Source organism: Garra rufa, chromosome 14, assembly GCF_049309525.1.
Source record: "Garra rufa chromosome 14, GarRuf1.0, whole genome shotgun sequence".
Taxonomy (NCBI): Eukaryota; Metazoa; Chordata; class Actinopteri; order Cypriniformes; family Cyprinidae; genus Garra; species Garra rufa.
Window position 1 is genome coordinate 27963563 of NC_133374.1, and position 72089 is coordinate 28035651.

The window sequence follows — 72089 nt, forward strand, 5'->3', positions numbered from 1 at the left end:
ACATGAGCACCTTACCTTAGACCCGCCCTCACCGAGCTGAAACGACTGCCATTGTGTGACTCAGGTGCAGAGGAAGACAAGAATGTCTCAGATTGAGCGATTGAGGTGTTCTGTTGTTGGATGTAATAATGAACATAGCAGTCGTCATTTACTCCCAACATCTAAGCTGCCGAGGACGCAGAGGATTAACGTTACTTTTGTTTTTAAAAGGAAAGCGCCGATCCCGATCTACATATGAGTCTATGTTTGTGCGAATCATTCGTGATGCAGCTACCCCCACAGCAGAAGTGAGTAGAAGGGTTTTTTAAGCATCTTTGCAAATGGCCTTTCTTAATAATGTGCTTGTTGGCAAGTTTCGCTGCTAAACATGAAAAATTTGGCTAAATGCGGCTGAGGTAATCATTATGGCTCATCATCCCAGGCAGAGGGGGGTGGGGCGAGCAGAGCTCGTTTACATTTAAAGGGCCCATGCATAAAATGAGTTGATTTTTTGAAGAGCGGATTTTGACAAGGTAAAAGGGTGTTTTTTTTACACTACTATTGAGATTTTTTAACTAAAATATATTATAGACTTTTCATTAAGACCCTAAAGAATCATATGAACTTGTGGAAAATGGGCATCAGATGACCCCTTTAAACAACAGCTTTAAACACAAGCCTCGCTAAGGTAAGTTTAACTGGGTAATGTTAGCAGCGTGTCAAAATACAACCAATAGGCAAAAAGCAACAGCATGCCTAGCAAACAAACATGTTACTTGAGCTTGACTAACGTGACCTGCCAGAACTAACGCTGTGCTCCATTTGAATTTGTAAAAATGACCTCGTTCAAAAGTTTACATACGCTTGATTCTTAATACTGTGTGTATTTGAACCATTTCCAACAAGCTTCTGTAACTTCTGAAGGCCAGTACTGAATAAATTAAAAAAAGATATTTGTAAAATGTGCACGTCTTCATTCTGTTCAATAGTTTACACCCCAAGCTCTTAATGCATTGTGTTTCCTTCTTAAGCATAAGTGAGTGTTTGAACCTTCTGTAATAGTTGAATATGAGTCCCTCAGTTGTCCTCAGCGTAAAAAGATGGATCTCAAAAGCATACAGTCATTGTTGGAAAGATACAAAAATATGCTGAAAAATCGAAGAATTTGTGGGACCTGAAGGATTTTTCTGAAGAACAGCAGGCAGTTTAACTGTTCAGGACAAACAAGAGACATGTGAAAAAAAAAAAAAAAACAGCTGTGGATCATTCAGGTAACAACACAACAGTATTAAGAATCAAGCATATGTTAACTTTTGAATAGGCTAATTTTTATAAATATAAGTTTTATTTTCTCTTGTGGACTTTGTGTAAACATCTTTATTTGTGAAATAATATGCATTTTGTATGATTCCTCTTATTTTGGTAAATAATTAACATTTTGCAGATTCTGCAAGGTGTATGTAAAATTTTGACCTCAAATTTATATATGTTTATATGTGAATAAAAGCCTAAGTTAAATCTGCTCATCATATAAAGTGTTTCTATATCTTCAATAGACTTTGATTAAACCTAAATTATTATTTTTTTTTGTTCCAGGTTACCTGGACTTTCAATGAAGGGACAGAAACCTTTCAGGTTTATTTTAAAATAGCTTAATTTATGTTTCAAAGATTAACCAATGTCTAAGGGTTTGGACATGAGGGGTGAGTAGCCTAAATGATGACAGAATTTTCATTTTTGGGTGTACCATCACTTTAACTATGATGACAGTATTTTGCATTTACAATAATGAATGACAGCTTGTATTGTCCTTTTTTTAAAGTATAATTTATTTTAATAGGACAGCATAGAAAGTTAGAGTTGTAGTTAGAGACAGATATAGATAGAAGTTTATAAAGTTTATAAAGACTACTCAAGCTTCTAGAAAGACGGAGTATCCACCTTTTCCTTTAACATAAAAGTAAGCCTGCCAATGGGTGAGACTTCCGCTATAAGAGAAGATCATACATTAAAGATAATACATTAAAAATAACATGGTAACACACCAATTTGCAATATACAGCAGAAAAATTAGCTGTTTCGTGCAGCTAAAAAGAGCTGGATGAAGATGAGGCCGGAAGCCAGACCAAAATGTACAAGTGCCCACTCTTATAGGAAGATAAAGATGGATATGCTACAGTAAACAAGAAAATAAGTGTTATTTATCAAATCAAATCACATTTCACTACAATCAGATGTTGACTGCATCTTTTTCCTCTTTAGTGGTGAAGCTGTTCTGCCCTCTCTCTTAACCTTTTTCTTCTTTCCCTTTGGAAGGACACACTTCTCTTTTTCATAACGCTCATCTCTGTTCATCAGCTCATGGCCGTTGTCTCCCATGCCATCAGGCGCCATGAATCCTGGAGAAACCCCTACATCAAGAAAGTAGCCTTTTTGTTATCAAGTCTTAATACAAGCAACATCAAGATTGAAGTATTTCATGTTGTATTTTGATAATTTGGACTTTTCTAACCATCTGTGAACGTTAGGCTGTCAGCATCCAGAGCGGTTGTGGAAAAGCCTGCAGTTGCACTCATTTGTCCATTCACAGCAAATGACTCCTGCACTTGACCAGCAGCTGAGGAAACATGGAATAGATTGAAACACAAGAGCCCATCACAATTGAAATCAATGAATTTTTAAGATGCAACAACATTGTGCAGCATCTGGTTGTAAAAAAACACCTGAATTTAAATTCCTGACCAAACTGGATAAACTTTCATAGGTAAGAAGACCTCTAAAAGACATGGCATTAGAAACTCTTCCCGTACAAATCATTTTTGTGTGGAAAATATCAAATTTAGCTTGAACATACGAAAGTCTAATGTCTGTATAATACAACATGTATTAGATACATTTCAAAAGGTTTACCTGTGATATGACCCAGTCACAAATGGAGTGCACCTCCGTAAGGGAAAGGATTTGTCATCATAAACCACTTCAGCATCAAAACCGAACTGGTCATCCTGACACTGAACTGAAATCTGCAAAGAGTTTTAACACATTACATTACACACTAACAGTTTGCAAGTGCTTAAGCAGATATTTTACTCTATATTTAAAGAAACTAAACGTACAGTGTCTTCACATTGGACTGGAACCTGAAAAGAAGAAATAAAGATTAAACAAGCAAACCAGTGGAGAACTTCCCTGTTGAAAAAAAAAAAACAGTATATGCTGGTTAGGTATGTTTTTAAGCATTGCTGCTGTTAAAAGCTGGTCATGTGCTGGTCCTAAGCAACTAGCTTCTGCTCATGACTAGCTTAAACCAGCTCAAACCAGCAGCCATGCTTAAAAACATACCTAACCAGCATATGTTGTTTTTTTTTCAACAGGGTTATACAGCAAAATATTATTAGACTCCATAATTATTTCAATGACTAAACATTTGACCTTAGCAATTTAAAATTCATGTTAAACAATCCAGAAGGCCCTACTGATTCAACCGTGTATGTCTGAATGCTTTGTGCTTTTATCTTGACGTGCTTTCGGTCCTCCATCCCATGTAAAACTTTGATTAGGCAAATGACTTAACCACAAACTTTCAATGAAACTACTCAAACAGTAACACCGATCCTCCATTTTACCACTGTCCTTCACAATATGATGAAAACATTAGGTTTTTAAAACCAAAACACAAACTTTCGCCTTGCCCACAAGAGCCACAAAGGCTAATGCTAACACGCTTTTACACACTATTAAAATACACTAATAAAGGAAGTTGTTTGTTGTAATATTGTAGGATTTGGTTTTAACTTTGCATAGAAAATATCTTAAATATCTAAAATTGCATAATAAATACCCTTTGTCTTCCACGTGTCATGGCTCAACGATGCCTGTTGTTTTCACGTAACATCCGGGTTGGTCTTTGCATATTACGGTTCTTGCATTCATGCACACTCATACTCAGAAAACAACAGTCATTTTTTACCCTTTTATTGAAGATTGTGGTTTCATTTCCTTTTGCGATACCTTTCTGTGGGAAGCACAGAAGACAATATTTGTGACAGTCAAAGTATAACACTTGATATAATTTAGCTGAAAAAAACTTGCATACCATTAATACATTTTACTGTAGCATGAAAATGTGAAATGGTAGTTTGCTCCTAATTTTCAGTACTGCACTATTTACTTTAAAGTATGCAGTTATGTTCCACAATTTTTAAAGTGCATTTCTTCACAGATTCTGCAGAAATCACATGAGATCCCTTATGAAAAAGAAGAGCACTTTAGCATATTTTTTTAAAAGAGCGCTTGATAAAGAAAGAATATACTTTGTGTTAATAAAATGAAAATGTATTGTAGTTGAAATTTATATTAAATGCAATTAGTAGAAACTAATTTTAGCTCCAGCTTGCCTTAACACACCTCTTTAATACTGTATTGTTACCTGAATGATTCACAGCTGGGTTTTTTATTTATTTATTTTTTTAGTGATAGTTGTTCATGAGTCCCTTGTTTTGCCTGGCTATTCCTCAGAAAAATCATTCAGCTCCCACAAATTCTGTGTTTTTTCAGCATTTTGTGTAATTGAAACCTTTCCAACAGTATGATTTTGAGATCCATCTTTTCAAACTGAGGACAACTGAGAGACTCATATGCAACTATTACAGAAGGTTCAAATGCTCACTGATGCTCCAGAAGGAAGCACAATGCATTAAGGGGGATGAAAACTTTTTGAATTTAAAGAACAGGCTAAATTTAACTTATTTGGTTTTCTGGGAAACATGTGTAAGTGTCTTCAGTAGCTTCTAAAGGGCAGTACTAAATGAAAAAAATATCATATTTAGGCAAAATAAGAAAAATGTACACATCTTCATTCTGTTCAAATGTTTATACCCTTGGCTCTTAATGCATTGTGTTTCCTTTTGGAATTAGCGTTTGAACCTTCTGTGATAGTTGCATATGAGTCCCTCAGTTGTCCTCAGTGTGAAAGGATGAATCTCAAAATCATGCAGTTATTGTTGGAAAATTATTTACTTCAGCTGTACATATGAAATGACGTTGAATCGAGATTGAAACTTTATTGTTAATATTGTTTTATTGTTAATAACTTTACTGTAACATATTGTTAATATTTATTAATAACAGATAATTCCCAAATTCAGTTAACACAAATGTGAAATTTATTCCTGTACCGTTTTTTACACAATACTAAATGCCCATTCATACTAAAGGTCCGTTCACACTAAGAAGAAATACTATAAAGATACAGTACCTATAATGTTAACCGTGTGTTGTTATATACATCTGTATTAAATTGTATACTAAATAAGAATTTGCGTGTCCCAAATTGTATTATGTTGTCCAAAGGTTTCCAGATGGTCTATCCGTTCTGGTGGAAATAGTATGACTGATTTTGCCCACAACCCATTGCTCTTTGGGGGAGAATGATAAATGTGAATAAAAGTATTTAAAAAAACTACAAAAATGGCTAATGTGTGTCAAATGGTTAGAGAGGTTTATATAAAGGAGTTTGAGTAATTTATAGTTTTCATTCTTGGTGTGAACAGGAACTAACACTGCAGTTATGGATTAGTTCAGTAAAATAGCGGCTATTTTGTTAATAAACACTGATTTTGGCTAAATGTAAAATGTGACAGCACCTTAAGAATATATGTAAACTAAAAAGAACAAGGCAAAGAATAATCCTATGAATGCCTTCGAGAAATGGTTGATCTCTTAAACATGCTGTTTAGATCTTTAGCTCTTCTAATGACCAGCATGGTGGGATCTTTCTTCTTTTTCTCCTTCAGATGCAAATTCTTCTCCTCCTTATCCTCCTCACGTTGTTCATCTCTCTCTCTCTCCCGTTTCCTCCCCCTCCATAAATGGGTTGTAAGTTGTAAACTGCAGCAACCAGGAGAACCAATCAGTGCATTTGTTTCATCATTAGATAATGTGCCATACTGTTTGCATTTGGTATCTGTAAATCTTAGCACTTTGCAGAAAGAGTAATACATCTAATGTCTCACCACCAGTGAAAGGTGGGCCCATGTGACGACCTCCTAGTTGGTCCATAGTGTTTATTACTGATAAATAGTGAACAAACATACATTCTCAGAGCTCATTAGAAAATGAACAGATAAGTAAATGAAAATCTCACCATCATTTCGGTGGTCTGCCTGACTCCAGAGCTAAAGCCATTTCCATGTCTGTTGCAAATAGAAAAAATAAATAAATAAAAAAAGATCAGAAAGCAAATAATTAACAATTAGCACTTTAACTCAATTGAATACACACATTCAATCCATAATATTAAAATATTATCTCTTAAAACTTGAGGGTGAGTAAATTTTAAGCAAATTTTTATTTTTAGTTGAACTATTTCTTTAAACACGAAAGCTGTTTGAAATGCATGATGGTACTATGGTGGTTAATAGATTGTAGGCTTTATCAGATTCACCTCTTTCTATTAATTTTATAGTCTTACCTAGTGAGGTATTGATTGTATCCAGTCATCTCTGGGATACATCCCAGGGTCATCCCATAGGTTTCATCTCCAAACACCATCACACCATTAAATCCATACGGATTGTCTTGGCACTGGACAGAAACCTTTAAAAAAGCAAGCACACAAAGCCTTTACATTTACAGCTTATTTCTGTACTTATGTAATAACATTTAAAATATTTTTTAATTTAGACAAGCAATAGCTAATGAAAATGCAGAAATATGTCATTAAATTCATGTTACATATGTTCTTAGTGTCAATAGTATAGTATGATACATAATGCACAGCTCACACAGAAGAGACCTTAAAAGTGACATATTGTGAAAAATTCTAATGCCATGGCAAAAGTTCAAGCAAAGTATGCTAACTTTTCTGTTGTTGGCTGCACAGACGAGCACAGAACACTATTTATGGTCCCGGACTCAGAGGAGACAAGAGAGCTGTGGATTTATTGATTTATTTACTGTATATTGCTGCCACACAGATCTAATATAAACATGTGATTTCTTTTAACAGCTGTTTACCTTCACAGACATAACACAGTTTTTGTAACTTGTGTGTTTTTAACAAACTTGTATGTATTTGACAGTTTTAAGCGCAATAAGAGGTGAAAGAGCATTTTAGTTTAGTACTCACGTCATGTGACAGCCGTTTTTTGCGCCAACTACAGTATCTGTGTCAGATGTGTGCCTTCAGAAAACCTTACATCAAAAGGGTCATGAAACCCCAGACTACTTTTTCTGAGATTTTAGCATAAGTGTTTTGTGTTGCACATCGTAGACAACGTTAGCATTTGTTAATATTAATTGGTTCGAGAGTACTGGTTCATTTTGAGATTTTTTGCGTTATTTTCATCTTCTGGGTTTAAAATCTACATTGTGCTGATGTCACAGTTTGTGACGTGGCAACAGACTATAGTACTTTGAAAAAAGTTTAGGTGTGTCATAAATATTAATGACGCTGCATGTTCTTATCCTATGAGAAGACGCTTCGCTTAATTATTTCTTGACAGCGTGTGTTGATTTGCTGTGACAGGCGCTTGGTCATTGGTGAAATGGTCATGGATCGAGAGAGAGTGTAAGAGTTTGGCACATGCGATTCATTCATAAAGTGTTTTTTCCCATGACACAACCCATCAAATGGCTTATATAAATGCTGCAAAATAAGCCTTAAAAGTGATTAGAAGTTCAACAGCACGTTCAACAGTTAACCAGGGCTTAAATAGGGGGTTTCATAACCCTTTAAACTAATATGGTCTAAAATGCTTGATTTCAGCGCGATAAACATGATTATCAAAACCAAACAGAACTTTTATTGGAGTTATGAGCAGGCTTATCTGGTTTTCACAACAAACCCCACCCAACTGCTACTCGAAACTAGCGTCTTTCTATTGAAATCTGCATATTTCTATTGAAATGACAATGGCACATGTAAATGTAACACACCTTAACAATATAATGGCAACAAATGTACACAAAGACAGATCAAAGGCAGATCAAAGCACCATGAATTATGAAGTAGAGTATAGCCAAAACCTCTTTAATATTTGAGTCCCTATTATTACAGATAAACATTTTTGTGCATGCAATGTAAAAAGGGGTAGTTCACCCAAAAATTAAAATTCTGTCATTGATTGCATTCTTGTAGCTTCAAAAAATGATGACTGACTTTAGCGTAATATGACTAACACCTATCGTCTTAACTAATCAAAATGGCTCCATCAGGCCTCATAATCAATAATAAAAGCAGTAGAATAAACAAGCAGATATTGCAAGAGTTGTCATTACTTTAATCATTAGACATGGACTAAAATGATCAAAAACATTTTCAAAACAGAAAATGTTGATAAATGTGCACTGCACACCCAATAAGTACTCAAGTACTCATCTAACGGCAAAAGACTCATTCAAAATAGTGAATTTCCTTACATGGCTTTAAGAAAAGATTTGCAACATTACTGTTCTTTTAGGACTTTCAGGTCTACATGGTTGTATTAAAATTTTACCTGTTCAGCCGTTTGAGCAGCCATGTTGCGATACAACACAGCGGAAGTATATAGGTCACGTGCAACATGACGTTATACCATGAAGTCCAAAATGTAACCATTCGCTTAAAATTTACAGATGACATTGTAGAAATTGTTTCATAACACAAAGCAAATACATGTTATCTAATCATATTCTACTGAAACTAAATGAATAAAGTATTTGCTGTCGAGTTTTTTCCTACCTCCTGTGTCACGCCGTATAAATGTGGAAGTTCTCATACTGGCGCTGGATCTGGACGGGCTTCCATTCCTGTTGAAGAGTTTAGTGCATACCTAATTGTTAGTGTATACATAATTTGTTTTCCTCTTGTAAATTTGTAATAAAGTTCACTTAATTCGTGTCCATTCAGGATAGATGTTTGCTCCGTGCTGGTCTTCTTTGATCCTCCTTTTATGGTGTGAAAGTTGTTGATACATCCTTTCCCACAAACACAAATAAATATTTTTTTCTGTATCAGTCAGCTGTAATCTTTAACTCTTCTTATCCAGCCAACGAGAAATGAACAGCGCTGCTTGAAGTATTCCCAGTACTGTTTGAGTCACTGATTACTGTCATTTCGGGAAGCAGCAAATAGTTCCTCTGAGAATGATGGAACAAAAGAGGCTGGGACTCTACAGTTCCTGTTTTCATTCCAATTGCAAAACCAGTTTGTGGTTTGTTTTATGATTTGCAGTAAGGCATTTCAACCGACTTGTTATGATCTGTAACACACTCCCTGCAGATCTTTGCACATTTACAACATATATTTCTTCTAAATTACAGATATTCTTACATAATATTTGAAAATATGGATCTATAATCATCAAATAATGTCTTTAATTAGTGTAGCTTGGAGTGAGTTTAGCTCTCTGACCTAGTCAACAGGGTCATGAAATCAGATTTCTCAATCTTAAGACATCTTGTGGACAATATTTCCACATATTAGCCAAAGTAGCACTTCTGTTTTGATGGGGGAAAAATATTTTCTCAAAACTATTCTATTATATATCAATAAGCATACACCGTTCTGAATACACCAGATTTGAATACATTTGAATTCTGCTTTTTGTGGCACACCAAAACACTTTCTATCTATACTCACAGCAGATGTCTACATCATTATGAACCACAACTGAACTCTTCAAACCCACCACATGCCATAAACAGTAACTGTTGATGCTTAGAAAAAATATTCAATGCATGTGATCTTAAGCAAAACATAGTAGGACTGCAAATGTGTTTGCACAAACTTGTAACGCTTGATCCATGTACTAGACTTATTCCTTTTTATTCGTATTACCTAACCACCAGAGGTCATTGTGAGAGATATTTGAGAGACTAAAAAACGACTCCAGAGCAGCAGTACAGTTTAAAATATAGGCTAATTTATGTTTCAAAAATTAATCAATGTCTAAGGGTTTGGACATGAGAGTGAGTTAAAAAGATGACAGAATTTTAATTTTTGAGTGAATCAACACTTTAATTATCATGACAGTATTTGCATTTACAATAATGAATGACAGCTTGTATTGTCCTTTTTTTAAAGTATCATTTATTTTAATAGGACAGCATAGAAAGTTAGAGTTAGAGTTATACATAGAAATATACAACCGTTCAAAAGTTTGGGGTCAGTATTTTTTTAAATTTTTTTTAAAGAATGTGATACTTTTATTCACCAAGGATGTGTTAAATTGATAAAAAAAGTGATAGCAAAAACTTATATTGTTAGAAAATATTTACGTTTTGAAGAAATTCAAATTTATTTTTAACTTTTAATTAATCGAAGAAAAAAAAAAAGTATCACAGGTTCCAAAAAATATTTGGTAGCACAACTGTTTCTAACATTGATAATTCTAATAATAAATCAGCATATTAGAATGATTTCTGAAGGATCATGTGACACTTAAGACTGGAGTAACAGCTGATAAAAATTCAGCTTTTCATCACAGGAATAAATTCTATTTTATAGTATGTTCAAATAAGAAACATTATTTTATATTGTAAACACATTTTGCAATATTACTGTTTTTTTCTGTATTTTTAATCAAATAAATGCAGCCTTGATGAGCATAAGAGACTTTTTTAAAGACTATTACAAGTCTTACTGACCCCAAACTTTTGAACGGTAGTGTAGATAGAAGTTTATAAAGTTTATAAAGACTACTCTAGCTTATAGAAATACAGAGTATCCATCTTTTTCTTCAACATAGAAGTATGCCTATGGGTGAGACTTCCGCTATAAGAGAATAACGAAAAGAATAACAACTCGCAGTAAACTGTAAAAATGTTTGCACTACAAACCAGTGTGTTCATAATTAAGATAAGATTGTGACACACCAATTAGCAATATCCAGCAGCAAAACGAGCTAAAAAGAGCTGGATGCAGATGAGGCTGGAAGCCAGACCCATAAAATTCACAAATGCCCACTCTTATAGGAAGTTCACGAGTTCGCCCTTACATCTAATCTGCTTGAGCGAGTATTTAAGCATATTTTGGCGTGCTGTCCTGGGGAAGGGTTCCGGGCCGGAATACAGGCCGGAACCAGAGAACTCCCCCTGCTAGTGTAGGATCGAAACAGATTAGAAGTGGGGAGTAGGGGTGGAGGAGGGATGCCAAGAAACTATCGCTGGATGGAGGTAAGACGGCTGGTAATATATATAGAGGATGCGCTGATTGAATGATTGGTTAAACAGGTTGCACCTGTGCCGAATGGGTTGATTATCTGATCGTGCTCCTCCTGAACCTTGTTTAATCAAACATCATATAAAGATGGATATGCTACAGTAAACAAGACAATAAGTGTTATTTATCAAATCAAGTCACATTTCACTACAATCAGATGTTGACTAGATCTTTTTCCTCTTTAGTGGTGAAGCTGTTCTGCCCTCTCTCTTAACCTTTTTCTTCTTTCCCTTTGGAAGGACACGCTTCTCTTTTTCATAACGCTCATCTCTGTTCATCAGCTCATGGCCGTTGTCTCCCATGCCATCAGGCGCCATGAATCCTGGAGAAACCCCTACATCAAGAAAGTAGCCTTTTTGTTATCAAGTCTTAATACAAACAACATCAAGATTGAAGTATTTCATGTTGTATTTTGATCATTTGGACTTTTCTAACCATCTGTGAACGTTAGGCTGTCAGCATCCAAAGCGGTTATGGAGAAGCCTGCAGTTGAAGCTGTTGCACTCATTTGTCCATTCACAGCAAATGACTCCTGCACTTGACCAGCAGCTGAGGAAACATAACATTTTTAGATTTTATTTTAAATTTCTGGAAAACCGGAAATTTACAGTGCCTTGCGAAATTATTCATACCCCTTCATTTTATCACGTTTTATGTTGCAGCTTTGTGTTAAACTGCTTTAAACAACTTTTTTCAACCACATCAATCTACACTTCTGAACACCATAATGACAAAGCAAAAACAGATTTGTGACAACTTTGCAAATTTATTTAAATTAAAAAGCGAAAAAATAAGAACATTGCATAAGTATTCATACCCTTAATGCGGTACTTAGCTGAAGCACCTTTACAGCCTCAAGTCTTTTTGGTATAATGTGAAAAGCTTTGCACATCAGCTTTTGGCAATTATCTGCCATTCTTCTCCTCACCTCTTCACCTCTCAAGCTCTGTCAGCTTGGATGGGGACTGGCAGACATTTTCATGTTTATCCAGAAATGTTTGATTGGGTTTAAGCCCAGGCTCTAGCTGGGCCACTCAAGGACATTCTCACAGTTGTCTATAAGCCACTTGTGCTGTGTGTTTAGGGTCATTGTCCTGTTGGAAGGTGAACCTTCTGCCCAGTCTGAGGTACTGAATGCTCTGGACTGGGGTTTCATTAAGGCTATCGCTAAATGTGGCTGTGTTTAGCTTTCCTTCTACTCTGATACTACAGCATAAGCTGCTACCACCACACTTTGGTACCGGGATGACTGTACAGGCTGCTTTCCTCCATAAACAATGCTTGGAATTAAGGTTCATCAGACCAAAGAATATTGTTTCTCACAGAGTGCAAATTCCAAGTGGGTTTTCATGTGTCTTCACTGAGGTGAGGATTGAGTTTGGCAACACTGCCATAAAGCCAAGATCAGTGTGGAGTGTTGCAGTGATGTTTGTCCCTCTGTAAGTTTCTCCCACCTGCATATATGACATGGAGCTCAACTAGAGTGACCATCAGCTTCTTGGTCTTGGCTTTTCCATCATTTGCTCCATGAGGCCAGCTCTAGGAAGAGTCCTAGTTGTTCCAACCTTCTTCCATTATGGATAATGGAGACTACATGCTTGTGTATACCTTCAATGCAGCAGAATTTTTTCTGAGCTCTTCCCCAGATGTGTGGCTTGACACAAGCCTGTTTCTGACCTGTACAAGCAGTTCTTTTGACCTCAGGGCTTGGTTTTTGGTCTGATATGCATTTTCAGCTGTTAGACCTTTATTTAAAGATGTGTGCATTTCCAAATCATACTCATTCAATTGAATTTACCACAGGTTAACTCCACTTCAAGTATAGTAACATCTACAAGCAATATGAATGCTCCTGAGCTAAATTTCAAGCGTCCCAGAAGAGGGTATGAATACTTTTGCAAGGAACTGTATATTGTCTTACAATAAAAATCAATGAGTTTCAAGATGCAACAACATCTGAGCAGCATTTGGTTGTAAAAATTGCAATCAGTAAGAATTGGCATCATTCAACCTAACGGCCGAGGTCAATAGTGTGCCTAAATATAGTACATAATAAATTACCTTCCTGGTTTACCTCACCAAAACCATAGTACGCCTCTAAAAGACATGGCATTAGAACAACCCTGTTGAGTAAATAATGAATGAATTTGCTTTTTTGGTCGAACAAACCCTTCATTAAAAGAGAGTGATATTAAATGCACATACCAGTATGCTGATTCTGCCCAGGAACTCTTCCCCTACAAATCATTTTGTGGAAAATAACTCAGTTTGCTTGAACATACAAAGAGGCTAAAAACTGAATGTATATTACTTAAAACCAACGTGTATTAGATACATATCAAAAGGTTTACCTGTGATGTGACCCAGTCACAAATGGAGTGCACCTCTGTAAGTAAAAGGATTTATCCTCATAAACCACTTCAGCATTGAAACCGAACTGGTCATCCTGACACTGCACTGAAATCTGAAAAGAGTTTCAACACATTATAGTTTGCAAGTGTTTAAGCAGATTTTATTTTATATTTAATGAAACCAAAACAAACATACAGTGTCTTCACATTGGACTGGGACCTGAAAATGGAAAAAAATAAAGATTAAAAAAACAAACCGTGGAGAACTTATACAGCAAAATATTATTCATACTCAATAATTGCTAATTTACTAAACATTTGACATTGAGAAGGCCCGTGTATATCTGACTGCACCGTGATTTGATCTGTAACAGGTACCTTCGGTCCTCCATCCTCATCCTATCTAAAACACATTTGATTAGGCAAATGACTCGACCACAAACCTTTAATTAAACTAACCAAATAGTAACACTGATCGTGTTTTTCACTACTGTCTTTCACAATATGATCATAGCATCGGTTTAAAAAAACCAAAACGCAAACTTTCGCCTTGCCCACAAGACCTGGCCTCACAAGCTAATGCTAACACTCTTTCACACACTGTTAAAATACACCAATACACCCTTTGGCAATAAAGGAAGTTCATCGTTGTAATATTGTAGGTTTAGTTTTTAACTTTGCATATAGGAAACATTTTCTCATTTTGCATTTTGTGCATATAAAATTGCATATTAAATACCCTTTGTCTTTCACGTGTCATGGCTCACACCGATACCTCCATGAACTTTTGTTTTCACGTAGCATCCGGGTTACATGCATATTACGATGCTCACTATGCACACTCATACTGAGACATAAGTCATATTTTCACTCTTTTAATGAAGGTTTCATTTCCTTTTTTAAAGACAGTATGTGTGAAATTCAAAGTATGACACTGAAAAATACTGATACATTTAATTGTAAATGTAGAATAAAAACCTTCTGAAATGGTAGTTTGTTCCTGTTTTTCATGTAGACTGCACTATTAACCTCAATGTACTCAACATTATGCATTCAAATGTGTTCTGCTACTAAATGTACTGACAAGCATTTATGGTAAACTAAGATATACTTTAATGTGATTTCTAGTGACTTAAATGCATAGTTCACCCAAAAATTAAAATTCTGTCATTAATTACTCACCCTGATGTTGTTCCAAACCTGTAAGACCTTTGGAACACAAATTAAGATATTTTTGATGAAATCCTACCCCAGTCAAGGCACAGAAAGGGAGTAAGGACATTGTTAAAATGGTCCATTTGACATCAGTAGTTCAACCGAAGCTACCAGAATAATTTTTGTGTGCAAAGAAAACAAACAAACAAAAAAAAGTTATTCTGCTGCCATTAACAAAAGAGCACCACGATGCATGCATGTGCATTCCTTCGCTCGTATACAAGGCACATGCGTGTTCTACAGTACATGAGCCACGCCAGATGCATGCATCTGGTATACTCATTACTGGCAGCAGACTATCCCAGAAGAAAAGAAATCCTGAATAAGGTTAAACCACTGATATCACATGAACTATTGTAACAGTGTCTTTGTTTCTGTGCCTTGACCATGGTAGGACCCTTGCTGTCTATGCAGGGTCAAAAAGCTCTTGGATTTCATTAAAAAAATATCTTAATTTGTGTTCTGAAAACGAACAAAGGTTTTACAGGTTTGGAACAACATAAGGGTAAGTAATTAATGACAGAATTTAAATTTTTGGGTTCTACTTGCATGTTATGTATTTCAAAACTGTGTAATTACACATTTGTCACAATAATCAAAATGGAAATTAGTACATTTAAAATATATCTACTCATTTCCAACACTCCTCTCTCTTCCCTAAAATTTCATGTCCTTACAGTAAGTAAACCTGTCAAAACTTAATCTTCTCCAGGTCAACTTTCTAGAACATGCTGCTGTCCTCTTTTCTAGAGGGCGACACATCGCTGGTAGTCCTTGGTGACTTCAGCATCCAACTTAAACTAAGTCACTCAAGTGATTGACAGGGGTGTCCACTCTTGATTCTGGAGGGTGTTGGAAACTCAGAAGCGAAGACCAGGAGACTCTTGGGTATCTTCAGCAGAATTCTTTATTGAGAAAGCGCTGCGTGGCGCTGCAGTCATCAAACGTCTAACTAAAGCAGTGATGCATTGTAATTTATATGCATTCAGTGGGCAGTCCTTAAGAGTGTTGACCTTACACAGCCTCAGAAGTGATCACTTAATCAAAACATCTAAAGACAATACAGGAAGTCAACCCCCGATTGTGAGTTTCAGCAAACTTACTCCCCAAAGATAACAGTACCCAAATGGTTTAAGTTGCACCTGGTCACAAGAACAAAAGTAAAAGTAAAAAAAGAGATCAGAGACCAGCAGAACCCCCTTGACTAGAAACTATATTGAATATAATTAGTAAACATATGCCACTATGTTCACATTAAATGCCCAATTCAATGTAGATCACCTTAGTTTTTCATACAGTGTTACATTAGGATGTACGATCTGTAGATCTAAGACAGATTCTTAAATTTGTAATCCCACAAGGACCACTGTCCTGCAGAGTTTAGATCCCGGACCAACTAAACACACCTGAAACCATCATGAGTCTCTATAGTAAAGGACCCAAATGCAGTTAGATGCTTCAACAATTTTTTATTATAGAAGATAAACTGGAAGCGAGCCGCTAGCCACAGATCAGCAGGACGATCGATAATCAAGAAGGGATAAGGAAGTGAGAGAGTGGTCCGAGCAGCACATTTCAGGAAAGACGCAACACATTCCATCGGACGGAGATCAAACAGCAGGCGAGTGGCTGCTCAACTGAAAGTAGCAACCAGTACAGTTATACGACTGCACTGGTTGCAAAACACAATCAGCAGAATGCTGTCAGCATGTGCAAAAAACAAAAAACAAAAACAAAAAAACAAAGCTTAGTGTGGGAGAAAAAAGAAGTCGATCAAACCTAAACCCTGACAGAAACAAAGTAATTATGGTCTTTAAGATTATTGTAATCTTCAAGGTAAGTACATGTTTGGACATGTTGAAGCTAGACACCCCTGTCCTAGCTCTTCTGGCCTCGTTTGACCTCACAAGACAGCACATCCCTGAACCAGACCTCATCCTAACACGTAACCTGACAACCATATTGTTACTTCACCACATCTCTGCTAGATCTCCACTTCTCCAGTCACTCCACCACAGCCTCCTCCTGCTAACTGCCATAACCTCCACTCTCTCCCTATGCTTTTACTCTGTGGTCTCTGTATCCCCCACTAACCAGTTCACTGCTCTTGATGTCAATAAAACAACAGACACTCTGTGCTCCACCGTAAAGGGATAGTTCACCCAAGAATAAAAATTCTGTTATTATTAATTACTCACCCTCATGTCGTTCTAAACGTGCAAGACTTTTGTTCATCTTTGGAACGCGAATTAAGATGTTTTTGATTAAATTCGAGTGCTTCCTGACTGGTAGTAAGAACATTGTTTAAAAAGTCCATGTGACATCAGTGGTTCAACCGTAATTTTATGAAGCTACGAGAATACTTTTGTGAGCAAAGAAAAAAAAAAGAACAACTTTATTCAACAATTTCTACTCCTCCGTGTCAGTCTTCAACGCAAGTGCACAAGGGTACCACGATGCTTGCAGGAGCCGGCTGGATCAAATAAGACTGGGCAATTTGGATTTTTTTTTTTTTAATCTTCAGACATGTTTATGAAGTTGCATGTACAGCGTGCATCTTCTGCTTGTAAACAAAGTGCAATGCATCTGGATTCCTGCATCAGCCTTCATCCATACACATTCCTCTCTTCTCTTCCATCTCTCCCATTATAATAAACAAGGTCTCTAAATTCTCTGTGCCAGCCGTCCTGCAACTTGTAACTTAGACCCAATCCCCTCCCACCTTTTACAAGAGATTTCACCAACATTGCTACCCCTTTTGACTCACAACTTAAACATGTTACTACTGGCATATTTCCTACCACATTCAATTAGGCTAGGGTAACCCCGCCCCTCAAAAAGCTAATGCTCAATCCTAGTTTTCTGTCAGAAATTTTTAAACTTCAACAACAGGCTATTTTATTCATATAGCGCCTTTCCACGGCTCAAGGTTGCTTTACAAATGTACATTTCAAGAAATTTCACGAGTATAAAAACGCAGAATTGATACAATAAACACACACAGACACACACACACACACACACACACACACACGTTTGTTTTTGTGAATTGTGGGGACATTCCATAGACGTAATGGTTTTTATACTATACAAACAATATTTGCTATCACCCTACACCTTCCCTACACCTAAACCTAGCCCTCACAGGAGACTGTGCATATCTTTACATTCTCAAAAAAACGTATTCTGTATGATTTATAAGCCTTTTGAAAAGTGGGGACCTGGGCAATGTCCTCATAAGTCACCCTCTCCTTGTAATACCTATGTCATACCCATGTTATTACACAAATTTGTGTCCTGATATGTCACAAAACAAACACACACACACACACACACACACACACACACACACACACACACACACACACACACACACACACACACACACACACACACACACACACACACACACACACACACACACAAAAAAAACCCTCCACATACTTCTAAAGGACAATTTCCGATTATCTAAGCTACATTTCAAGCAGGCATGTTTTTAGATATGAGTTCTTCAAAATGACCTTCCACCTATAGTAACCAAGATCTAGGAATAGACAAAAGGCCAAGTTCACATGATCTAAGAGGCCGAGTGGGAAGGTAAAGCTAAAGTAATTCGGACAAACTGGGAAAGGCAGGACTATTTGAAACCTTAAACTTCTACACTGTCTACTTGTCCTTTTTGCTGCCTTAGACACTGCTGACCACCAGATCTTCATGTTCAAACTTTCTGACTTGGGCATCACAGGTAAAGTGCTTCAGTGGCTTCAGTCTTACCTCACAGGCAGATCTTTAAAGGTTTCATGGAGAGGATGAGTGACTAAGTCACTGGGGTGCCTCAAGGTTAAGTGCTTGCACCTCTTCTTTTCTCCATTTACACAATTTTACTGTGAGTAATCATAAGGCCACATGGCTACTCTTACCACTGCTATGCAAATGATACACAGCTCCATCTATCATTTCAACCTGATGATCCTACTGGCTTGTATCTCTGCTTGCCTCTTGGACATGTCTGGTTGGATGAAGGAGCGCCATCTGCTGCTCAACCTTGTGAAGACAACACTTCTTGTAATCTCTACAGACTTGTCAGTTGACCACAATATTACTGGTCACCTGGAGTCCACAACACTAACACCAGCCAGGACGGCAAGGAAGCTGGAGCTAATTTTTAACGGCAAACTAAGCTTTTTCACCCACATTTAAAAAACAGACTGGTCGTGTAGGTTCGCCTTTAACAGAATTAGGATATTCAGGCCCTTCATGACAGAACATGTGGTACAACTCCTTATCCAAGCCCTTCAAGACTGGACTACTGCAATGCTCTACTGGCAGGCCTACTAGCCAGTGTGACTAAGCCTTTCCAAATGATCCAGAACATGGCAGCATGTCGGGTCTTCAGTCAGCCTTCTGTACATCTCCTCTTCTCCAGCTTGCCTCCTAATCTTGTTGTCCAGTAAACCTGGCTTTGTACATGACAAATATTGTTGGATCTTTGACAAACTACTTTTGTTCTCATGCAAGTCGCTTTGGAAAGTGGGTGCTAAATGCATAAATATACAGTTGAGGTCAAAAGTTTACATACACCTTGCAGAATCTGCAAAATGTTAATTATTTGATCAAAATAAATAAATATCATGCAAAATGCATGTTATTTTTTTTTTTAGTACTGACCTGAAAAAGTTATTTCACATAGAAGATGTTTACATAAAATAACCCTGTTCAAAAGTTTACATACGCTTGATTCTGAAAATTGTTGTTACCTGAATGATCCACATTTGTGCTTCAGTTGTTTATGAGTCCCTTGTTTGTCCTGAACAGTTAAACTACCTGTTGTTCCTCAGAAAAAAAAAAAAAAAACATTTCAGGTACTTCAATCCTTCAATACTAAGATTTATTAGCATTTTTGTGTATTTCCAACAATTACCGAATGATTTTGAGATTCACCTTTTCAACTGAGGGACTCATATTCAACTATTACAGAAAGTTCAAACGCTCACTGATGCTCCAGAAGGAAAATCAATGTATTAGAAGTAAGGGGTGTAAACTTTTGAACAGAATGTTTTTCTTATTTGGACTAAATATCTTTTTTTTTTTTTCATTTAGTACTTCCCTTCAGAAGCTACAGAAGATACTTACACGTTTCCCAAAAGACAAAATAAGTTAAATTTCCCCCGATCTTCAACAAATCCAAAAGTTTTCACCCCATTGCCTCTTAATGCATTGTGTTTCCTTCTGAAGCATCAGTGAGCATTTGAACCTTCTGTAATAGTTGCGTATGCGCCCTTTAGTTGTTCTCAGTGTGAAAAGAATGATCTCAGAATCATACAGTCATTGTTGGAAAGGGTTCAAATGTTGTATTTTCAGAAAGTACAGTTTACATTACAGTTCACATTCAATCTTTTTAGTCTATCTTCTTTTTCCTCATGGGATAGAAACAGATTTTGTTTTTTAAAAATGTCCAAAACCTTCCAACTCACACCACCAGGTGGTGATATTGCAGTACACAATGAGACAATGTAGGAGCACAACAAATATGCAGCTTTATTGTCTTTTTAGACTTACACAAGATGATATTAAGAGGGATCATATTGAGGCTGTGGTTACCTTCAAGTAAAAGACAGAATCCTGTTGTGATAAATAATAAAGGCACACAAAGAACTGGACTCTGTTCTACAGTGTTTCTTTTACCTCCCACCACAAGAGGGCAATACAGAGAGTGGTTCGCACCAGACATCCCCAGTGGGATGCTGGGAAAATCCTCAGGGAGAGGTTTAATCACACTTGTGCCAGCTGCTACCTAACATGATCTTAGAGCCATACTATTGATTTCAAAGCAAAGAAACGTTCCCAATACATGAATCTTAATAACTTATATGCAAATCGCTGTTTGCACTGTGTGCTGTTAAAGTTTCAGCCCTAGTTTAGCCTTTGCTGGCATATGCTAGGTAAACTTACCCACTGATTACATCATTGCAAGTATACCCAGCATTGGTTTGAAACCCTGTCAGATGCATAGATGTGTTTGCCACAGGTCTATACAAACCACATCCAGATTTGCTCTAAAATGTACTAGAAGTGTGTCAGCTGATTTTAAACAGGATTGTTTCGTGTGCTAGAATCACCAAAATCTAGATGCTGAATAATGGCTGCACAAATTAAACACAGGGGAGCTAGCAACAAAAGCAATGATGCAAACCTCATGCAGAGAGACACGTGGAGGCCCATACGGCAGAGCGGTGGGGCTCCGTGCCTTTGGGCCCTGGACCAGCCAGCTTGCGACCCACCCTCTGCCTATAAATGGTCTGATAGACACGGACCAGTGGGGATCAGGGCCCTTTTGTACTGATCTAAGACTGGGATCGCTTCATACAAGAAGCGTGCCACATTATCATCAAAATATGTCCAACCCCCATCACCCCTATTTCACAATAGATACACCCCTCCTCCTGCTTGCTTTTTCTCACTCTCCCCCTCCATCCTGACACCCCCAGGTGCCAAGGACTGAATACGGGGCCCCAGAGATGAAAAGAGAGCATCTGCTATATGTCTCTGTGGGTGCTCTTTTAAAAACAGAGGCTGTTTTAAAAAGAATACTAGATTGCTGCTTATTACTGTGCAGTATATACCGCATTCTAGATGCAATAGTTTGTTAAAAAAAAGATAGAAAAAGGTAGAAAATGACTTTGCCAAGCAAAGCAAAACAGTTTTCACTCCCACATTGCCTAAAGATGCTATGAATAATAACAATCCCTTCATACTTTTTTTGCATTAGAGCCAATTTAGCAGTCCTGCATCATTAGGCACATCAGGTGGAGCCATACGTGGAGAAATGATTCCACAGCTGCTTGATATGCATCACCCACCACATTCAGTGTCAAAGAGCACAGTATGGAATAAGGAGAGAGAGCTGATCATATATTATCCCTGATCATGATCTCATTCCTCTCTCCTCTGTGCCTCATTGGTTCCCTGCAGCAATGATGCGTAATGCCACTATGACATCACTAATGCATTCGGCTGCCTGCCTGCGCTGATCAGTCTTTAGGTTGTGCTGATGAATGAGGTCAGATGGAGGCATCAGGGCCTGCTGCCAAACTCTCCTCCGCATGCTCGCATATGCACTCTTTCTGCCCGGAAGCCTTCCAGATGTATTACTATTAAGGTCTATCTATTTTGGCAAATGAATATGAAAGCGTTTCCAATTTATGTGCAAAAATAATGAAATGAGAAGAGTCTGTCACTCAAACTATAATCTAGAAGTTGCTGATGTAATGACAGTCAGAGTGGATAACAGTGGATAAATAAAAAAATGTTCTATCATGACAACTCTCAGAAGATTTTAGCTTAGTAATGGATATGACAAGTAGCATATACACAGTCAAACAAACAAAACAAAAATCAGACACCAGGTATATATTTTGATATTTTATTTACTAGTGGGTGCAGGAAACTATAGTTCATTTATGTAAGAGAAGATAGCAAAATAAAGTAAACTGTGACATACCCAAAATTCTTCATACAGTGGACTATCAGTGAACTTGCTAAAAAATCTGGGACAAAAAAATTCGATTTGACACTTTGACCTGGTTTTATGGCAAACAAACTGTGCTAATGTGAAAAACGCTGAAGGTGTCTGAATAAATTTTGGTTTGACTGTAATTCATTTGTGATTATCAAGATGAATTTGTTCTGACACAGTTTAACTCTTGTTCTTGTCATATTTTAATATCATTTTCTAAACTATAGCGAATGAACTGTGATAATGTGAGAAATATTGAAGGTGTATGAATAAATTTTGGTTTGACTGTATTATAACCCGTAGTAGATCTATACAGGTGGAGCTGGGGAGGTGGAGTGTTTCAGAGGAAGTCTAAAAGGGGTCATCGGATGCAAAACTCACTTTTAAATGTTGTTCGAACATTAATGTGTGTTGGCAATTTGTATACACAACCACTCTAAAAGGAATATCCCCTTTTTAAAATCAGGTCACTCTCAGCTTCTTGTCGGTGTGATGACACACCGACAGAGGCCACTCCCACGATAGTTGATTGACATGAGAGCCTTACCTTAGACCCGCCCTCACCGAGCTGAAACAGTCCGACTCCGACTGCCATTGTGTCGACTCAGGTGCAGGGGAAGACAAGAATGTCTCTAATTGAGCGATGGAGGTGTTCTGTTGTTGAATGTAATAATGTACATAGCAGTCGTTATTTACTCCCGACATCTGAGCCGCTAAAGACACAGCGCCGATCCCGATCTACATATGCATCTATGATCGTGCGAATCCTTCGTGATGCAGCTTCACCCACAACAAAAGTGAGTATAAGGGTTTTTTATGCATCTTTGCAAATGGCCTTTCTTAATAATGTGCTAGTTAACAAGTTTTGCAGCTAAACGCTGCTAAATTTGGCTAAAGTAAACAATACGGCTCATCATCCCAAGGTAAAAAGAGTGTTTTTTACACTACCATTGAGAAATTTTAATCAAAGTATGATATAGACTCCCATTAAGACTCTAAAGAATCACATCAACTTGTGGAAAATGGACATCCGATGACCCCTTTAAGGTCATTGCACACTGAGTCCGAAATTTTCATCCAAAATTTTCGCACGTTAAAAAATAAATACGACGTCACGTTGTCAGTCATGTTTACACACTGCCTCCGAACTTTCGTCCATCATAAAAAAGTTTGGATCAGCTTTGTTTTTTCTCCATTTTCGCATTCATAGCAAGCATTTTGATAGGAAAGAATGACAAATACGAAAAAAAAGAAAAAAAATTCTGACTCAGTGTGCAATGACCTTTAAGCTACGTTTACACTAGTGCCTTTTTTCGTTTCGAAACTCATAGCTTTTGCAACAGTTACGGCTGTTATTTACACTACTGTGGAGTTTTTGACCCTTGAAAATGGAAACTCTTAAAAACAGACCTCATTTTACTTTGAAAACTCTGGGGTTGTGTTTCAGTGTAAATGGACCAAAACGGAGACTTTTAAAAATGATGGCATAGCTGCCCACATTCATTCTCCATGTTCTTGATGACCATATAAACAGTAACATCATGCTCATTATGAATGGTCATGTGACATGCATTTTTGGTTGTGTAGAGTAAACGGTGAGCCAGTGTAGACGAGGATCAATGAAAATGCCTTACAGAGTAATCAGGGCTTTAAAGCACGCTGCAAAATGCTCTAGTGAATGCTAACCAGCCATTTAAATGTAAAGCAGAAAGCTCATTGGCTGCTTATGCAACATGAACCAATCAGCTTGTTCCAAGTAATTTAACGATGTGAATGTCATGAGTTTGCGTTACTGACCAATCAGCCTGTGCCGTCTACAGTTTCATGACAGAACTTGGCATTTTTCAGCATCGCCTTTTGCAACAATCTCTATGTATTATTTCATAGAGTCATTTCTTTTAAACAAATAGTTCCCTAAAACGTTGTTAATTTAATAATCTTAATGTCATTTCAAACCTTTCAAACTTTCCATTTAATGTACAAAAAAGAGATGTTTTGACCTTGAAGTGCACTTCATTGTATTCAAATCTTAAACGTATATACTTTCAGATAATAACTTATAACTTAAGTATACTCGTAGTATAACAAGTATATACTTAGTATATGATTCAATATCTGAAAAGGAGTAATTAAATGGAACAAATCATGTAAAAATCATGTTATATTGGAACTATACTACGGAAAAATTTTCATATTTTTCCTGTTTTTTTTTTCTTCTTCTCCATATAATGAAAGTGTCACAGTTCTGTCAGTTTATGTCTTTGGTTTCGCCCGTTGTCTCCCCCTGTTGATCTGTGTCATTTGGTTTAGCCCATCATTACTGTGATTCCCTGCACCTGTCCTTGTAATTAGCACACCCTTTATAAGTCTGTTTGTTTCTTGAGTTTACTGTCGGTCTTTAATTGTTACATGTTTATCGTGTGTGGAAGTGATCTTTGTTCCTGCCTGTATACCAGAAGATTATATTAAATAGTGTTTATTGTTAATCTCATCTCGTCTCGTTCCGTCCAGCACGTACACTTATAACAGAAAGACCGACCTACAACAGTTTACCCGGCACCCGAGCCCACCGCAGATGGAGAGCCAGAGCCGAGAGCGACAGAGCCAGAGCCTGAACCATCTGACCAGGTGCGAGAGCCGACTACAATATCCGTGACGGTGGATTGCCACGTGGAGCAAGAGAGGGCGATAGAGAGCCCTGCCCACTGCACCACCACTGGGGGTGAGCTTGAGCATCATTCTGGGGATCTCATAGACTTCTTTTCAGAAGTTTCAGCAAATAACTCTGAGGATCTTATTGACTTTTTCACCGAACCATCTGTCTGCCTGGAATTCCCACCCAGCCACCCTCTGTCATCTACATCCATGTCTGCCTGGCCGCCGCTGTCTCCTAACAGCCCCTCAGCTCACCCTCAGCCCCACACCTGTGCAGTGGGCTCGCCGCGGGGCTGCCAGCTTCCATCGGCGTCTAGGCTGGAGGATCCATCTGCTACGCCTCCAGCCTCTGAGTCCAGGACTCTGCCTCGGCCCTCCGACCCTGCGGCTCCACCACAGCTCTCAGCGCCCTCGTCTACATCGTCACCCGTCGGTCCACCAGCTCCACCGGACTCCATCGTCTTTTCGGCTCCGCCCTGGTCAGTCGACACCCCATCGTCACCTCAGGACTCTGCTCCTCCGGCTGCGCCTCGTCACGCCGTCCCACCGGTTCCTTGGGACTCCTCCTTACTGTGGGCACAGCCTCCATCCTCTGTCGCTCCGGCTCCGCCGCAGACCTCCGGATCTCCGCCTCCGCCGCCAGAGCCTCTTGTTCCGCCTTGGCCCTCCGGATCCTCGGCGTCACCCTGGATCTTCGGCTCTCCGCCTCGGGCTCCTCCTCCAGCTGCTCCGCCTCTGTCGGTCGGCCCCATGGAGTCGTCAGCCCGTCCTCCACCATGGCTCCTCCCTCCGTCGGCTCCACTGTGGGCCGTCATCATGGCTGTGGTCTGGGTCATGCCTATTTCCTCCTACCCCGGGTCCCTCCTGTTTCCTCCCTGGCTCCTCCCTCCGTTGTCGCCCCCTTGGACTGTCCTGTCATCCACTTGGACTTTTGTTTTTTTCAAAGCCGCCTCCATGGACTTCATTTTTTTCCGCCTTTCTTGTCTATTTTGTTTTTCTTTTTCTACGGCGCGAGGATGCGCCTATTCGGAGGGGGGCGTAATGTCACAGTTCTGTCAGTTTATGTCTTTGGTTTCGCTTGTTGTCTCCCCCTGTTGATCTGTGTCATTTGGTTTAGCCCATCATTACTGTGATTCCCTGCACTTGTCCTTGTAATTAGCACACCCTTTATAAGTCTGTTTGTTTCTTGAGTTTACTGTCGGTCTTTAATCGTTACATGTTTATTGTGTGTGGAAGTGATCTTTGTTCCTGCCTGTATACCAGAAGATTATATTAAATAGTGTTTATTGTTAATCTCATCTCGTTCTGTCCAGGACGTACACTTATAACAAAGTAGTGACCAGGTATTTTATTTTTGGGTGTACTGTTTCTTTAAATGTTTGCAGTCATTGCATCAGCCTCTGTCAGTCTTACATCTGCGATTAAGTGCATTGCATTACGTGCACAGCAAAGGCTTTTATTAATGAATCTACCTGCATCCATCTGGCCAATAGGTCTAATTACAGTCCAGCTGCTGGTTAATGCACAGCGTGAATCGGCGGGGAATAGAGAGAGTGTTGAAGTTGTGTACATGTGGGAAACTGAATTCTTCTCTCCGTCCATCACACAACTGAACACATCTGAATTAGTGCCTCTGCCAGAAATGACCTCATTCTAATCCACACTGCACTGTCTGAGGCCGTCACTATTTAATTCACTTTTGATTCATTTGATTCACTGTTTAATTCATCATTGTTCGTTACATAACAGCACCCCTCTGTGCCACAAAGCTTTTGTCCTTACTGGAGCTTTTTGAAAGGCGCTATAAAAACACTTCTGAAATTATCTGTTGACACCTTTTGCTGTGGATTATAAGTGGCGCACTGATATACAGTCACAGAAGGGAAAATATGAAAGTGTCTTGGCCAATTGTTCATTTCCAGTATTGCTGAGGGTGAGATTCATCTCGGTGTATCATCACCTACAGTCATTCAGAGTCCATCTGCCTATCTTCAGTGGCCAAAATGATGACGAGACTGAGAGTTTTAATTCTCTGCTATTAATGGCTGCAAATAAAACATTTTTATTAGTTTTCACAAGAAATTCTACTTTTCAGATTGTTACTAGTTAGTTAATTAGGGAAGCCAATTTAATTCGCAATTGCGAGTTTCTATCTCATAATTCTAAATAAAAAGTCAGAATTGCAAGAAAAAGATCAGAATTGGACATTTTTTTCTTGCAATACTGACTTTATTTTTTCACAATTCTGAGTTTTTATCTCGCAATTCTGACTTTATTTCTCAGAATTGCGAGTTTATATCTCACAATTCTGACTTTATAACTCGCAATTATGAGTTTCTCATAATTCTAAGAAAAAAAGTCAAAATTTCGAGAAAAAAAGATCAGAATTGAAAGTTTGTATCTCACAAATCTGACTTTATAACTCACATTTATATCTCATAATTCTGAGAAAAAAAGTCAGAACTGCAAGAAAAAATGTCAGAATTGCAAGTTTTTGTCTTGCAATTCTGACTTAATTTTTTTTCCTCGCAATTCTGAGTTTCTATCTGGCAACTCTGACTTTATTTTTCATAATTCTGAGTTTATATCTCGCAATTCTGACTTTATAACTCGCAATTGCGAGTTTCTATCTCATAATTCTAAGTAAAAAAAAAGTGTGAGAAAAAGATGAGAATTGGAAGTTTATTTCTCGCAATTCTGACTTTATAACTTGCAATTGCAAGTTTATTTCTCGCAATTCTGAGTTTATAACTCGCACTTGAGAGTTTCTATCTCATAATTCTGAGAAAAAAAGTCAGAATTTCAAGAAAAAATGTCAGTTTTTATCTGGCAACTCTGACTTTATTTTTCATAATTCTGAGTTTATATCTCGCAATTCTGACTTTATAACTCGCAATTGCAAGTTTATATCTCATAATTCTGACTTTATCTCATAATTCTAAGAAAAAAAAAGTCAGAATTGTGAGAAAAAAGATCAGAATTGGAAGTTTTTTTCTCGCAATTCTGACTTTATTTTTTCACAATTGTGAGTTTATATCTCGCAATTCTGATTTTATTTCTCAGAATTGCGAGTTTATATCTCACAATTCTGACTTCATAACTCGCAATTGCAAAAAAGGTCAAAATTATGAGATAAAAAGTTGCAATATATGTTTATAAACATGGAATTGCAAGAAAAAAGGTCAAAATTGTGAGCTAAAAAGTCTCAATTATTATTATTTTTATTTAATTTTTTATTCTGTTGAGGAATAAAACTGTTATTCTTGTTAGCATGCACAACTATTTCCCTGCTGTCGCTAACTTAGTTTTAGTGATTTTACCAATATTTTTGTATTTAACTACTTCCACACTGTTTTTGTTGAAGGGCACCAAAATCCTATAGATGTGCATTAACATAGAGAAGAATATGGAGATAGGCTCTTATGACTGGAAGCTGCAACTTAGCAATGACTTGGCAACTATCCAGACCACCCTAGCAACTGCATAGCAACTCTTTGGTAACCAGCCACAGCACTCTAACATCACGCCAGCCAGTTTTGTACAGCATGAGCAAGTAACTGATTCATCTTCAGAAACACAAGAGTCAATCTCTGAAATGTCCCACGTGTTGCATAATCTACACTTGACTTAATAACACGTGCTGTTTTATGATACTAATTATCACTTGAAAAAACCTATAATGGACTCCAAGCTTCATGTATATGCATTTCCTCTCACCAAATGTACAATTAAGCAGAAAACTAATGAATATGAGCATATATCTGCAGTTATTAGAAGAACAGGTTAGAATTTTAAGAAGTGGGAAAAAATAGTTGATATTACTGAGCATGTTATCCTATGGAAGCCCATTTCTACCACTGAATAAAAAACAAAAAAAAGGTAACTGTGTCTTTTTATCTCACAATTCTGACTTTTTTTCCTCACAGTTGTGAGTTTATATCACACAATTCTGAGGAAAAAGAGAATTGCAAAAAACGTAAGAAATGCAAGATATAAACATACAATTGTGAGAAAAACACAAGTTTATATCAAGCAATTCTTACTTTTTTTCTTGCAATTCTGACTTTTGTGATATACTGTAAACTCACAATTTTCCAGAAATAAGGTCAGAATTGTGAGATAAAAACCCACAACTTCAGTTTATATCACACAATTCTGAGGAAAACAGTCAGAACTGCGAGAAACAATTAGGAATTGCGAGATATAAACTTGCAATTGCATGAAAAAGTCAGAATTATGAGTTTTTATTACACAATTTTGACATAAAAAGTTAGAATCGCAAGATGTAAACTCGCAGTTATGAGGAAAAGCCAGCATTACGAGTTTTTATCTCTCAATTGTGAGGTTATTTTAATGCAATTCTGAGGAAAAAAGTAAGAATTGCGAGATAAAAACTCGCAATTACAAGAAAAAAAGTCGTAATTGACTTTATTTTTCACAATTGTGAGTTTATACCACACTATTGCAAGAAAAAAAGTAGTAATCTTAAGATAAAAACTTTAGAATTTCAGAATTGCGAGTTTTTATCTTGCATTTATGACTTTTTCTAGCAATTGTGAGTTTATATCACACAATTCTAAGGAAAAAAGTCAGAATTGCAAGATATAAACTCAATTGCGAGAAAAAAGTTGGAATTTTGAGTTTTTATCTCGCAGTTCTGAATTTATTTCTCGCAATTGTGAGTTTGTATCACGCAATTCTGAAGAAAGAGGTCATAATTGCGAGAAAAAGTAAGAATTGCGAGACATAAACTCGCAATTATGAGAAAAAACTCAGAATGAACATTTTTTATCTTGCAATTCTGACTTTATTTGTCACAATTGTGAGTTTATATTATGCAATTCTGAGGAAAAAAGTAAGAATTGCAACATAAAACTCGCAATTACGAGAAAAAAGTTAGACTTTCAAGTTTTTATCTTGCAATTCTGACTTTATTTTTCGCAGTTGTGAGTTTATGTCATGCAATTCTGAGGAAAAAAGTCAGAATTGCAAGATATAAACTCGCAATTGCGAAAAAAAGTCGGAATTTTGAGTTTTTATCTCGCAGTTCTGAATTTATTTCTCGCAATTGTGAGTTTATATCAGAATTGCAAGAAAAAAGTAAGAATTGCATGATTTGAACTCGCAATTACCAGAAAAAAAAATCAGAATTATGAATTTTTAGCTCACAATTCTGACTTTATTTCTCGCAAATGTGGGTTATATTATGCAATTCTGAAGAAAAAGTGTAGAATTGTGAGATATAAACTCGCAATTGCGAGAAAAAAGTTAGAATTGCTAGATATAAACTCATGATTGTGATAAAAAAGTCAGAATTACGAGCTTTTATCTCACAATTGTGAGTTTATATCACGCATTTGTGAGAAAAAAGTAAAAAAGAGCAAGTGTAAATGCGCAATTATGAGAAAAAGCCAGCATTACTAGTTTTTATCTCGCAATTGTGAGTTTATATCGTGCAATTCTGAGGGAAAAAGTTAGAATTGCAAGATATGAACTCACGATTGTGAGAAAAAAGTCCGAATTATGTAGCCTGACAAGCCAGACCCACATAAATGTAGGGTCTGGGCAGTGGGCACTCTCCATAGACAGAGCTCAACCAGAGGGGTGGGATAAACGGTTGTCTTTCAAACTCCCTCTCCACGCAATAGGATAGCGCTACAACCAATCAGAGCAACGAAGAAGGTGACGTACTACGCAGTCAGAGCGACAGAAAAGCAAGTTCCTTGCATGTGTGTTGTGGAAAAGCTTAACTTCAAGTCTTTCAGAGTGGCGGCCAAAGTCGATTCGAAAGAAAGTTGTTCGCTAGCGGCAGCCATCGCTCTATCTCTCACGCGTAATTCACAGAACCAGAGAATGTCTGACGCCTGTTTCACACATACTCTGTCTACAGTGCGTCTGCAGTCCGTGTGCATTATGTATGCGGTGCAAAAGCAGCACGGACTCGTTTTGCTTTCACACAGCGTCCGTAACTGATCCGCGGCTCTTTACCACAAACACAACATTTATCCGTTATTTTGATTTAAAATCCAAACATGCTTTTTCAGCATTGTGATCCTCTTTAATCACAGTACACTAATACAATAATACTAGACATTTTCACGTTTAAACTCAATAAATATAAACAACGTATTATTCATCCATTCATCCTCAATAGAGCCATCGCTCTATTTCTCACGCATAATTCACAGAACCAGAGAATGTCTGACGGAACTTATGGTCGCACGTCAGTCGTCATCATGTTAAACGATGATTGGCCCGGTCGATTTTGGATTTTTAAAATCTCAAGTGAACGGAGAGTAACTAGACTGCCCTTGGAAGCAAATGTAATTTGCTGCCGCTATAGGGGCGCGTCTAGATTCTAGGCTACGAATTATGAGTATTTATCTTGTAATTGTGAGTTTATATCATGCATGGATGTTTAATGTTTTTAAGAAGTTTTTAAGAAGCAGCAAAAACAGTAAACTTAACAGTAAAATTGACTGTTTCTATTTGAATATATTTTCAAATGTAATTTATTCCTGTGATTTCAAATCAGTCACATGATCCTTCAGAAATCATTGTAATATTCTGATTTCATGCTCATAAATGAAATGGGCCAGTATGGGCCAGTGTCTTTTCCCTGGTGGTCTAGGAGTTCGATTCCCGGTCAGGGAATGCTCTTGGGGGCAGCCGTGGCCTAATGGTTAGAGAGTCGGACTTGTAACCCAAAGGTTGCAGGTTCGAGTCTCAGGTCCGGCAGGGATTGAAGGTGGGGGGAGTGAATAACCAGCACTCTTTTCACCCTCAATACCACGACTGAGGTGAATCCCTTGAGCAAGGCACCGTACCCCCAACTGCTCCCCGGGCGCCGCAGCAATGGCTGCCCACTGCTCCGGGTGTGTGTTCACTACTGTGTGTGTGCACTTGGATGGGTTAAATGCAGAGCACAAATTCCTAGTATGGGTCACCATACTTGGCCTCACTTCACCTCCTTTCCTTTCCTTAAAACATTTAATATTATTATGTTAAAAATATCTAAGTAGAGTTTTTTCAGGTTTCTTTGTTGAATAGAAAGTTTTAAAATTTTTTTATTTGATATTATTTTTAAAGACCACATTCAGAAACCCATTGTCTCCAACCCCCCTGTGATATCTAGTGTGGTCTCAATCTTCTCAATCGTTGTGTATCATATTTCACTCTGAACACATGGCTGGTCTCACATGTGTCCAAAACTTTTGCATCTGTGCTCCCAGCACATAAATGTGTGTGTGTGTGTGTGTGTGTACCTGGTATTCATCACGTTGTGGGGACCAAATGTCCCCACAAGGATAGGAATACCAGTAGATTTTGACCTTGTGGGGACATTTCTCAGGTCCCCATGAGGAAACAGGCTTATAAATCATGAACAATGAGTTTTTTTGATGAAGTAAAAGTGTGCACAATCTCCTGTGAGGGCTAGGTTTAGGTGTAGGGTAGGTGTAGGGTGATAGAAAGTACGGTTTGTACAGTATAAAAACCATTACGCCTATGGAATGTCCCCATAAAACATGTAAACCCAACATGTGTGTGTGTGTGTGTGTGTGTGTGTTTGACCTTGTCAGCTGAGCAGGCTAGACTTCCTCTTCCTTTGGCTGAAGTCAGTGCTGAGACATGTGTGCGTGTGTGAGTTCATGCAGGTCAACAACAGGGTGTGGAATGTATGTTTCCCACACTGAGCTGAGCACTTTCTCATGCAGTATGTAAAAACATGTGTCATACCTCACCAAAGAGGGCGGAAATACCGCCAGGCCGCTGGGCCTCCGGCTATTGGGCCGCTCGTGCTGGTAAAGCTGGAACCGGTGGGCGGGAGTTTTCGTGAATCAACTGGAGGCCGGATGAGAAAAACAGAGACGCTGGACCGATAGCATGAGCTTGATCTGCTGATGGGAGCACAACTAGACAGGCCTGAACAGCCTGTAGCACTAGCTAACACAGCGAGGAACGGCCCTGTGGAGAGCACAAAGACCCCCGCATTTGAAGCTCAATGTGTTTGCTCATGGCAGAACTGTTCTGCCAAAACACTGTCAAGGCGTATCAGCGACCACGTCTGTGATCGTTCGCACATACCCGCATTCCCACACACACTCTGAAAAACTGGGAGAGACAGTCTGAGCTGTTGTATTTGCCCAGACATCACAGTCCTGTTGAGCACCAACGTGTCTCATTTCTCAAAACAAGGTGCAGTGATTAGATACCATCCATACCCTCATCAGGGGAACATCTGATGATCTACAGCATTGTCTTTGTAAGATGTTTTGCACCCACTCTTACAATGTAAAATAATCCTGTTCTTAAAGGAATAGTTTACTTAAAAATGAAAATTAGACGTAGATGAGTTGGTTTCATTATCAGAACAGATTTGGAGAAATTTTGCATTACATCACTTGCTCACCAATGGATCCTCTGCAGTGAATGGGTGCCGTCAGAATGAGAGTCCAAACATCTGATAAAAATAATCCACAAGCAATCCACACGATTCCAGTCCATCATTAAGATGTTCAAATATGTCAGTGGATGCGAGAGGACATCATTATGGATTGTGGAAGGTATTTTGGCCGTAAGAGATTATTTTAAGTTTTAAAAAAAACTTGATTGATTTGTTTCTTACAAACACACAGCTTTTCACTTCACAAGATGTTAATTGATGGACTGGAGTCATGTGGATTACTTGTGATGTTTTAATCAGCTTTTATCAACTCTCATTCTGATGGCACCCATTCACTGCAGAGAAGTGAAGTAATGCTAAATTCCTCCAAATCTGTTTCAATGAAGAAACACACTCATCAACATCTTGGATGGCCTAAGGGTGAGTAATTTATTCCTAAACTATTAGTGCTTTTGTCTTAATTTGCAGTTAAATATCTCAAATTCCTCGAAACAAGGTCAATTTTCTTAAGCAGCAGCATCGATATTAAGGATATTAAAGGCATAGTTCACCCAAAAATGAAAATTAGCCCATGAATTATTCATCCTCAAACCATCCTAAGTGTATATGACTTTCTTCTTTCAGATGAATACAGTCAGAGTTGTATTAAAAAAAATGTCTGGCTCTTCCAAGCTTTATAATGGCAGTGAATGACTGTTGAGAGTTTGAAGTCCAATAAAGTGCATCCATCCATCATAAAAAGTGCTCCACATGGCTCCGGGGGGTTAATAAAGGCCTTTTAAAGCGTAGGCAAGTGTGGTGACTAATGTGGAAGCACAGTGGAGAGAGTAAAACAAAACACAGAATTAGCATGAGGATTTGTAAAGAAAAATGTGAGAGGATTTTGATATAAGCCAAAAGAAGACTGGTTTTCCTTTGCTGTAAACAAAACTCGATATAAACTCGCAATTGTGAGAATTTTTTTTTTACGAGTTTATATCTCGCATTTCTGACTTTATTTCTTGCAAATGTGTGTTCATATCACGTAATTCTGAGGAAAGAAGTCAGAATTGCAAGAAAAAAGTAAGAATTGCAAGGTATAAGATTAGATTAGATTAGATGAACTTTATTAATCTCAAAGGGAAATTAAATCGTCAAGGCAGCTTAATACATCAATAAACACTTATTGTATAAACAATACATGTGACTACAATACACTTTGACAACACAACTTCTCTAGACAGAAAAATTATACACTCTAATGTTCCTTCAAGCAACGAGGCTGAATAAGCCTGTTGCTAAAGCTACTCTTAAGGTTATCCAGAGTCTTATGGAGAGGATGAGTTTCATTGCCCATGATCGCTAGCAGCTTTGTCAGTATTCTGTCCTTAACCACTTCCTCCAAAGTACCAAGCTCAGAACCGACAACAGATTTGTGACATCTTTGATGAGTTTGTTTAGTCTGTTGGCATCCTTTGTTTTAAGTCCCGTACCCCAACACCCCACAGCAAAGAAGATAGTACTCGCCACAGCAAATAAACTTACTATTGCGAGAAAAATGTCAGAATTTGCAAGTTTTTATCTGGAAATTCTAGCTTTATTTCTTGCAATTATCAGTTTATATCACAACTCACAACAAAAAGTCAGAAAAAGGTAAGAACTGTGAGATACAAACTAGCAATTGTGAGAAACAATGCAGGATTACGAGTTTTTATCTCGCAATTCTGACTTAATTCTTAATAAAGACCTCCTGAAGTGTAGAAGAACACGTTGACAAACATGGAAGCATAGAGGAAGGTGCAAAACAAAACACCAGCCATGAATTAGAAGTACAAAACGAAGGTCTGTAGAGGAAAATGTCAGAGGATTTCGATATAAGTCAAGAGGAGGCTGGTTTTCCTTTGCTGTAAACGAGATTAGCATATTCTCAACGGAGTTTAAGCTACGCCTACATCCTACGTCATCTGCTGGAACACTGCTCTCTCGTGAACGCTGAACGTGAGATTACTGTTTATAAAGTTTTAAATATGGATTTATTTTCTTACACAAAAGCATCGATTCACCTCCCTGTTGAGCCATATTGAGTACTTTTTATGATGGATTTATGCACTTTATTGGACTTTAAAATGTCAACAGCCATTCACTGCCATTATAAAGCTTGGTAGAGCCAGGACATTTTTCAATATAACTCTGATTGTATTCGTCTGAAAGAAGGAAGTCATAAACAGGGTAAGTAAATCATGAGGTTATTTTCATTTTTGGGTGAACTATGCCTTTATGACTTATTTCCAGTGAATATATCTTTAATACTACATTGTTACAAAAAAACAAAAAAAACAACAACAACTGAAGTTTCAACTTAAAATAATTTGTGACCCTGGACCACAAAACCAGTCATAAGGTTAAATTTGACAAAACTGAGATTTATACATCATATGAAAGCTCAATAAATAATAAGCTTTCTATTGATGTATGGTTTGTTAGGATAGGACAATATTTGACTGAGATACATCTATTTGAAATCAGAAATCTGAGGATGCAAAAAAATCAAAAAGTCTGAGAAAATCACCTTTAAAGTTGTCCAAATTAGGTTCTTAACAATGCATATTACAAATCAAAAATTACATTTTGATATGTTTACAGTAGGAATTTTACAAAAAATCTTCATGGAACATGAACTTTACTTAATTTCTTAATGATTTTTGGCATAAAAGAAAAATCTAAAATTTTGACCCATGCAATGTATTTTTGGCTATTGCTACAAATATACCCCAGCGACTTAAGACTGGTTTTGTGGTCCAGGGTCACATTTGTTACCCGCGCTACTTAGTCAACTAAAATATCCAAGTTGTCACTGACGTTAAGTAGCTTAAAATTTCAAGTTGACTAAACTTAAAATTTTAAGTAAGTGGGGTAACAAATTATTTTAAGTTGAAACTATTAATATTATTGTTATTTTTTTTACAGTGTGGTGTATTTTTCCACTAGCACATTTTAATGTGTCTGTTTTACATATAAACAGGTTAACAACAAATGAAAGACTCAAAACACACACTGTAAAAAAAATAAAAATAAATTATTATTTGAAAGTCACACTGTAAATAAAACAAATGTTTTTAGAGTACATTGTACACGTTTTAGAGTACATTTTAAATACAGTAACACTTTATTTTAAGAAGCAATTCTAACTATTATGCATATTACTAGCATATTGGCCATTTACTAGTACTTATAAAGCACATATTAATGCTTTATTTTGAATGATCATATTTTAGATTACTTAATCATGGCCATACCTAAACATAACAACTACCAAACTGTACTAACAATTAATTTTTAAGTAAATTTACTTTTTAAATAAGTAGCAAATTTGTAATTTACAGAGACAACAGTAATAGTTAATAGTTAGCTAATGATGAGAAATGGTCCCCAAACTAAAGTGTGACCGAAAATACCATTTAAGTTTTTCTACTTCAAGTTTACATGCTTAATTTAGTGTTACTTGTCATTTCTGTGTAATTATTTGTAAAAATTTACTAGCAAAACAAGGCACTCATTTTAATATCTAATCACTATTAATAAATTAATTGTCCTATTAATATCTTGTGCAGTGATGCTTCAAGAGTAAAAATATAATCTTTTATGCATTTTTAGATATAATTCGGGAAAAAGAGTAAAAACAAACAAACAAAACTAATTAAAAACTTAAGTAAAGCCATTGAAAATTACAATTTGTTAAGACTAATAAACATTTAAGGGCAAATGTAAAACGTAGAATATATTGAATAATTATTCAGAAACCAATGTGAGCATTGTGCTTGTAATTTAAATAATTTGATTTCCATATTTATGGTTTGTTGTATTAGTTTCAGAATATTATACACATTACCATTCAAAAGTTTGGGGTCAGTAAGATTTTTCTTAAAAGAAACGCAAGGTTGTATTAATTTAACAAAATAAATGGCAGTAAAAATATCTAAAAATGTTATTTTATAACATTGATACTGAGAAAATGTATCAGTTTCCAAAGAAATAATAAGCAGCACGACTGTTTTCAACAGTAATACAATAATAATAAATGTTTCTTGAGCAATAAAATATATTAAAATAGAAAGCAACTATTTTAAATTGTAATAATACTGTTACTGTTTTTACTGTATTTTTGATTGAATAAATGTAGCCTAAAAAAAATTAAAATGACCAACCCCGGAGTGAACGTTGAATGTTAGTGTACATATTCAGATGTACTAATTATTGTTCATAAATATTTTTTAGTTTTGTCAAATTTCTGGCAAATTTATATGAATTGTTGTTATCGGTTTAGGGGTGGACCTTATAGAATGTTTTTTTTTTAATGCAAATTTGTTCAAATTGACTAACAAATTGCCAAAATGTAACAAGAGTTATGTTTTTCTCTTGAGATCCGGTCTCTTTTGCATTCTTCATTTTATGCCTAATAATAGCAGAACAACAGAAAGAGGTCTGTAGCCTTGAGTGTCCAATAACAAATGTAAATGCCACAGACGGACTCAAGAAAGAAAGACGGTATTTTTGGCAGCCACCTGCTCCTTAAAAATGAATGTGTCAGAGAAAGTGAAAAAGATAAGAGATGAAACATGCTGAGAATCCAACTGTGTGGAGTGAAGCTCATCATTCACTTGCTGGTCAGCAACAAGGTCTTGACCCTCTGACCCTCTCACTTTCCCCCACACAGCAGATTGTCTCACACACCGCTCTAACAAGCCATTCCCTCGGCTGCAGGCATGTGTCCTGGGAAAAGACCCGACACCAGTGATGTGTGTTGGAACGGTGTAGAAGACGGATGAGACAGCTGACTGGGGCCGTCTGTCCCTGGCTGTTGTGATATGTCCTGTTAACAAACTTGCTGGCATTCAGTGGTCCAAGCATACACAAAGATCAATGCCCCGGCTGGCCCAGAAGATCAGACTGGGAGTCGCCATCACTTCAAACATCTCTTTGCAATGAAGATTTCCCAATGAGCGAACTTCTAAATTGAGCAGAGCAGCTAATGGAGACTCAAGTGGAAACATTATACTTCATGACCTCAGAATGTAAACAGCATCGGTTTTAAAGAAAAGAAAAGAAAAAAACACTTTAAATCAAATGGAACTCGGTGTTTATTTTCATAAGAGGCTAATAAGAAACAGCAACTGTTTTGGGTTTTCATTTCACAAGCCAGTTTAATATTTTTGATTTCTGTGTTGACATTTATACTGATTTACATCATAAGCAAGATAATTTGATTTAAATAGCAGATTTATTAGCAGAAAAGAAAGAAATGCATCTAAACGGTGCACTTTAACCTGTTTTATACCCTGTCATTTTTTCTTAAAAGACAAAACTATGGAAGCCTGTTTCTGCCACTGAATAAAAAATTTAAAAAGTTCTCGTGACTTATCTCAAAGTTCTGACTTTTTCCCTCAGAATTGTGTGATATAATTGAAAGTTTTTCTGAGAAAAAAGTCAAAATTTTGAGTTTATTGCTCACAATTCTAACTCAGAATTTCAACCTTATTTCTCAGAATTGTGAGTTCCCTTCCGGGAACTCTACACTGCGTCCTGAGACACTTTGGGGAACGCCATTGGCGGGCCGCACTCTGAGTCATGTCCAACGTCCAATGAGAAACGGGAGTGACGTCACAGGCGCGGTGACGTCATCGACCAGGAAGTATATAAGCACGTGCGTTTGAAGCTGGCGTCAGCTTTTGTCATTCAGCGAGAGCGCTCTGTGTTATTGTCTGTCTGATCTGCATTTTGCTGTTTTTTAGTGCCAGTTTGCACTACTTTTATTTGAGCAAAATGCCAGGGGGAAAACGTTCTTTTAAGAACGAACGTTCTAAGGCGGTTCAGCAGCCACATAGAAAGTGTGTCCCTCCCTGCCAACGTTTCTTTGTTGGTGGGGATACACACGATCTATGTGTGGTCTGCTTGGGAGCGGAGCATGCTAGGTCAGCCCTTGAGGGGGTTGGCTGCCCGCAGTGCGAGCGAATGCCGCTGCGGTTGCTCCGTTCCCGGAAAGCCCTCTTTGAGGAGGGGGCTTTCACTAGCGTTCCCCGTGGGTCTGGCCCCGCTTCCGCTGAGGCGGAGCGGCAGCTGCACTCATGGGGTTCGCAGGTAGATCTGCTGGAGGGAGTTGAGACGGGTGATCCCCTATCTCTCTCCTCACCCAGCGGATCGTATGACCCCCTCTTGGATGAGGAAGCCCGCACTGCGGTTCCTTCCCTCCAAGAGGAGGAGTCAGCGCTCCTTCTGTCTTCCTCCGAGGAGGTTGATGTTGAGAGCGTTGACACCCCACAACCGCCCCACCCCCCCTATTCACCCCAGTACGAAGAGCAGCCCCAGCCGCAAGCTAGCTCCTCGCACCGGGGTGCACAGAAAAGGAGTGTTGCTACCCGCACCCCTCCGGCTAAGCCTAGAGGGCGGGTTCAGCAACACTCCAAGCCGGGGTCCTCTAAGACTAGGCCGGACCTGAGGGTCGTCCTTCAGTCAAAGAGGACCTCAGCTAAACAGCCCTGATGGTTGTGGCTCAGGGCCGATGAGGGCAGCCCCTCTCGAAGACTTAGGTGCTTCACCGCCTCTGAGGAGTACGGTGACCACCTCTCTTCGGGGCCCTCAGGAGATTCGTCAGCTATTCCTGCCGGTGTTACAGGGCGCGGCAGTCTCCCGCGAACATCTTTCTCCGGTCTTTCCGCCCGGAAACGTAGCGGAACCAGAGAGTTCGCCACCCCCACGGGGGTTTCCAGAGCGCTTACTTCAGGTGCATCCTGCCAGTTCGCTGTTACAGGCCACCGAGGTAGCTCTCCAAATAAATCCAGAAACCAGCCTCGAGAGGTTGGTTCCCTTAGTAGAATTTCTGGCAGCGTGGAAACTACTGCCAAATATTTCTATGTGGGTCCTGCGTACTGTAGAGAAAGGCTATCGCATTCAATTCGGCGCCAAGCCGCCACCTTTCAGCGGGGTATTTCCTACTCTGGTAGGCCCCGAGCAGGCTCTGGTATTGGAACAGGAAGTGAATACTCTCCTGAGGAAGGAGGCCATCGAGGTGGTCCCTCCTCAACACAGAGAATCCGGGTTCTACAGCCGGTACTTCATTGTTCCCAAGAAGGATGGGGGCCTGCGGCCCATTTTAGATCTCAGACAGCTAAACCTCTCAGTAAGGAAAACTGAAGTTCAAAATGTTGACTGTCAGACAGGTCATGTCTCAAATCAGGTCCGAGGACTGGTTTGTCACGATAGATCTGAAAGACGCATACTTTCACGTCTCCATCCTTCCTCAACACCGGAAGTTTCTCAGGTTCGCTTTCAGGGGCAAAGCTTACCAATACAGAGTTCTTCCGTTCGGCCTAGCGCTCTCTCCCCGAACTTTCACGAAGTGTGTGGATGCTGCTCTGGCTCCACTGCGACTCCAGGGCATCCGCATACTCAACTACATAGACGACTGGCTCATCCTAGCCAGTTCAGAACAGTTAGCGGCTCAACATCGAGATGTTGTTCTTGCTCACATGAAAAAGCTGGGGTTGAGACTCAACGCCAAGAAAAGTGTTGTAAGGAATTAATTAGCTCAAATTTATAATGATTCAAATAAGGAATCGAATCGAAAGATTCGAAACTTGATTAAATTGATTCAGAATTAATAGATTACACTTCTTAACCATTCGTCCAGCAAAGTGGTCAATTCAGCATAATGTATTAACTCAAAAGGTTTATATTATGTTCCTGGCCAAGATCACAAATAAACCAAAATATTACGTTAGGAAATTTTAAAGCTGAGGTAGCTTGATCTAAACACAGATAGAACTTTTGTGAACATAAAGTCAAGACACTTCTTTTAATGAAACAATGATTTATTGAACTACTCTAAGACACAACGCTAATCTACTAAACACAAATAAACACACACACACACACACACACACACACATTCACACTCATACAGTTCCGGGGATGAGAAATTACTGAGTTGAGGAGAACCCCAAATGTTCTAGTATCTTAACTAGTTCTTAGATCGCAACCTTAGAAAATCACAAAAGCAGAGACTTAGCTTTTAACTACTTAGGGAGTATTTTGCACCAGTTTCAGCGAAGTAAACAGAGATCTTGTTACTTGCGTTTGTGCCGGGAACGGGGGTTCCGGGGGCTCGTCTGAGCGAAAGTTCTGGTTGGTTGCTGGTCGATGACGTAGTTTGGGAAATCCCTCGACGTGGAGGAGTGGTTTTCTGGAGCCGATCTTTCGGTTGCCTGGTTACGCAGGTTGATGAGTTCGGAGCTCTTCTGTATCAGAGTTGCGAGGCTTTGAAGAGTTTGGCAATCACGAAGTTTCAGTTTGTTCTGTAGAGTTTTGATGGCACCGTCGCGTGCTTGGTCGAGCGGTCGAGCGCAGATGGAAAAGCACTCAAACCACAAGAGGCGAAAGGCGTGAGGCGAGAGCTGGGAGCTCTGAGTTCGCTGAGTTCTTGCTGAGTTCGCTTAGTTCGCACAGTTCTGTTAGGAACATGAAGTTTTAAACGGGCCGCTAGGGCACGTCCCACGATGCTGGGATCCAATGGCATTGCTGAAGGGGCGGGTCACGCCACCCCCTTTTCGTCCTGTAATTCCTTCTGGTACGTAACTTATTAGGATATGGATTTCTCTGCAATTTTTGTTATTAACTTCAATAAACTATTTAAAGTATAAAAAAAGAAAGTATAACAAAGTATACACAATCATTTTCTCATTCATTCAGACAAACTGCATCCATCATGATATTTCATCGCATATTACCCCATGGTAAATTGCTTGCATGCTAAAACATTTGTCACTGCTAAAGGCATATAAATGCATAGATTAAACTCCAACGATCACATAAAACACATCGAGCATATAAATGAAAACATATGATACTGTTTATAAGCTGATTGTTTCTTAAAGATTGTCTCTGCAGTGTACGTATCTCTATTGAGAGACGGGGTGTTTTGGAATGTCAGGGGAGAGGGGGACAGGAAGTCCGAAAAACCATGTGAGTCACGCTGGACGCATCATGTGCCATGCCAGCTTTATTTCAGAAGACTGGAGGTTTGTTTCTTAGGTGCTTTGAGACAGAGAGCGTTTTCTTCTCTCTGGATGCGTAAGACGCAGATCTCGACAAAAGCGGTCCATACAATTAGCGTCTGGTGATTATCATGTGATGGTCATGTTAAAATTTTATGGCTGGGAGGAGGATTCTTTTTGATTAACAGAAATGTGAACACTTCTGTTTGGGTGCTTTGTTCCGCATTCCTACACATTCCCCCTTTTGGCTGGCGATGTTTCTGGTGTGAACATCGGCAGGCACTGGAACAAGAGGCAGAGAGAGAGAACAAGGCACACACAAGACACAAACAAAATCTCCATCACTAGCTGAATACTGGTGCAGGGATTTAGTTATTTGGCCTGGTACAGTTAGAGGCACTTGAAATGACGTAGGGCCGCATCGGTGAGAATTATTGTTAATTTGGCGGTCTTGATTGACCGGAGTATCGGGAGTTCAACGAGGCGGTGTAGACGTGTGCTCGATCAGGTGCTACGTCAGACAGTGCTTGGGATCGTATTCAAGGCGGGCTATCCATTAAGGAGTCTCTTTCTCGTAGCGCATGGGCCATGGGAGTAACTAGGCGTTGCGTTTGAGCGTAACCGTTTTGGTATGACTGTGAACCGTTCGTTAAGATTTATGACGTTGCTAAATCGTAATTCAGCTTGGAGTTTGTTCGCATGTCGTTTTAAGGTGGCTAGGTTTAGAATGTTAAACAGAGTGCCTACAGCCGCACCAGCCCCAGCAGAGCGCCCAATAATCGTTTGGGACGCCGGTTGTACCCGCTTAATTCAGCCTGGGTTACGATCATTTTCTGTAATTAGCGCAGCATGTGGTTCACATCTGCCTGCATGTGGGCAAGGGCTTCCCGTGTCTGACGGGTGTCGGCCCAAGACTTTTGGGGGCTGATAGGGTGTAGTTTGGTCTGGAAAACATCATAGGGTCGAATCGGCCATACACCTTTAGAGGTAGACTTTGCGGTTAGCTATTGGTAATCCTGATTACGCAGAGAAACAGGGCGGTGAATCATAACATCTACCTGGAGATAGAAAATAACAATGGGACAGTTAGCCACGACGGTCATGGTTTGGCGGGGTTGCTCAAATCGTTAACGAAATTTCTGGCAGTGATTTGCAACTAATTTGGTGTACTGAGTAAATCCCATCTTCAAGGGGGCCAAGACTTAAAAGAAAGTTAGGTAAGTTTCTGATGAGGGCTAGAAGGAAGGGACACATAGAGAAAGGGAGAAAAAGGAAAACACAAAGAGACACAATGACACTGACTGAGGTTAGACAGTAAGGATAAGTGTCACATGTGTGGAGCAGCTCCTCTCTGCTGGGCGGAGGTTGGTCCTAGCAGTGCGGCAGAGGAGAATGTTTAGGTGATTTGTGTTGTGTTTAGGAAGTTAGCTGTGTGTTTACCTAGAAGGATAGAAATCATGTTAGTGTGAGGCATAGTCATGAATTGTCGGTCTGTATCAGTGGGTTTGGTCTTCCCCCTTTTGCTGTCGGTTGGAACCCCAATGTCTCTTTATCTGCTTTTGGTGAACCCATCGAAGAACTGGCTCGCTGCGCCCTTGTCCGATTCTGGTTCGGTCGGTAACAGGCGAGAACTTGTGGGATTCCTTTCAGTGGGGTAAGGACTTTCTCCGACTGGCACTAGGGAGTGTTCTGCCAAGGATGGCGAAACCGTAATACCACACTTTGTTTCCGACACTGAGTTCCTTGTGCGAAGGAGGTGGCTAGCATGGGGCTTTACATCCACATGTCTCTATATTTCCTGCATCATTTCTTTCAATTTTGAGTTATGCTCGGTGGCTTGGGTTTCTTGGTTGAAGCTGGCAACACATCAGGCATCCTTCTATGTAATCTGCCACATCTTGTTGTATGCCAGGCTTCTGTGCCACCTGTTTGAATGGGTTGTAGGTGGTTTTGGCACCACAGTGCACTGCGCATGGTGCATCGTGTGCATGTTTAAGCCTCATCCCCCTTTGGCTCTGAGGGACTACAAGCTTTGGCGCAGTTAGGGGCTCAGAGACATATGTGAAGGCATCAGTTAGCAGATGCAGCATGTTCGTGATGGATAGGAGGGTGGAGGTCTGAAGAAGTGGATTAGTCGAGTGTAGATGTCGTAGGAGAGTAAAGTTCGAAGATGTGAGCAGAAATGGGTAGGTCTGCTGATGTGGGAGGAGGAGGGGTGTTGCATACCAATGGTATGTTGGTGGCGGGTAAGAGCTGTAGCCATTGGGATGGGTGGGAGGGCATGAAATGTATTGAATGGTTGTGATGGGCAAGGGTCGCTGTTGAGCCGGACCACGCCCGTTTTCAGATTGCCCTGGTGATTGTCTGGGCAGTCATGGACTTACGCTGTGGGCATCAGTTTCATTGGGCCACAGTCCGGGACGTCCTTTGCAAAAGAGTCCCTGTACTCATGTAGAATTTCTTTAAGTCCTTGGTGATCTGCTTTCTTGAGTCTGGTGTCCTTTGGTAGGCTTTGGTGTCTGTGCTTCGTTGCTTTGAAGAGATTCAGGCTGCCGGCTGAGTTTTCCTGCCCAGGGGCTAGCACTGCGACAGATACTAAGGTGTCTTGGACATTTATGGCAGTTCTGAGTTGAGGGGGACCTGAGTCCCACGCTTGCAGTGAGCAGAGGGAAGGGCCTTGTTCTTTGCTGCTTGGCGTTGAACTTGAGCTTGGCCTTGACTTTGACACTGCATTGTCACTAAGCAAATTGAAGGCAACGTCTGTGGCTTGACACTGCGACTCATTGGGGACTACTGACTGGAAGGGCAATGGCTCACGGACTTGCGTCCACAACTTCAGGTGCTTAAAGTCTATCAAGGGTTTGAAGCGATTTAGCAGATCCTTTCCTATGAGGAGCGGATAGTTGTTTAGAGGTGAGATGTAGACTGGGTGGATGAGATTCATCGGTCCCACTGTTAGGTGAATTGGGGCCACATGTTTCAGCTGTAGGCCCATGTTTAAGTATGTTTGCAGGTTCAGTTCGCACCTTTGGAGTTTGAAAGTTCCATCAGTTATAGTTCTTTGAATTTTCTCAAGGAGTTCAGTTGACATTAGAGTGATGTCGGCTCCTGTGTCTAGAAGGGCTTCCACTTTGACATGACCCTCGATGGTGATGGGAAGGTAAAACTTTCTCGTTGTACCTTTCTCGGTGAGATCACCTAGGAGTTGAGGGGCTGGAGTTTGAGATGAGATAGGTACGAGTTCAGAACTGATTCTGTGTTCTTCGGAGGAGTGGCAGACGACCAGGACAGCACTTTCGGGTGATTGAGTTGTTATATCAGAAGGTGTTTGTTGGAATCTTCTGTGATCTGACGTGTCATGTGTTGAGTCAGTTTCTGTCTCTTGCTCTGGATGTTTAAAGAAGCTTTCTTGTCCATCTGAAGTTATGACAGTTACAGTGTTTTTGGGGTAAGGAGAAGGGGTGCTGTTCTGTGTGGTTTGTTGGACCAGGTGGTCGTTGCCTTCTTGTCTGGCCGCTAGTCAGGCCGCAGTGGGTTTCTCTTTCTTTTCCCACTTCCGATCCTCCTTTTTGCGTTTGAAGAACTCTTGCATCATCATTTTCATCAGTTCTTGTGAATCAAAACACGGCAATGTCTCTTCTTCATGTGTAGATTCAGCTTGAGCTTGATCAGTGTGGGATCTTTGTAAGTTCTTTCGTCGATTTGTTAGACTGGTTGCATTAGATTCCCACGAGCCATTTCCTGAGCTTCCTGATGAGGTTGGCTGGCTCCATGATCTCTCCCATTGATTCTCACGAGGTCTTGGATGGTACCAGGATTTTTCCCAGTAGCGTTCGGGTGAGTGTTGTCGTCCGCGTGGTCCATCCCAGCGGTCGTTTCTTTGTGTAGGTCGGGCGCCAAAGTGAAAGTCACGTTCTCTGTTGAATGAGGATGGTCTCCATTCTCTAGGAGGTGGCTTGAAGCTTTCTTGGTGTTGGGCGCCCTCTAGGGTCATTTCTTGACATTGTGTGTTAAAATCAAGAACTGCAGTAGACTTGGTGCCCTTTTCTGATGCCATCTTTTGCTTGCCGTAGGCTTTGTGCGCCAGGTCTCGCAGCTGTTGAGACGTCATTGTTTGTGGGCATGCAAGGACGCCAAGGTGGTGGCTTACCGCAGGATGGAGATTTCTCAGAAAGAGAGTCTTAAAGTTAATTTCCTGCTCCATGTCAGGTTCATTGCGAGCTCCGAAGTATGCTTCTCTAAGCCGGCTATAGTATGCCTGGGAGGATTCATGACGACCCTGTTTTGTCTCCAGGGCGGCCAACAGTCCTTGCTCTGATTCCGGGACTGCAAATTCCTTGATGAGGGCTTGGCGGAGCGATTGGTAGTCATTCTTTGTGTGAGAAGGCTGTCGGTCCAGGAAGCTCCGGACCTCAAAGCTGGATGTCGTTCGCAGCAGATAAAGTCTGTCTTTGTCAGTAACGTGGGGTCTCATTTCTAAGTGAAAATCGACATCATTCAAGTAAGAGTGGACGTCTTGACCATCTGGCACACTCGGGGTGAATTTGCTGATGTTTCGGGCCAGCTTGTCAAGGTCTTTGAGGTCCATGCCATGTGATGGGTTATGGCTGGCCTTGGGGAGTTCTCGTAGCTTGGGTGTGAGGTAGGTTTCTTCAGAAGGAGCTGGCGAGGGTTTCTGAGTCGCTCCCTCCCCCTTTTTCTCACGTGACGTTTCAGGAACATGGGACCCGGGCCTGCTTGGCAGGGGTGAGGGCGGGGCCCGTTGCGTCCTGGTTGGCTCAGGGCGCAGTTCATAAGCATGTCTGAGTTCATTTTTGACACTGTCCAATTCCTCTTTCATGTCTTCAAGTTGTTGAGTGAGGTAACTTATCTCAGTTCTTGCCTCGTTCAGATGTGTTTCGAGGGCTTTAATTCTGCTGTTCTTGTCTCTGAAGTCCAGCCTTGCCTTTTCCAGTAGCTGCTCGACGTACTGTAACTCGCCGCTGAGTTCGGCGCGGGCTGACTTTGCTTGCTCCATTTCTTGTGTGTTGTTAGCAAGAGTTTCTTGTAGTCTAGCAATCTCCTCAGTTGCTCTGGGATCCGTCTCGTTGGACCCTTCCCGTTGATCTTGATCCTCCAGCTCTAGCTGCTCGATGCGTTGCTGTGCGCGTTTCAGCTCCTGCTGGAGATAGGCGAAGCGTCTGTCGCTCCGTTTGAGGGAGGCGATGAGGGTGTGACTCAGGGAGCCAGTGATCTTTGCTAGCTCTTTGTGTCCGTAGCTCTGACCTGGATCATGTTTCATGATGCCTGTTATGTTGTTGTCCAGTTGGTCTTGTGTCTGGTGTTTGACAGCTTCGGCGGCTTTGGGTAAGAGGCTGTCCGTCACGGCGCTTAGCCAGATTTCCAAGTCCTCCCAGTGACCAACGGGGTCTGTTGGGCGAGGCATGTTTTGATGCCGTGAGGAAAGACCAGACCACTGACTGACACAGACCTGTAGAAAGAAGAACAAACAAACAAAACAAACAAACAAAACCAAAACAGTGGTGTGAGAGTGGTGGTGTCAGGTGTAAGTGGGTTTTGGGTGTGTTGTGTCGAGGTGAGTGTGGTTCTCCCCGCAGGTGGTTCACTGGTGTGCACGCCTCCAGCTAGCGTCGCTGTGGAGGAGGCGAGGGGGTACCCACGGGCGTTGTAGCTAGAACAGAGAGAGGAAAGAGGAACAAACACACACAGCAAAGAACGGCGTAGTCGTCGGCTGCTTCCCCCTTTTTCTAAAGAGAAGAGAGAAAAGAGACGACAACAAAAGGAACACTTTGGGAAGAAGGTAGAAAGAGAGAGATTGAAAGTGAAATACACCTTTCTGGCCCCAGAATGAGTACAGTCAAGTTTTTTTTTTTCCTCAACTTGATGTATGCTTCTAGATACGGTGCTCAGAAATGGGAATTTCAACACGCCAGGACTATGATGGTTATTATAATCCCCTCCTGGGTATGGGAACATACAATAACAATGACAGTATTGGCTTTGCGACTGGTAGGATTGACACTGTACACCAATCAGAGCGTTTCTGGAAACGGGTTCACGACTGGCGCCTATCAGTCCTCGCTGGACTCGTTGGGACCTTGGCTGTAGGGTTCCACGATGAGAGGGGAAAGTGAGAGTTAGACACAAGTTTAATTGGCGTTTTCAAGTTGTATGAACATTGATTAAATGTCTTTTAAAACAACCAAAATTCTCTGCTTTTATGATTCTCACAGGCACAATCGAGGAAATAGCAGCAGTAGTCGAATCAAGAGGAGGACAGCTAGGTGAAAGAGAGAGAGTGAGGAGAGAGACAACCAATTGGAAATGAGGTTTCGCTCCCAAGTCGGGGAATATGACAAGATTTGATTATTACAATTACAATTAAAGCCTTGGTTTGCAAATTAAAATTGATGTTTCAATTCAGTAATGATTGTGGGAGAACTAAAACTGTAACGCTTTGTTAAAGTTTTAGTCAGCAGTTGTAATCAAATGAATCAACACAAACCATTGAGGTATGGGAAAAGGGACAACTATTGATTGTAAAAAGGAGTCGTTTTCAAATCAATAATGATTGTTCCTGGTTATAATTTAGAAGTTTTCATTAAAAATTGGTCAAGGAAATTATAATTTCTCTATTCAACGTGTATCATTGCCGTCTGAAAAGGGGAAATGTGATTATGATTAAACTTAAAATTAAAATGTTCAATTAAAATCAAATTTTTTTTAATTGGAATCAGAAGTTTAAATTAGAGATTAAAATTTCCAAATAAAAAAAAAAAATGTTTAACATAAATTATCACCTTGGCAATGAAAGTTGGTGACCAAATTAAAATGATGCCTCCTTAAAATTGACTACGAATAATCAATGTTAAATCAATCACAGAAATTGCGGTGTGGCAAGGAGATGTGATTATTTATTAAGATTGATCAAAGTAATCAAATGAATCAGCTTGAAAATATTACTTGATTATAAAGCTTGTAATAGTTTAAACTGGCAATGCAAACAGTCAAAAGGGAGAGAGCCTTAAATAAAAAAAAAAATAAAATGTTTTAATTTGAGATTTATGATAGGGCTTTAATGGTTTGTTACAATCGCATCAAAAAGAGATTTAACTTTAAAATTGTCAATATTCCTGTCACATGGGAGGAGGGAAGAAATACGAGGAATAGTGTACAGAGATATGAAGTAAAGAAGTTTGCAGAATGATCGTTAAAGTTCAAAGCTTGTGATTGAGTCACCCAAACAACGTTACACACACTGAGTTCAAACACAACGGATCACCCTATACGCTGTGTGCTCACTGCTATTCTTCAAAGCCAGTGGTTTTACATAGGCTTAGCTTTAGCTAGTTTAGCTCTACCACTTGTTAGCGTTAGCTTTAGCTAGTTTAACTATCCCACTTGTTGTTTACAAAATGAGCGGGCGGACTGCGCCTGCGCAACGAAACTCTGCCCCGGAAAAGGTGTGTTAGGATATCCGGGTCGCAGCGTTTCTATGGCAACCACCAGCGTGTGGTTCAGCAGTCTTAAATACAATGCATGAAATGACAGGACATTTCGGAATTGCAAAGCAAATAAGCATTATTTAGATTATTGTCTCAACTCGTTAGAGTGAGGCACATTTATCCACAGCTTTACTGCGATTAATACAACATATTTCACAGGTCTCGGCGGACCTTAATTCTGTGCTTGTTTAAACAACACCACAGCACATATGGACTCAGCCACACAATTTTAAGATCTCAAAATTTCTCCCATAAAGCAACGTGTGGGTGCTCGCGCTGAGCGCCACGTCTTAACTTCACTAACGTTAGTTTTAAGTGAATATTTGGTAAAAGAGCATTAGGTCGCGAGCCTAAAGATCTTAAACCGGGAGTCAGCTTAAGTTTTCACTCTGGAACTCGCAGGGTAAAACACTAGCTGCAAGGCCTTTTGACAGAGAGGAAAAACAAGGAACACGCTCGTTTTTCTTCTTTTCTTTGTCTCAATTTCTAAAACTTTACTGCAGTTTAAATTCTTTACACAACAACTCGAAGTTACGTTTTCATTCATTCCAGACTGGCAGCCACAATAAAACATACAGTACACAATAAACTGTTTCTCTGTCTTTTGTCTATTTCTTCCGGATAAAATAGAACAAAATACACATACAGAATGACTTGTTTTATGTTCAAATAGTTAGATGTGCCCGCATTCTCCACCATCTGTAAGGAATTAATTAGCTCAAATTTATAATGATTCAAATAAGGAATCGAATCGAAAGATTCGAAACTTGATTAAATTGATTCAGAATTAATAGATTACACTTCTTAACCATTCGTCCAGCAAAGTGGTCAATTCAGCATAATGTATTAACTCAAAAGGTTTATATTATGTTCCTGGCCAAGATCACAAATAAACCAAAATATTACGTTAGGAAATTTTAAAGCTGAGGTAGCTTGATCTAAACACAGATAGAACTTTTGTGAACATAAAGTCAAGACACTTCTTTTAATGAAACAATGATTTATTGAACTACTCTAAGACACAACGCTAATCTACTAAACACAAATAAACACACACACACACACACACACACACACATTCACACTCATACAGTTCCGGGGATGAGAAATTACTGAGTTGAGGAGAACCCCAAATGTTCTAGTATCTTAACTAGTTCTTAGATCGCAACCTTAGAAAATCACAAAAGCAGAGACTTAGCTTTTAACTACTTAGGGAGTATTTTGCACCAGTTTCAGCGAAGTAAACAGAGATCTTGTTACTTGCGTTTGTGCCGGGAACGGGGGTTCCGGGGGCTCGTCTGAGCGAAAGTTCTGGTTGGTTGCTGGTCGATGACGTAGTTTGGGAAATCCCTCGACGTGGAGGAGTGGTTTTCTGGAGCCGATCTTTCGGTTGCCTGGTTACGCAGGTTGATGAGTTCGGAGCTCTTCTGTATCAGAGTTGCGAGGCTTTGAAGAGTTTGGCAATCACGAAGTTTCAGTTTGTTCTGTAGAGTTTTGATGGCACCGTCGCGTGCTTGGTCGAGCGGTCGAGCGCAGATGGAAAAGCACTCAAACCACAAGAGGCGAAAGGCGTGAGGCGAGAGCTGGGAGCTCTGAGTTCGCTGAGTTCTTGCTGAGTTCGCTTAGTTCGCACAGTTCTGTTAGGAACATGAAGTTTTAAACGGGCCGCTAGGGCACGTCCCACGATGCTGGGATCCAATGGCATTGCTGAAGGGGCGGGTCACGCCACCCCCTTTTCGTCCTGTAATTCCTTCTGGTACGTAACTTATTAGGATATGGATTTCTCTGCAATTTTTGTTATTAACTTCAATAAACTATTTAAAGTATAAAAAAAGAAAGTATAACAAAGTATACACAATCATTTTCTCATTCATTCAGACAAACTGCATCCATCATGATATTTCATCGCATATTACCCCATGGTAAATTGCTTGCATGCTAAAACATTTGTCACTGCTAAAGGCATATAAATGCATAGATTAAACTCCAACGATCACATAAAACACATCGAGCATATAAATGAAAACATATGATACTGTTTATAAGCTGATTGTTTCTTAAAGATTGTCTCTGCAGTGTACGTATCTCTATTGAGAGACGGGGTGTTTTGGAATGTCAGGGGAGAGGGGGACAGGAAGTCCGAAAAACCATGTGAGTCACGCTGGACGCATCATGTGCCATGCCAGCTTTATTTCAGAAGACTGGAGGTTTGTTTCTTAGGTGCTTTGAGACAGAGAGCGTTTTCTTCTCTCTGGATGCGTAAGACGCAGATCTCGACAAAAGCGGTCCATACAATTAGCGTCTGGTGATTATCATGTGATGGTCATGTTAAAATTTTATGGCTGGGAGGAGGATTCTTTTTGATTAACAGAAATGTGAACACTTCTGTTTGGGTGCTTTGTTCCGCATTCCTACAGTGTGCTGTCTCCATTACAGAGAACCACTTATCTAGGTGTAATCTGGGATTCGACCACGATGCAGGCACGATTGTCACCTGCTCGGATCGAGTCGATCCTCACTGCAGCAAATGCGGTCAAGCTAGGCCTGCTACTCACTGTCAAACAGTTCCAAGTACTGTTAGGTCTTATGGCAGCTGCATCCAACGTGATACCTCTTGGACTGCTGCACATGAGACCACTGCAGTGGTGGCTCAAAACCAAAGGGTTTTCCCCGAGGGGGAACCCATTCCGCAAGATCAAGGTCACGCGGCGCTGCCTACGTGCCTTAGTCATGTGGAAAAAGCCCTGGTTCCTATTACAAGGTCCAGCGCTGGGAGCTCCTTGCCGCCGCGTCACGCTAGCGACAGATGCATCCCTCACCGGGTGGGGAGCGGTCATGAGTGGCCGCTCCGCCCGAGGCCTATGGAACGACCAGCATTACTCCTGGCACATAAATTGCCTAGAAATGTTGGCAGTGTTCCTGGCTCTGAAGCATTTCCTTCCAGACCTGAGAAACCGTCACGTGCTGGTCCGCACAGACAACACGGCGGTGGTCTACTATATAAACCACCAGGGAGGTCTGCGTTCACGCCCCTTATACAAGCTGGCGTGCCAGATCATCCTGTGGTCACAAGGGAAGCTTCTCTCATTGAGAGCAGTTCACATTCCTGGACGTCTCAATGTGGGAGCAGACGTCCTGTCGAGGCAGGGGCCGAGGCCCGGGGAATGGATGCTTCACCCCGAGGTGGTGAAGCAGATATGGAGAGTCTTTGGTCAAGCCCAGGTGGACCTCTTTGCGACTCAGGAGACATCGCAATGTCCCCTTTGGTACTCTCTAGTTCCTCCAGCTCCTCTCGGACTGGATGCCATGGTACAGACGTGGCCGAGGCTTCGTCTGTACGCTTTTCCCCCGATCGCTCTGCTCCCGGGAGTTCTGGAAAGAGTGCGCCGGTACGGAGTACGGCTGCTGCTAGTAGCCCCGTACTGGCCGGCCCGAGTATGGTTCTCGGATATAATCGCCCTCCTTGACGGCTCTCCATGGGAGATTCCTGTCAGGAGCGACCTTCTTTCTCAGGCTGGGGGCGCAATATGCCACCCCCACCCAGAGAAGTGGAAGTTATGGGTGTGGCCCCTGAGGGGGCACAACTCATAGAAGCTGGTCTCTCAACCGAGGTTGTTGAGACCATCCTTCAATCCAGAGCTCCCTCTACGAGGAAACTTTATGGCCTAAAGTGGAACCTATTTGCGTCATGGTGTCATGAACGCCGCTTAGACCCAGTCCACTGCCCGGTTGGTACAGTGCTGGAGTTCCTGCAAACTCGTTTGTCCGCTGGGTTAGCTCACTCCACCTTGAAGGTGTACGTGGCGGCTATATCGGCTTACCACGCCCTTCATGGCGGCCTTTCAGTGGGCAAGAACCCCCTGGTCTCACGTTTCCTCCGCGGTGCACTCAGGCTGAGGCCTCGTGCAAGACCGAAAGTCCCTACATGGGACTTAGCTGTGGTGTTGGAGGTGCTGTGTAAGCCTCCCTTCGAGCCTCTGGAGGAGGCCTCCGATCAGATGCTTACCCTAAAGACAGCACTGCTGCTGGCGCTAACGTCTCTCAAGAGAGTCGGGGACCTGCAGGCCCTTTCAGTGGCCCCTTCTTACATTGACTTTGCCCCAGGGTTGGCCAAAGCATTCCTTTACCCACGAGCTGGGTACGTACCCAAGGTCCCATCAGCGACACCACAGCCAATAACGCTTCAAACGTTTTACCCTCCTCCATTCGTGGAGCACGACCAGAGGAAGTATAACTTAATGTGTCCAGTAAGAGCACTGGACACTTATGTCCACAGAAGCCTGTGGCGTAAATCAGAGCAACTTTTGGTCTGTTACGGCCCCCCTAAGAGGGGGTGCCCGGCTTCCAAGCCTACTATCAGTAAGTGGATCATTGATGCCATCTCTACTGCCTACGAGTCCTCTGGTCTCCCATCCCCGATGGGAGTCAAGGCTCACTCAACTAGAGGCATTGCAGCCTCTAAAGCTCTGATGGCAGGTGTCCCGATCCAGGACATCTGCAGTGCGGCGGGTTGGTCCTCACCTCTAACGTTCGTCAGATTCTACGAACTAGACCTCAGAGTCACTCCTGGCTCAGTCGTCCTTCAGCCCTAGCATTGCTAGGCCTAGAGGTGCTTAGGCGCTTTCCTCTATGGAGGAAAAGGATTTCTACCCTCTCGACCTGACAGTCCTCCAGGCGAGAGGTGTGATATCCTGCCTCGCGTGCCCGAGGGCCGAGGCCTGTGTTCCTCTTGTCTGGTGGTTGATCACAGACAGAGATGTTTTCTAGTGTCCTGGCGGGTCCACCAGGCACTTCTTGCGTCCCTCTTGTTCTGGCTGTAGCGCAGACAAAGGACTACCACTTCTCCTCGTGTGCCCAAGGGCCGAGGAGCCTTTCTCCCCCTGCACTGGTCTTGTGACAGGCAGCGGTTGAGAACCCTAGCCTCGTGTGCCTGAGGGCCGAGGCTCATTTATCCCTCTTGTCTGGTGGTTGATCACAGACAGAGATGTATTCCAGTGTCCTGGCACGTTCACCAGGCACTTCTTGCGTCCCTCTTGTTCTGGCCGTAGCGCAGACAAAGGACTACCACTTCTCCTCGTGTGCCTAAGGGCCGAGGAGCATTTCTCCCCCTGCGCTGGTCTTATGACAGGCAGCGGTTGAGAACCCTAGCCTCGTGTGCCCGAGTGCCGAGGTTTATTTATCCCTCTTGTCTGGTGGTTGATCACAGACAGAGATGAATTCCAGTGCCCTGGCAAGATCACCAGGCACTTCTTGTGTCCCTCTTGGTCTGGCCGTAGCGCAGACAAAGGACTACCACTTCTCCTCGTGTGCCCAAGGGCCGAGGAGCCTTTCTCCCCCTGCACTGGTCTTGTGACAGGCAGCGGTTGAGAACCCTAGCCTCGTGTGCCTGAGGGCCGAGGCTCATTTATCCCTCTTGTCTGGTGGTTGATCACAGACAGAGATGTATTCCAGTGTCCCGGCACGTTCACCAGGCACTTTTTGCGTCCCTCTTGTTCTGGCCGTAGCGCAGACAAAGGACTACCACTTCTCCTCGTGTGCCTGAGGGCCGAGGAGCATTTCTCCCCCTGCGCTGGTCTTATGACAGGCAGCGGTTGAGAACCCTAGCCTCGTGTGCCTGAGGGCCGAGGTTTATTTATCCCTCTTGTCTGGTGGTTGATCACAGACAGAGATGAATTCCAGTGCCCTGGCAAGATCACCAGGCACTTCTTGTGTCCCTCTTGGTCTGGCCGTAGCGCAGACAAAGGACTACCACTTCTCCTCGTGTGCCTAAGGGCCGAGGAGCATTTCTCCCCCTGCGCTGGTCTTATGACAGGCAGCGGTTGAGAACCCTAGCCTCGTGTGCCCGAGGGCCGAGGTTTATTTATCCCTCTTGTCTGGTGGTTGATCACAGACAGAGATGAATTCCAGTGCCCTGGCAAGATCACCAGGCACTTCTTGTGTCCCTCTTGGTCTGGCCGTAGCGCAGACAAAGGACTACCACTTCTCCTCGTGTGCCCAAGGGCCGAGGAGCCTTTCTCACCCTGCACTGGTCTTGTGACAGGCAGCGGTTGAGAACCCTAGCCTCGTGTGCCTGAGGGCCGAGGCTCATTTATCCCTCTTGTCTGGTGGTTGATCACAGACAGAGATGCATTATCACTCGCGTCCTGGCAAGATCACCAGGCGGAGTTTCCATAGTGTCTCATCAGGTAAGTATTCCAGACACTGGATTATGCTAACATCGTGTGCCCGAGGGCCGAGGTACATTCTCTCCCTCTTGTCTGGTGGGCTCCACAGACAGAGATGTATTATCACTCATGTCCTGGCAAGTTTCCCAGGCTGAAGTGTACCAAGACACAACTTTTCCACCCTTGGCCTAGCAGACAAAAACTGGGCAGGGCCTTGGAAATTATGGGGGCGTTGATACCTCGTTCCCCAAAGTGTCTCAGGACGCAGTGTAGAGTTCCCGGAAGGGAACGTCTCAGGTTACGTATGTAACCCTGGTTCCCTGAGGGAACGAGACACTGCGTCTCGGACCATAATTCCCGCATCCCTGCTGCGCTCGCTTCATTCCTATAAGCCGACGCCAGCTTCAAACGCACGTGCTTATATACTTCCTGGTCGATGACGTCACCGCGCCTGTGACGTCACTCCCGTTTCTCATTGGACGTTGGACATGACTCAGAGTGCGGCCCGCCAATGGCGTTCCCCAAAGTGTCTCAGGACGCAGTGTCTCGTTCCCTCAGGGAACCAGGGTTACATACGTAACCTGAGACGTTTTCTATCTTGCAATTCTGACTTTATAACATGCAACTGCGAGTTCATATCATGCAATTCTGAGAAAAAAAAAATTGTGAGTTTAAAATAATGGAATTCTGACTTTATTTCTCAGAGTTTATATCTTGCAATTCTGTCTTTATAACATATTTGCAAGTTTATATCATGCAATTCTCAGAACTAAAGTAATGTAATTCTGACCTTATATCTCAAAACTCCAACTTTATTTCTCAGAATTGTGACTTTATTTCTCATAATTGTGAGTTTATATCTTGCAATTCCTGACTTTATAACATGCAACTGCAAGTTTATATCAAGCAATTCTGGAAAAAAAAAAAAATCAGAATTTTGATTTTATATAACAAAATTCTGACTTTTTATCTCAGAATAGTGACTTACTTTCTCAGAATTGTAAGTTTATTTCTTACAATTCTGAGTTTATTTCTCAGAAATGCAACTTTATTTCTCAGAATTGCACGTTTATATCGCAATTCTGACTTTATAACACCCAATTACGATTGTGAGTTTGCATCTCGCAATTCTGACTTTCTAAATTTATATCACGCAATTCTGGGAAAAAAAGTCAGAAAATTGTCAGAATTACAAGATACAAACTCACAATTCTGAGAAATAAGGTTGCAATTTTTGAGATATAAACAAATAGTCGAACTGGCTTTTATAAACTCAGAATTGCGTGATATAAACTTCCAATTGTGTGTTATATAAATTGCGTGATATAAACTCGTAATTCTGACAAATAAAGTTGCAATTCTGAGAAATAAAGTCAGAATTGTGAGATATAAACTCGCAATTGTGTGTTATAAACTTGTGTGTTATAAACTTGCAATTCCGTGTTACATTTGTTTATTGTTGGAGATATAAACTCCAAATTCGGACTTTTTTTTCTCAGAATTGCGTGATATAAACTTCCAGTTGTGTGCTATAAAGTCAGAACTGCAAGATATAAACTCGCAATTTTGAGAAATAAAGTCGCAGTTCTGAGATATAAAGTCAGAATTACGTTATATAAACTTGGAATTCTGACTTTATTTCTAAAAACTTTTTTTCTCAGAAGTGCGTGATATAAACTCCCAATTGTGTTATAAAGTCAGAATTGCAAGTTTATTTCAATTGCCCGTTATAAAGTCAGATATAAACTCGCAATTCTGAATTTTTTCCTAAAATTGCGTGATATAAACTCACAATTCTGACAAATACAGTCAGAACTTTATATCACGACTTTATATCACACTATATCACACTATTCTGAGAAAAAGTCTTTATAACATAATTCTGACATTTTATATCAGAATAGCGACTTTATTTCTTAGAATTGCAAGTTTGTATCTCACAATTCTGACTTTATAACACGCAATTGTGAGTTTAAGATGCAGTTGTGAGTTCATTTCATGCAATTCTGAGAAGAAAAGTGAATTTTGAGGTTATATAACACAATTCTGACTTTATTTCTCAGAATTTGTCAGAATTGCAAGTTTACGTCTCATAATTCTGACTTTATAACACACAATTGCAAGTTTATATCACACAATTCTGAGTTTATATAACCCAATTCTCACTTTCTCAGAATTTCAACTTTATTTCTCAGAATTTCAACTTTATTTCTCAGAATTTCAACTTTATTTCTCAGAATTGCAAGTTTATATCTCGCAATTCTGACATTATAATGCCTTACCACTTTATATCAAACAATTCTGAGAAAAAAAGTCAGAATTTTGATACTTCTTAGAATTGCAACTTAATTTCTCAGAATTGTGGATTGCAATTCTGACTTTATAACACACTGTTACAACTTTATATCACACAAGTCTGAGAAAAAAAGATTTTTGAGTTTATATAACGTAATTTTGACTTTATATCTCAGAATTGTGACTATTTTTCAGAATTGCAAGTTTATATCTCGCAATTCCTGACTTTATTACACGCAATTGCGAGTTTATATCATGCAATTCTGAGAAAAAAAAGTTAAAGTTTTGAGTTTATATAACGCAATTCTGACATTTTATCTCAGAATGGTGACTTTATTTCTCACAATTCTGACTTCTCAGAAATGCGACTATTTCTATTGCGAGTTTAAATCGCAATTCTGACTTTATAACATGCAATTACAACTTTATATCATGCAATTCTGGGGGAAAAAAAGTCAGAATTTTGAGTATATCTCACAAATATGCAGTTCATATCATGCAGAAAAAAGTCAGAATTGTGAGTTTATATAATGCAATTCTGACTTTACTTCTTAGAACTGCGAGTTTATATCTTGCAATTCTGTCTTTCTAACACAATTGCAAGTTTATATCATGCAATTCTCAGAACTTAAGTCAAGCAATTACAAGTTTAATTCTGACTATATCTCAGAATTGTTAATATTTCTTAGAATTGCAAGTTTATATCTCGCAATTCTGAGACAAAAAAATCGGAAATTTGAGTTTATCTAACATAATTCTGACTTTTTATCTCAGAATAGTGACTTTATTTCTTAGAAATGCGACTTTATTTCTCAGAACTGCAAGTTTGTATCTAGCAATTCTGACTTAAAACACACAATTGCGAGTTATTATCATGCAATTCTGAGGGGAAAAAAGTGCATTTTGAGGTTATATAATGCAATTCTGACTTTATTTCTCAGAATTTGTTTATATCACAGCAATTCTGAGTTTATATAACCCAATTCTGACTTTCTCAGAATTACAACTTCATTTGTAAGAATTGTGAGTTTATGTCTCACAATTCTGACTTTATAACACGCAATTCTGCGGAAAAAAGTCAGAATTTTGAGTTTATATAACGCATATATTTTTAGTTTATATAAAAATTCTCTTTACATCAGAATAGCGACTTTATTTCTCAGAATTCTGCCTTTATTTCTCAGAATTGAAATTCTGAAATTGACAGTCGAAATTCTGACTTTATAATACGCAATTGCGAGTTTATATTGCACTTTTGTAAAAAAAAATCTGAATTGCGAGACGTAAACTTGCAATTTAAAAAGTTGCAGTTACCTTTTTTTTTTTTTTTCAGTGGGGGGAAACTGGCTTGCATACAAAACAGATAACCATAGCATCAAATTATTATTATTATTATTAATTTTTTTCCCAACCCAAATGTATTAAAAACCAAATATTTCAGAAACATAATCTATAAGCAAATAAACAGTCCTAACTGTTAAATCTGCCAACTTTAAGAATAAAGTCTGGTAATAATGGCATGAAGGTTAAAAAATATTTTCTGTAGTTTTCTTTTACTATCTACAGAGGTATCTACCTCTACAGAGGTTAACACGTTTGTATTGATCCTAGAACATTCTTTTAGAAGACAAGCAGAACATTAATGATGTTGGTGTGTAAGTGCTGAAAATAAATGTAACAGACAAACTGTAGTTTGTCACTTCAACAGATTCTGGCACCCAACGTTCCATCTCACGCTCATCTGTCAATGCAGCCTATCAATATTGGCAGCTCTAATGGATTCACAGTCTGCGTTGTTACGCTGTAGGCTGTAGAGTCAGCTGAGAGGTAATTTGGGGTGAGGCATCAAGGATGAAATGTTCTATGACAGTAACAAGGGGACATGTGGATGGCATGTCCCAGAATGCACCAGCTCCAACTCCTAGAGTCTCTTTCTTCTTACCTTCTCACTTTGGACTCTAGCTGTCAGGGTGCCACAAACACAGTAAAAAAAAATCATTTTGCTAGTATCAGCAGTCTGCCAGCATTCAGATCACATAAATGTAAATACCAAGCAAAAAGTACAAAGAAGTAGTATGAACAAAACACTGTCATTCAGAACTACTCTAGAGAAGGTTTTGTGATGATTCTGCACTGTATTTTATCAAAATTTTACATAAAACTAACATTATTGGAGTAGGTATTACAAGATAAAGCTGTTTTTCAACCAAAAAAAAGAAAATTCAGGGTGTTTCTTTGTGGTTGTGCAAAAAAAAAAAAAAAAAAAAAACTGTTTAAAAAACAGTGAAAAAAACATTTTTAAGTGTTCCTTCAAGTATGTCAGAGAAGTTTGACTAACAATACATTTGTAAATTATTCTTTACATTTGTAAATCATTCTAATAATAATTATTCTTAAGTTTACCTAAAAATAAGTTAGTAAATGAATAATTCTAATGATAATGTTTCCTAAGTTTGACTAAAATATGTTAATAAATTAATAATTCTAATAATAATTCTTAAGTTTAATAAAAATAAGTTAGTAAATTAATAATTCTAATAATAATTCATAAGTTAACCTAGAAATAATATTGTTAATGAATAATTATAATGATAATGTTTCCTAAGTTTGACTAAAATAAGTTAATAAATAAGTGATTCTAATAATAATGTTTTTTAGTTTTTACTAAAAATAAGTTAGTAAATTAATAATTATAATAAATCATGAGTTTAACTAGAAATAAGTTTGTAAATGAATAATTCTAATGATAATGTTTCCTAAGTTTGACTAAAATAAGTTAATAAATTAACAATTCAAATAACAATTCCTAATTGTAACTATAAATAAGTTTGTAAATTAATAATTCTAATGATAATTGTTAAGTTGAACTAAAAAGAAGTTTGTAAATTATTCTAGTAAGTCTTAGGTCTCTAATAAGTCTTAGGTTTAATTAAGAATACATTTGTAAATGAATCATTCTAATAACAATTCCAAAGTTGAATGAAAAATGAGTTTGTAAAATAATAATTCTAATAATAATTCCTAAGTTTAAATAAAAATAAGTTTGTAAATTAATAATTCTAATACTAATTCTTAGGTTTAACTAAAAATAAGTTTGTGAATGAGTAGTTCTAATAATACTTCTTAGGTTTAACTAAAAAATAAGTTTGTAAATTAATAATTCTACACTGTAAAAAGTTTTCACCAGATTCAACTTAAAAACCTAAGTTCAGCAGCTGCCTTACGTTTTTAAGTTAAATCAGCTTAAAACTACAAGTCATTTTAACTTAATACAATAAAAACGAGTTGATATAACTTGTGATTTTAAATGACTTAAGTTGATTTAACTTAAAATCTTAAGGCAGCTGCTAAACTTAAGTTTTTAAGTTGAAACTGGTGAAAACTATTTACAGTGTAACAACAAAAAGTTAAACTAAAAATGAGTTTGTAAATTAATCATTCTAATATTAATTCTTAGGTTTTACTAAAAATAAGTTTGTAAATTAATAATTTTAATAATAATGCTTAAGTTTAATTAAAATAAGTTAATGAATGATTCTAATAATAATGTTTCTTAGGTTTACTAAAAATAAGTTAGTAAATTAATAATTCTAATAATAATTCACAAGTTTAACTAGAAATAAGTTTATAAATGAATAATTCTAATAACAATTCTTAGGTTTAGCTAAAAATAAGTTTGTAAATTAATAATTCTAATAACAATTCTTAAGTTTAACTAAAAATGAGTTTGTAAATTAATAATTCTAATAACAATTCTTAAGTTTAACTAAAAATAAGTTTGTAAATTAATAATTCTAATAACAATTCTTAAGTTTAACTAAAAATAAGTTTGTAAATTAATAATTCTAATAACAATTCTTAAGTTTAATTAAAAATAAGTTTGTAAATTAATAATTCTAATAACAATTCTTAAGTTTAACTAAAAATAAGTTTGTAAATTAATAATTCTAATAACAATTCTTAAGTTTAACTAAAAATAAGTTTGTAAATTAATAATTCTAATAACAATTCTTAAGTTTAACTAAAAATAAGTTTGTAAATTAATAATTCTAATAACAATTCTTAAGTTTAACTAAAAATAAGTTTGTAAATTAATAATTCTAATAATAATTCTTAAGTTTAACTAAAAATAAGTTTGTAAATTAATAATTCTAATAACAATTCTTAAGTTTAACTAAAAATAAGTTTGTAAATTAATAATTCTAATAACAATTCTTAAGTTTAACTATAAATAAGTTTGTAAATTAATAATTCTAATAACAATTCTTAAGTTTAACTAAAAATAAGTTTGTAAATTAATAATTCTAATAACAATTCTTAAGTTTAACTAAAAATAAGTTTGTAAATTAATAATTCTAATAACAATTCTTAAGTTTAACTAAAAATAAGTTTGTAAATTAATAATTCTAATAACAATTCTTAAGTTTAACTAAAAATAAGTTTGTAAATTAATAATTCTAATAATAATTCTTAAGTTTAACTAAAAATAAGTTTGTAAATTAATAATTCTAATAATAATTCTTAAGTTTAACTAAAAATAAGTTTGTAAATTAATAATTCTAATAATAATTCTTAAGTTTAACTAAAAATAAGTTTGTAAATTAATAATTCTAATAATAATTCTTAAGTTTAACTAAAAATAAGTTTGTAAATTAATAATTCTAATAACAATTCTTAAGTTTAATTAAAAATAAGTTTGTAAATTAATTCTAGTAATAATTCTCAAGTTTAACAAAAAATAAGTTTGTAAATTAATAATTTTAATAACCGTTCTTAAGTTTAACTAAAAAATAAGTTTGTAAATTAATAATTCTAATAATAATTCTTAAGTTTAACTAAAAATAAGTTTGTAAATTAATAATTCTAATAATAATTATTAAGTTTAACTAAAAATAAGTTTGTAAATTAATAATTCTAATAACAATTCTTAAGTTTAATTAAAAATAAGTTTGTAAATTAATTCTAGTAATAATTCTCAAGTTTAACAAAAAATAAGTTTGTAAATTAATAATTTTAATAACCGTTCTTAAGTTTAACTAAAAAATAAGTTTGTAAATTAACAATTCTAATAATAATGTTTAGGTTTAACTAAAATAAAGTTAGTGAATTACTAATTCTAATAACAATTCTTAAGTTTAACTTTAAATAAGTTTGTAAATTAATAATTCCAATTATAATTCTTAAGTTTAACTAACTCTAGTGTGCTTCTTTGTACTTATTTGTAAAATAAAAAACGGTTTAAAAAAATTGTAAAACAAAAAACACTGAAAAAATGTTTCTACGACATTTTTTAAGTGTTCCTTCAAATATTCCAGAGAAATTTAACTAGTAATTAATTTGTACATCAATAGTACTAATAACAATTCCTAAGTTTAGCTAAAAATAAGTTTGTGAATTAATTCTAATAACAATTTTAAAGTCTAACTAAAAATAAGTTTGTAAATAAATACTTGTAATAATACTAATACTATTCTAAAAATCACACAATTTTGAAAAGTGGTGTCTCCTCACAAAAATACATTTCCAAATGCCTAAAACTAAATTGTACACATTTTCTATTATAATTGTTTAACTGACACAATCCTAAAGAAAATAAGTTTCCAGTAAGTGACGTACTTGACACACATTGTGTTCATGTGTGCTCATCTCATAAATTCAGACATGAAAGCAGCATTACAGTCCAAGAAATATGGGAACAGATTTCTAGGCTAATAGTCAGGGATTGTGATACAGGCAGTTGGGTTTATTGTGCCATGTAGTTTTAATAGCTGAGAATAATCACAGTGTATTGATGTTTCTTTTAATGACTATTACCATATGCTGATCAGAACCACATGTTGCAGTATGTGTATGTTTGTATGTGTTTATATGTACTGTAAGAGAGCCGAGAACATTAAACCTCGTCAAAAGAATTGCGTAGACTCCAAACAGTCATTTTAAAGTTTAAGTAAACTGCTGCTGCACATTATATGGCTGATGCAACAGTGAACACATGGCCCTCACTCTTGGTCCCACAGCCAAACTTTTGTAATATACAGCCTTTGGCCCAAATGGAGAAAAACACAATAAGATTTTTGACAGATTTACGTTTATCACTTCGCCAAGAGGGAAACTATGGCCATATCTGAAAACAGGCCAAATGTAAGCACACCACGGCTCTGGCTATACCCATAAACATTTTCTTTTTTCTCATACAGTACTGAAAAGAAGCTTAGCATCCAGTACAATCACTCAAATTACTTCTCTCATGCTGGTTTAATACTAACAGCCCACGACAACATTTACATGATGAGAAATGATTTACGCCCATTGTTATCGAAATGTACTTTAGATAATGCCTCTGAGCATTCAGATTTGATTTGGTATCTGACGCAGAGCTTCTGCAGTGGTGACTGAACTGCAGGCACAAAAGAATTAGATCACTCTTGTGGGTGTGTGAATGTTGATGGAGGAGCTCAGGGATGTTCGCTTTTGAGGTTTGTGTAACGCTGAGTGCCGTGAGTTTATCAGAGTGCAATTTTCTTCTATTTATTTACAATTTGCTAATGTGTTTTTAATTTAAATTTACAATTTCTAAACCTGTAGATACTTTTAGCCTCGGGTGTGCTGTCTTTACACTGGAAAGAGCTTATTTTTTACACAAATTAGTTGATTCTTAAGGACAGATGATGAATGTGCAAAGCAGTATGTCAACAGCAACATTTGAGTTGTCACTGATTTAACATTTAATTCGTTCACTACAGAATTACAATTTCCTGATCATTTACTCACCCCCATGTCATCCAAGATGTTCATGTCTTTCTTTCTTCAGTCGAAAAGACATGAAGGTTTTTTGAGGAAAACATTCCAGGATTTTTCTCCATATAGAGGACTTCAATGGGAAGTTGAAGTCAATTCATGTTAAAAGGGTTCTACACAATCCCATCTGAGGAATAAAGGTCTTGTCTAGCAAAATAATCCAAATTTATATACTTTTTAAAGAAGTCAAGTTGATATGATTCTTTAGGGTCTTCATGAAAAGTCTATAATATATTTTGGTTAAAAATTCTCAATAGTAGTGTAAAAAAAACCTTTTACCTTGTCAAAATCAGCGCTGCAAAAAATCAACTCATTTTATTGCATGGTCCTTTAAATGCAAACGATCTCTGCTCGCCCTGCCCCTCTCTGCCTGGGATGATGAGCCGTAATGTTTACTTTAGCCACGTTTAGCTGCATTTAGCCCTGAAACTTGCACAGCTTGTTAAAGTGGTCATCGGATGCTAAACTAACTTTTACATGTTTTTTGAACATTAATGTGTGTTGTCAGTTTGTGTACACAACCAGTGCCAATCCCGATCTACATATCGTGTGAATCATTCGTGATGCAGCTTCACCTACAGCAAAAATGAGTTCTAAGGGTTTTTTATGCACCTTTGCAAATGGCCTTTCTTAATAATGTGCTTGTTTGCAAGTTTCGCCGATAAACTTGGCTAAATGCGGCTAAATGCAGCTAAATGCAGCTAAAGTAAACATTACAGCTTGTAATCCCTTAGCAGAGAGGGGCGGGGCAAGCAGAGCTCATTTGCATTTAAGGACCCATGCGTAAAATGAGCTGATGTTTTGCAGAGCTGATTTTGACAAGGTAAAGGGTGTTTTTTTACACTACTATTGAGAATTTTTAATCAAAGTATATTACAGACTTTTCATTAAGACCCTAAAGAATCATATGAACTTGTGAAAAATGGGCATCCGATGACCCCTTTAAGAAAGGCCATTTGCACAGATGCATAAAAAACCCTTATTCACTTCTGCTATGGGTGAAGCTGCATCAGGAACGATTTGCACGAACATAGATATATGTAGATCGGGATTAGTGCTTTCCTTTTAAAAACAAAAGTAACGTTATCCTCTGCATCTTCAGTGGCTCAGTTGGGAGTAAATGACTACTGATATGTTCATTATTACATCCAACAACAGAACACCTCAATCGCTCAATCTGAGACATTCTTGTCTTCTCCTGCACCTGAGTCACACAATGGCGGTCAGAGTCGGATTGTTTCAGCTCGTTGAGGGCGGGTCTAAGGTAAGGTGCTCATGTCAATCAACTATCGTGGGAGTGGCCTCTGTCTGTGTTACGTCACAACGACAAGAAGCTGAGAATGACCTGATTTTAAAAAGGATATTACTTTTAAAGATTAAAAAAAATACCACTGGGTGGATTTTTATCAGTGTAGTGTGGTTGTGTACACAAACTACCAACACACATTAATGTTCAAACAACATGTAAAAGTTTTGCATCCGATGACCCCTTTAACCACAAATGCTCACCTTGCACCAGGTCAACCTCACAAATTATGTAGTAACGTTGTTTGAAAGGTCACGTGTATCCCAAAGTGAAAGTGCAAAGAAAGTCAAACACCCTTTACAAAAAAAATATAAAACATAGATGTTGGACGATTTTAAATTTGAAGAGAAAATGAGATTGAGTTTTTCGCCCTGTCTTACCTTTTTGAACCAAAGTACACAGGCGAAGAACTAATGCATGAAGTTGTGGACGTGCATCGCAGAGTTAGTGCAAGACGAGCATTTGTGGCTAAAAAGTATATAATTTTTTGTTTTGTTTTTTTGTTTTAGAAAATGACTGATCATTTTGCTAGAAATTTGGACCTTCAACCCGCTGATCCCCACTGAATTCCACTATATGGAGAAAATCATGGAATGTTTTCCTTAAAAACCTTAATTTCTTTTCGACGAAAGAAAGAAAGAATTATCATAAAATTTAAATTCAGGAGTGAACTAATCCTCCTATATAAAACAACAATAAGATTACACAGTAAGATTGACAGTAAAGTTTAGCTAGATAATTTTATGTTTCTGGTTTGTAAAATAAATCCACTGTAACGCTGGGTTTTGGGATTTGTTTTGGGGTTTTGTTCATGTTCTTGTTTTTATGTCTTTTATTTTGTATTTGTTTCATGCTGTTGTGTCTTGCTTCCCCTTCCCTCTTATATTCCTGTTATTGGTTCCTCTGTTCAATGTGTCATGCTTTCATAAGTTCCTGTCTTGGTTCTCTGTTCTGTTTGTTCATTGGTTGCTATGGTCTTGTTCCTTGTTTCTCATTGGTTTGTTTGTGTCATGTGACCTGTATTGTTTAGTATAAGTAGCCCTCATGTTTCCATTGTTTCTTGTCGTGTATTGATGTTGTAAACCCTCTGTTTGGTGAGTCTTTTTATATCAAGTCTGTTTCAAGATAAGATAAGTCAAGTCAAGTTTATGTCAAGTCTGTTCATGCCAATTCAAGTCTGTGTCAAGTCATCAAGTCATTGTTTGGATTATGTTTTGGATTACTTCACTCTTTCAATAACTTCACTTGGGTTCATCAACTACATCTCGCCGTTCAGTGGATTAAATGTCACATCCACAAGTATATTTTATCATATTTAAAAAAAAGGTACTTATTACAGAAAGAATATACTTTAGTGTAAAATTTATATTAAATGCAATTAGCTGAGCATAAGATTGATTTTTCTTTTCCCTAATTAAGAAAGTTTAAACAGTGTTGGGGTAACACATTACAAGTTACACAAATAAGGTAATTAGATTACTTTTTACTAGTAAATTACTAGTAAAGTAATGCATTACTTTTACAAGTAACGTTCTCCAACACTGGATTTAAATACATCTTTAAGTGTATTAGAATAAAAAAAAAAAATTCTCAATATAAACTCACATTTCTCATACAACACTGCCATTATAGCATAATCACAAAATGCTGTTTGCATTGATTGTACTATAATGCTACTTAATATGTCAACAGTTGTCATGTTTTGGATTTAGTTCTCTGGTTTTCTTTCTTTAAGAATTTTATTTTCTTCTTTAAGGAGTATTATTTACTTAAGAAACATTAGAAGAAACATCTGAGATAAAGTTAATATTATATGTGAAAACTTAATTCACTCTCTAGAGCTATCGAAGACTAACTTCTGAGTGATATAATTGTCCTCTGGTCGAGTTAAAATGAGGTGACAGGTAGCGATTTGTCATCCAGTGTTTCTCTGTAGATGTCAGCTAACACTGATTGATCAGGGTCGTGTCTGACAGTTTATGTGTGTGTTGAAAAGGGTTGTTGTGGCATCTTTTGTGTGGTATATAAAAGAGTCCATGCTGGATTAGGAAGCTATAAACCGGAAATTGATTTGAACTTTATGTCATAACACATTGGGAAGAAAGTGAGGACAGACGCACATTGTGTGCCTCTTTTATGCTTTTATGCATCAAAATAACTGCAAATAAAGGTGTTGAATGGGATAAAAATGTCCAGGATATGAGATGTGACGTGACAGTGCTAGAAAATAGAGCACAGTGTCGTTGAGTAACAGGGTGAGGTGGTCAAAAACACAAACATGTACATTCATGTTGCTTACATATTATAATCAAGTTTGAGCTGATTACAATGTAATCAGACTTTAGCCATTGATATGTTTTTAAGATGAAGAAGCCTGAACATCTATAGAGCCTTTCAAATGCAGAAAAGTTTTTAAAATGCTCTTCAAAATGGTTCTTTTAGAAACTATTCACTGAAAGGTTCTTTGGGAACCAAAAATGGTTCTTCTATGGCATCACTTCTACAAGGACAAACACCCTTTTTGAACCTTATTATTAAGAGTGTAAATGTCCCAATATTGAGTGAAAATCTGTCCTGAGAAACTCAGAGGCTGCGGGATCATTAAAAGTGTCGGCATGTTTGCATCCTGCCAGGATGGCATCTAGCGTTTCTTGTCTCTGCCATTTGTAAGCTCTTTCAGTAGCTGTGGTCTACTAAAAGCCTCAAAAGCATCAGAGCTAAAGTGTAAAGTACAAAGTCGCAGTTTTATTCGCCCACAGACATCTTCCCATTATTTTCTCCTCGTCTTATCGCTAAGAAAGCACTTAAGACTTGCATCGCATCTCTTTTTGCCCTTCGACTGAAAATTACAACCAAAAGCCACACAATGTGGCATCGTATCAGTATTTTATTTTCCGAGTTTAGTTGCATTAAAAATTTTGCGTCATCGAAATAACGAAATAACACCATATTCCAAAATATATAAAAAACAATGTGTTTTTTTAAATAACATAATCCACATGGGTTTTCTACTACATGTTTCAGTAAGAGACATCATTTACGTTACATTAAGCCATACAGGTCTTAATAGCTGAGAGTTATTGAATCATTTACTCAACCGATTCATTCAAAAATATAGGTTCTTACAGGAACAAAACATCATTGTTAATCTATCTTTAATCTATCTCTTTCATTTAGAACCATTTTCATTGGTGGAAGGAAAAACAGACAATGTCTGTTAAGTAAATGTCAATGTTGTATAAAATCTAAGTTGCTTCATATGATAACTTCATCTTTACTGAACAATTGTATAAAAGCACTACTGCTGAATCAAAACTGTGCTGATATTCAGAACAAGCTCTCTTGTTCATTTGATATTGCTTAATTAAAAATAGAAGCCCTGTATAGTGTGACATCATATCATATTCATTTCAGAATGTCAGTTTAATGAGTCCAGGTGGGAATCAGGTATGATGTGGACCAGCTGTGTTTCCTTATATGCTACTGGACCTCTAGGACGCCTCATGCGAGCAATCATGGAAACAGGAAAACGCAATAGTTAATTTATTGCAATGGTGACAAGGTCCAACAGGCAGCAGGTGTGCTGTGTAACACACTGCCAGCAAAGTTCCATTTATATGTCTCTCCGTCTACATTTCATAACCAAGTGCTGAAGTTAAAGGGCCTAGACTGATGCAGACAGAAGTGAGGAGGTACACACACTCACTCACACACACACATGTTGAATCTATAAGGTTATTTTAGAATAACATATTGCAGTGATTTTCTAAAATCACTGAAATGAGATCTGTTTGATGCCAAATGTACAAATGACCATCCCGAGGCATCATTGTGCATGTCCATGAACCTCCCAATGCAGTTTTATCTAAATTACGAGCTGTCGTGTGAAGGACTAACCATGTAACCTGTTGAATTTCAAGTAAATGATTCATATCAGCCAAAACCCCACTGGGATTCGACGACGTCTGCAATAAAGTTATAAAAACATAAGCTGTGTGTGGTTGAAGAGTTGTGTTTCACGCGTCGTGACAATGAAACATAATCTAGATGGTTTAATCAGCCTTAACATTTTCACCATGGCACTGAATCGCATGCAGAGAAGAGGCCAGCTATATCAGCACTGCTGCAGCTGTGTGTCCACATGTGAATGTGTCCCATCGAGCAGCTAGACGGTAAATCCAGCACTTGTCTGGGTTATAAGTACTCTTTAAGCCAGTGCTACAACTGGGAACATGATACAATAGACAGAAAAGATGAATAATAAAAGTCCTACTTGTTGGAGAGAAAAGGCTCAAATGAAGTCTCTGTAATATCTCAGTTGTTTCTCCTCAGCAGAAATTGATTAAATGAGGAGAAAAGTCTCCTGCTTAGATGTGTCCTCTGGGAAAATGGTTGAAGTAATCTCAAATGAGCATTCTCTAGTTTCAGAAGATCTGTGCTGTGCTGAGTCCTACCCAAAGGAGAATTTCCTTCTCAGATGCTTCTCCAGAGAAAAAAGGCCCTCAAATTAGCCTTCTCTAGAGTTTGAAGCGTACAATGAACATGCTGAGAGCATCTAAAGCGTAAAATTATTTACATAAACTGCTGTTCAAACATTCAGGGTTGGTGGAGTTTTTAAATGTTTAGTTTTTGTTAAATGTTAAAAGTCTCTTATGATCACCAAGGCTGCATTTACTTTATCACAAATACAGTAAATAGGACATCTTATTGCAATTTAATTTAATTTTTTTTTTCAGGATTCTTTAATGAATAGAAGTTCATTCATTTGAAATGGAAATCTTTTGGAAATCTTACTGTCCCTAACATTTGAATAATGGTGTAAACAGAAAATTTAAGAACGTAAAAAACTTGAACATGAATCCTTATAAAGTACATTACATTTTTGTTCTTGTCATGAAAAGTCTCTGGTGCTGGCATGGTATAAAAAATTATATTACACAGATATTTTCGAGCCCCTAACTCTGAAAAGTGTAAAGTGACAATAATTGTAGTTGACAGAATTTGTATTCATTTTAACTTTTTTAAAGTTTATATTTGGGTAAAGGGACAGAAACTTTTAAAATGTGTTAATTACATTTTATAATACAATACTGATGTACTGACAACACCTAAAACGTAAATTATTTATGTATATGAACAACTTAACTGACTTACAAATGAATCCTTTTGAATATTGAAATTACAGCATTAATTTTATTATTGAATTCAGTTGTCATAATAATGGCTTTATGTTTTCAATTGCATTATTAAATTGTCTACTTATTTTCATAATATGAAATGATAACATTTCATTGTGTTCTATGTGATTTCCGCTGCCAACTTGTTTCGAAAAACACATAACATTTCTACAATCATTTAGTCAATACTTTTATTATAATATTTACTTTGTTTGCCGTGGGACACAAAAGGTGTTTTCTCCAACATGCTGTGACTGAAAATAGAACTATAAAATACACAAAAAATGAAACATAGTTACAAAAAGATTAAATTCTATGTGTGCTCTGTAATCCAAATCTTTAGAACAAACAGTCCCAAACTCAAGGTTTTATTCAGCGATCTTCATCTCCATCCTGAGCAGTGACCTTAAACATCAAACATGCATTGATACAATTATCTTAATGATATAAAAAAATTGTAAATATTTTGTTTTTTAGCTAAAAATAAATGTTTAC

The 72089-nt window shown here is 38.4% G+C and overlaps 2 long non-coding RNA genes across 2 annotated transcripts; both read right to left on the bottom strand.

Moving 5' to 3' along the window:
• Window positions 1-4245: 4245 nt before the first annotated feature.
• Window positions 4246-9086, bottom strand: LOC141285396 (uncharacterized). The gene is made up of 4 exons (XR_012338597.1): window positions 8702-9086; window positions 6452-6576; window positions 6125-6173; window positions 4246-5868 (listed from the first exon to the last, which is right to left on the bottom strand). It is a non-coding gene; the product is annotated as an uncharacterized lncRNA (long non-coding RNA).
• Window positions 9087-10039: 953 nt separating this feature from the next.
• On the bottom strand, window positions 10040-13731 carry LOC141284211 (uncharacterized). Its single transcript, XR_012338375.1, has 4 exons — window positions 13534-13731; window positions 13388-13419; window positions 11618-11731; window positions 10040-11516 (listed from the first exon to the last, which is right to left on the bottom strand). It is a non-coding gene; the product is annotated as an uncharacterized lncRNA (long non-coding RNA).
• Window positions 13732-72089: the final 58358 nt, after the last annotated feature.